We start from the raw sequence: 70,668 nt of genomic DNA, 5'->3' as shown, positions 1-70,668 counted from the left end.
GAAAGGTGACAAAACTGGCCGTTCTCAGATAACAAATCAAAGAGCAAAGTTGGACCCCCGGAGGCCAGAGGTCAGATTCCTGCCAGCAAGAAATGAGAGAAACAAGTCCCCATCTCTCACTGAAGGATTTCACAGAGAATGTAGCTGTTTCCTACTGCTCTATAAAGATGTACCATAAACTTGGTGGCTTAAAGCAACACATACTCAGAACTCAGAATTCCCACGGGGCTAGAGCCTCTGCACTGGCTTAGCTGGGAGCTCCTGCTCAGGGTCTCCTAAGCCTGCAATCCTGGAATCGATGAGGTTACACTCTCCTCTGGAGGCTTCCTATACGGAAATCTGCTGCTAGACTCACACAGGATGTTGGCAGAGTTCATTTCCTTGCGGTTTCAGGATGGAGGGCCCTGTTTTCCTGTTGGCTGTTGTCCAGAGGCAAGACCAACAACCTAGGGGCCACTACAATTTCTTGACACGTGGCCCCCATCCGCAGCTCACACGCGGTACTCTGCTTCTCTAAAACCAACAGCAGAATCTCTCTCTAGCCTCCTTTAATGTGACATAAGCCCAGGAGTGACCAGCCCATCACTTCTGCCCTATTCCGTTGGCTGGAAGTAACACCCGGGTTCTATCCGCATTCAGCGGGGAGCGATTATACAAGGGGTGGGACTCACTGGGAGTCACCTCAGGGTGTGTCCTCCACACGCTGATAATTCATTGTGCGTATGCAGGTGTTCAGGGTACATGGGCGCATGTGAATGTTTCTCGGTCTATGTGCCCCCAGTCTCAGATGCCGAGGCACGGATTCACAAGGAAACTAGTCTGTGTGGGAGATGGTGCAGGAAACCCCAGGGGAGTGGGGACCTGAGACAGGAAAAGGAGGCAGCTTTTAAAGGGTGTGCTAACAAATTACAAAGTGTGGGCGACCTGAGCTTTAATCTCTCCGGGGAACTCTGGAAGCCTGCCCACCACACATGCTTCGGACTCATCGTATGTGACAGCCAAGGGAGACTCCGGAAGCATTTATACACCTGCAGCAGGCACTGAAATGGAGGCCTGAGAAGACACGGGCAGAGCCCAGATTGCGACTTTACAATCCCAACATCACAGGTGTGATCCCCCCTGGAACTTGGCATCTCACTTCCCGGAGGGCAGGAAAGCAGAGAGAAGGAGGATGGGGAAAAGCTTCCACTATAAGTTAGCGGAAAACTCTCCCTTGGAGAGAGAATTCGTGAATCCCAAACCGTAAATATTTCAAACGCTTTTCCCAGGTGAGAATGTATTGGGACAGAGAACATCTTGTTCACACCTTGTTCACCATCTTGTTCCACAACTGGGGAAGAACCAGTGGAGGCCAGGAGGCCAGGCAGCGCCGTTCGTTGACACAGAAGCAGATGGAGTGAAGCCTATACCTTCTGGGAAGCCGTGCAAAACGAGGAAGGGCACGTGTTGGGAGCAGGAGCTGAAAAGATGCCTGAGCGTGAGCTGTACAGCAGGGACACGGGTGGGAGCTGAGCGAGGGAGGACCCCTACCTGACCAGGCAGCCAAGGAGGGCCTTTGGGAAGACAGGAGGGTCTAAGAATATTTCTTTCACTTGGACGCACAGCAAAGGGAGCAGATCGGAAGTGCACACCTCGATGGACTTTCACACACGGAACACATCCATGGAACCGACACCCAGGTCAAGGACCCTAGGAGCTGCCCTCGCATCATTCCCGGCCATGACACCTCTCCCAAAGGGCAACCCGGCAGTCGGACTTTGAACAGCATGGATTCGTCTTGCTTGTTAAGTGTGCAGTCTCTACTCGCTCTGGTCTGGCCTCTTCCATTCAACACGGTATTTGTGAGGTCCTCCCTGTTGTCGCATGGTTGTGGATCACTCCTTCTCATGCTATATGGCATCCCATTCTGCACACAAAACATGTTTCATTTGTCCATTCTACTGGTGATGGACATTTGGGTAGTTTTTTTTATTACTTGAAAACCCTTTTCAATTGTATTTATTTATTTATCTTTATTGAGTTTTAGTTGGCATCTAACATTATGGACATTGGGATAGTTTTTATTTATTTATTTATTATTTGAAGAACCTTGTACATTTTATTTATTTCTTTTTATTGAGTTTTAGTTGACATCTGGCATTATGTTAGTTTCGGGTGTACAGCATAGTGATTTGATATTTGTATATATTGTGAAATGATCACTTCTGTAAGTCTAGTTAACATCCACAAGTAGTTAACAAAATTTTTTATGTGTGATGATGACTTTGCCAATTTTTACCACCCACCCTCACCTCCCCGCCTCTTACAACCACTAATTTGTTCTCTGTCTCTACGAACTTGGTTTTTTGTTTTTGTTTTCATTTTCTTCTTCTTTTTTTTTTATGTTTATTTTTGAGACAGAAAGACACAGTGTGAATGGTGGAGGGGCAGAGAGAGAAGGAGACACAGAGTCTAAAGCAGGCTCCAGGCTCTGAGCTGACAGCAGAGAGCCTGACGCAGGGCTCCAACCCACGAACCATGAGATCATGACCTGAGCTGAAGTCGGACGCTTGGCCGACTGAGCCACCCAGGAGCCCGTGTTTTTGTTTTTAGATTCTACGTGTAAATGTGATCATACAGTATTTATCTTTCTCTTATTTCACTTAGCATAATACTCTCAAGTTAAGATTTCATACTTTTCTTTACAATTGAGTAGTATTCCACTGTGTGTGTTTGCACAACTTTTCTTTATCCATTCATCTGTCGATGGACACTTAGGTTGTTTCCATATATTGGCTGTTGTAAACAATGCTGCAATGAATGGGGGGGGTATACATATCTTTTTGAGTTAGTGTTTTCATTTTCTTTGGATAAGTACCCGGAAGTAGAATTGCTGGATCATACAGTTATTCTGTTTTTAATTTTTTGAGGAATCTTCATACTGTTTTCCTTAGTGGCTGCCCCATTTTACATTCCCACCTACAGGGCACAAGAGTTCTCTTTTCTCAACATCCTCTCTAGTACTTGTTATTTCTTGTGGGTAATTTATTAATAGAACTTTAGTTCATTTGTTGTATGGTGTACAATACAACCTTCTTCTCTGTCTCAACACGGAAGTCTTTCATCAATGATGTGTGACTTGAGGGTATTTTTTTTAATGTTTATGTATTTTTAAGAGAGGGAGAGACAGAGTGTGGGTGGGGAAGGGGCAGAGAGAGAGGGGGACACAGAATCCGAAGCAGGCTCCAGGCTCTGAGCTGTCAGCACAGAGCCCTATGCGGGGCTCGAGCTCACGAACCATGAGATCGTGACCTGAGCCGAAGTCAGATGCTTAACTGACTGAGCCACCCAGGGGCCCCTTTCCTGAACGTTTAGAAGGTAGCATGGTTCAGAGTAGCTTTTCTAACCTTGCAGAGCTCTCTCTTTTCTTATTTTCCTGCAGTGTTCCAAAATATGGCAGCTTGTTCTCTGAGATTTCCTGGCTCCGCGCCATTCCCCAATTTCTATCTCCACCTCTCTTCCTTTTCTTGCTGTTATCCTTCTCTTTCTCAGTTGTGATTCCACTCCCAGTATGCCACCAGTCCTGGGAAAGGGCTCTGGTTCTTCCCACTGTTCACAGCTGGCTCCCACCTTGCAATTGTGGATTGTTCACCTGTCTTCCCAACTTTGTATCCATGTTGTTAGCATGTGGTAAGCCTTGATGGGAGTATTTACACCACGGAAATCAGTAAACAACACAAATGGAGTTTTTAAATAGTTAAACAGCACACCACTGATTATGTTCAGCTCTTCGAATTCACTCACTGGCATTGAGGTAGGCAAAACCACTCCTATTTTGAGCTATTTTGAGCTATTTTGAGCTACTGCTCTCTAACTGGTTGGTCTGGCCCACTCTCCAGTGGTTTCTCACTGGCTCTTTAGGAATTCTGTTCTCAGATTCCTCCAACAGGTCACTGCCACCCTCTGCTTCCTCAGATGCCACCACAGGTTCTATGACTGTTGGTTTAATCTCATTTGCTTTTATGCTGGGGCCCATGGGGACACAATATCATTGAGTTCTATTGCAAATATTCACGAGATTTTGGTTTTGACACATTGCTGTCATCGAGGCTTTGTTGTTTCCTTTATAGAGCATAGGTAGAGTAGATTCAGCATAGTTCTTAAGGGCCCTGGGATTTTCGGAAGAGTAAATGAACATTGGTTTCAACTTCAAGTCATCAGCTGCATTAGCCTCTAACAAGAGAGTCAGCTTGTCCTTTGAAGCTTTGAAGCTAGGCATTGACTTCTGTCTAACTATGCAAGTTCTAGATGGCATCTTCTGATGTAGGCTGTTTATCTGTATTGAAAATCTGTTTTCAGTGTAACCACCTTCATTAATTATCTTAGCTGGATCTTCTGGATACCTTGGTGCAACTTCTACATCAGCACCTGCTGCTTCACCTTGTACTTGATGTTATGGAGATGACTTCTTTCCTTAAACCTCATGAACCAACCTCTGCGAGCTTCAAACTTTTCTTCTGTGGCTTCCTCACCTCTCCCAGCCTTCACAGAATTGAAGAAGGTTAGGGCCCTGCTTTGGATTAGGTTTTGGCTTCAGGGAATGTTGTGGCTGGTTTGATCCTTCATCCAGACCACGAGAACTTTCCCCATATCAGTAATAAGACTGCTTCTCTTTCCTATCATTCAGAGTTTCACTGGAGTAGCACTTTTCATTTCCTTCAAGAACTTGTAAATGCAACTTACCTTTGGCTAAATTCCTTGGGACAAGAGGCCTAGCTTCCAGCCTGTCTCAGCTTTCAACATGCCTTCCTCATTAAGCAGAATTATTCTAGCTTTCTATTTAAAGGAAGAGATGTGATATGCTTTCTTTCACTTGAACACTTAGAAGGCATTGAGGGGTTATTGATTTCCTAGTTTTGAAGTTGTTGTGTCTCAGGAGGCCTGAGGAGAGGGAGAAAGATGGCAGAAGAGCCAGCCAGTCAGTGGAGCAGTCAGAACACATACATTTATAGATTACGTTCTCCATCTTAGATAGACATGGTTTGTGGTCCCACAAAACAATAACAGTAGTAACATCAAAGATCACTGATCACAGATCACCATAGCAAATATAATATTAATGAACTAGCTTGAAATCGTTCAAGAATTACCAAAGTGTTACATACAGGCACAAAGTGAGCAAATGCTGTTGGAAAAATGGTGCCCATGGACTTGCCCAGCACAGGGTTGCCACAGACCTTCAATTTATAAAAAAATGCAATATCTACAAAGTGCAATAAAACAAAGCACAGTAAAATGAGGTATGCCTGTATTTAACAATAAACTTCAGGCACCAGAATTTTAAGAGAAGTAGGAGTCCAAAGTCCTCAGCACCACCACTTGAGCAAAGCATTTCATTTTTTTCTAAGCCTGTTTATTCTGTTGAATGGCATTAATACTTGACTTTTCCTCTAGCTCCTACCTCCCCGTAAGTAAATACAGATTTCAAAAAAGAAAAGAAGAAAGTTTCCAATGGACACAAGAGGAAATTTATTCTGCCTCTTATTCTGGGCTTGAAGGTCAGCCAAAAGCCAGACTAACCCAATACAGAGAAAATCCTTTTCCTCATCAAGTTAGAATCAAAGATGAGCCACAGGTATAATGATTGTGCTTTGATGTTCTAGATCTGGGAATTAGCGAAGTTACAGGCTGCCAAGTTCCCTCTTTCCCAGCCACTTGATTCTTAATTTGTTGTTAACCATTTTGTTGCGCTCGCTTTTGTATCTCCAACCACATTTTACCCATTCTCTCTCCAATGGTGGACACCCAAGTGATCTCCCACTCCTGACCTGAGTTCAGTTTGGGTTTTGTCCACAAAGTACCTCCTCTGTTAACTAATCTATCGTCCCCTAATTGGTTTGTGATGTAATATGTGTCATAAAAATGTCCGTGTATACATGAATCTTCAGCTGAGCCCTTTATTCTACCCCAGGGGTCTCTTCTTGCACCAAAACCACACTGATTTTATTACCAAGGGTTTGTATAACTGGAATATGTCTCCCTCATTATTTCTATTTTTCCAGTTTAACTTGGTTATTTCTGGATCTTTACGTATTCAGAAAAATATATCAAGTTTCCGAAAAATCCAACTGAAATTTTTATTGGGTTGCATTGAATTTGTGGATTAATTTGGGAAGAATAAATATCATTATAACATTAAGTTGTGCCATCTAAGAGCATAGAATGTTTCTCTATTTTTTCAAATGATCTTCTGCGCTATTTATTCAAGTCTAAAATTTTTTTTTTTTCCCATAAAGGTCCTGTAAAGTCTTGGTTAAGTTAATTTCTAGACCTTATATTGTTTGTGTTGCTGTTGTTAATTAGATGTATTTTTTTCCATCATAGCTCCTAGTTGGTTAATGCTAGTGTAGAGAAGCCCTGTTGATTTTTTAAATTGATGTTGTCTCCAACTTTGTTGAATCATTTTTTAGTTCACATATTTCATTGATTTTAGTTTTTTAACTAATCTACAAATAATTATTTACATCTTCTCTTTAGTCCTTCCAACTATTATTTCTTTCTCTTTTTTTAACAGCATTTGCCAGAATCTCTAGTACAGTGTGGTAAACAATAGTGGTCATCCTTGTCTTGTTCCTGCTCTTAAATTAATGTTTCTTCTTTAAGTATGTATATATGTATAAGCTTTTGGAATATAGCATTTTGAGGAGTTTTACTCAATTTGTCTGTGTATCTCCCATGTATACAGGCGGTATACTTGTTATTAAACTTATCTTTCTCTTGTTAATCTGTCTTTTATTACAAAGACTCTCAGCCAAGAACCTAGACAGGTAAAGGGAAAATCAATTTTCCTCCTCTACAATTTCTTATTAATTCCTTGTAATACAAAATCTTCCCCTCCCTTCTTAAGTACACAGGATGATTTTTTTTTTTAATTTTTAATGTTTATTTATTTATTTAATGTTTTATTTATTATTGAGAGAGAGACAGAGCATGAGCGAGGGAGGGGCAGAGAGAGAGAGAGAGGGACACATAATCTGAAGCAGACTCCAGGCTCTGAGCTGTCAACACAGAGCCCAACGTGGGGCTCCAACTCATGAGCCCTGAGATCATGACCTGAGCCGAACGAAGTCAGACGCTCGCTCAACTGACTGAGCTACCCAGGCGCCCCGATGTTTATTTATTTTTGAGAGAGAGGCACACACAAAGTGTGAGCAGGGGAGGAGTACAGAGAGGGAGGCACAGATTCTGAAGCAGGCTCCAGGCTCCGAGCTGTCAGCACAGAGCCTGACAGGGGGCTCGAACCCACGAACCGTGAGATCATGACCAGAGCTGAAGTCGGATGCTTGACCGACGGAGCCACCCAGGAACCCCTACAATATGATTATTTTAAGTTCTTGGTCTGTCTGTATCAAAAATTGTGTTTCAGATGATGCATCATTCAGTGTGCTGTCTTTTTTTTTTATAGTCCTCAGTGTCTCAGAGTAACAGCTGCTCTCTGGTTCTGTGTGTTGGGGAAGCCCTGAACGCCTGGCCCCAGTCCATGTTCCTCCAAGCATACTTCAAGTGAGAGGTGGGAATAAGCCCACAGCGAGAGCCCCAGACTCCACACAACCGCTGGTGGCCGTCCCTGTTTGCTGCCACTTCACCAGGAAACTCCCTTGACTCAAGTTGCACATTTAAACTGCTAGGAAACAATGGCACCAGGAGAACATATTGTCGGGCCACCAGTTTGGGGGGTTGAGAATGGAGGTTTGTTAGAATGATCATCAGAACATGACTGGTCACTCTGCAACTCTTTTCACAAACTGGGCAGCAGGGCAGGGCTTTTGCGATGCCCCTCCTCCCACCGCTGCCTCCAGCCATCCTTCACCCCAGGCTTCAGCCTGCTTCCAACCTCATCCCTGCCCCCATCCCTACCCCTCACTCCATCCGGGCATCCTTCAGACTCCTCAGGGATTGCTCACAGCTTTAAAAAAAAATTATTCTTCAGATTCTTGCTTTCCCGCATTTTGTTAGTGCTTTCTGGGTTGATTTGGGAAGAGGCATTCAACAACCTATGACAGTTTTTGCCACGTTGCCAAGCAGAAAAAGTTTTGACATAAAATGCCATGCAAATAGATATAAAACATGCTAATTATGACAAATGCATACTTGATAATGATCAACATTCTGAGAGCTCAAAAAAGGAAAAGCTTTCTTATACTAATTGGTTATTTTGTGACATATTGTTATTAACATAAAATGACTGTGAGAACATCATTTATTTTAAGCTGCTTAAATGTCTGTGAAGACAGAGGTTTGACACAAACACCAAAGGAGTGATGACAGATGATGTTAGGATTTGTTCATCGAGAATCATGGGCAACTGCACCGTTACTGCACTGTGTCTCCCTCACGCAAACACTGAATCTTCCTCACTTGAAACGACACACCATCTTGCTAGGTTTGCTCCCTTGATGATACAACAAAACGAGGTAACTCCTGGAATGATAAAACTCAAACAACAAAACCCCAGCGTTCAGTGTTTTTCTGAGAAACCTCATCAGTCTCCATGCCCTTTCCCCTACTTTTCGCAAGACCTCTCACCTAATTGGATAGGAATCTATGCCCACTAACTCCGAGCCCCAGCGCTCCTCCATCACAAAGCTCTGGAAGCTTTGGAATCAAAGTCTGAACTTCACTGCCAGCAATCGCAAAAGGCCAATCACCTGGCAAATAAGAGACTGGCCAACCAGTAACAAGTCACAAGCTCCTCCCTTGACAACAGAGCTTGTTGTTGTCGGCTCCTCCCTTTGACAACAGAACTCACATGTAGCTGCAGGGAGGGAGCCCTAGAATTGGAGGTATAGCACTGAATTCTATTCTTAGCCCTTCCATCAAACTGAGGATATGCCCACAAGCCAGGTCACTTCATCTCTCCAAGTATCAATGTCCAAATCAACTTTGTAGAACCTTTGTGAGTACAGATCACACATGAAAGCACTTGGGAACTGCCTGTTTAGCAGATACGGGTGTATTGCATCACTATTAGTGTGAAATAAACATGGTTAATTTCCCAAAACACAAAAGCATTTCTCTAGGTCTAGACTAGAAATAACTTGCCTAAAATCCTGAAAGCATCTTTTCTTTAGGTTGAGATATAAAGTGCAAGTCTACATGGGAGGGGGTCTACTTCAATTTATGAGTCACCAGGACCTGGGATACATGCACTTTCCACACATTTGTTGAGATGAGGACTGTGAGTTTCTGCAGTAAGAGAGGCAGATGTGGCTACTAGATGTGGGTAAATCTACCTGGGAATCTTGTTTATAATTTTGCTGTCCTAAGCCATCACTCTTGGCAGCATTACTAAAAGAACAAACATTGTTTTTGCAAGACTTTCCCCCCGGATGTCTAAACATTTTAATCCATAATGATCAATTTATCTGAGTCTTAATATTTATCTATCATGACACACACTTTTGACCAATCAACACTCAGCTGAAAAGCTACAGCCCAGGAGCTGAAAATCTCACAGCAAAAATAAAAATGTCTGTTTTCACTTAGGAAGTACAGACCGTGAGTTCATTTAAGCATTTGAGATGCATCTTCCTTAAACACAACAGCCAGATGTTGTCATCTATTTCCTTCAAAACTTGGGGTGATGAATAGAAAAAAACAATCATTTGATCGTGCTTGCAGACAATTACTTGACGAAGTGAACTAAATTCCCTTCAGGACAGAAAGCTATCACCTTGGTGGTGCTACCAATTCCCCCTGTTTGCCCTTTACTATACTCCTGGTACTTCCCCAACTTACAGGTTTTCCTTATTCCAAAGGGAAAACTTCAATATTTGGTTGAACCACATGAATTGCCACTCTTTCAGGTCAAAAATGGTGGAAGGCTGGCTCAGATTATGTGTAGGTCTAGACAGACAGCATAGATTCAAAGCCCATTTCAGCCACTTCCTAGGCCTAAAACTACAGGTGGTTATATATTTTTTCTAAACCTCGGTTTCCCCATCTGTGTATGAGATGTAATAATATTGTCAATCTCAGTTGTGAAAATTAAGTAAGACAATACAAAAGTACCTATCATAGTACCTGGTACACAGTGATTTCTTAGCACATGCTGCCTTAACCAACAGAAAATAATTCCACCCACCTGTATGTCCAACGCTTAGAATAGTGCTTTTTTTGTTGTGTGTACCAAATAAAGTTTATACCAGATTGACTGATTTTGGTCCTCCATGTTATTACAATTGTCAGTTATGTGTCCATAATCCTATGTGAATATTTGCATATTTTGGTCTTAGAGCCTAATGTTCCTATTTAGCTCCAAATATTTTCTTAGAGAAGTGACCTGGATCACTCCAACATTTAGAGGAAGAGCAGCAAGGAGGAGTGGGTGGCGATTTGGAGGAAAAACATGGGACGTCAGGTCCTATAAGGCAAATGAAAAGAGTATTTCTAGGAAGAGGGAGTGAGAAGCCTTGCTGTGTGCTCCTGAGAAGTCTATAAGCTGAAGGTTCAGGACCAACCGTTGGATTTGGCAATAACGAAGTCATTGATGACCTTGACAAAAGGAACTTCAGTGGAATTCTGGGAACAAAAGCTTAAATGGATTGATTAAAGGTAGAATGAGAGTAAGGATGTGAAGCATTGAAAATAGACAATGGCTTTTGTTATAGAATAGAGCATAGATTTGGTGGCACACTCAGTAAGACATTTAGGGTCAAGATGGAGTTTTCAAAGATGGGATTATACACGTATAAGAAAGGGAAATTGATAGGGAGGAAGAGAGGGGACAACTTCAGGACCACAGTCCTCACATAGACCAAAAGTGATACAATCAGTGATGAGTGGATACCTCAGCCTTAAGCCAGAGCAGGGACTGTCCCTCCAGATAGGAACAGTGGGAAGGCAGAGTATTGAGTATAAAGGCAGGAGATTGCTGACTTTGCTGATGGAAATCAGGTAGTTCTCTTCTTATTGTTTCTATTTTCTTAGTGAAATAGGGGTCAAAGTAATCAGCTGAGAATGAGCGGAGGATAGGGGTTGCATACAGAAGAGGAAGTGTGACTGGCTCTGTGGAGTAGGGGAGCCAATGGACTAGGAAAATGTAGTGGAATTGTGAGGCATGCTGGGAGCCCATCTGAGATGTGTGATTGTAAATGTAAAGCTAATGAGTCAGTACAATATTGAGTTTTTCTTCAGCCATAGTTAGCTGCTCAGATACAGGCATAGATTAGACCAAGCATGGGTTTCACCAAAGTCAATGGTTTGCTTGGCCAGTCTGACAGAGAGAGTACATGGCAAGGGGTGTGTGCAACAGACTCTTTATGGTGATGCACCACAGGTAATCTGAGCTGCAGAAAGAGAGAAAAGAGGTGATTTAGAGGTATGATAAATGGGAAAAAGATGGAGGAGCCAATGGTGGTCCCAGTGGGAGAAGAATGTGGGGGTTCTTTAAAAGTGAGCTGGGAAGATACGGTTTCTAATATGGTTATTAGAAATTAAGCTCCATGAAATTAAAATTTAGGACGTAATACGGATGCTGTACTGATATGGTCAGGAGTATGAGTGCACAGCGGGAGGGCTAAAGGCATGTGGAGGACAATGTCATAGAAGTGGGAACTTAAGTGAAAAGTTGGAGTCGATTACCTAGGCTGACATCTTCATGAATGTTGAGAGAATTGATGTGGACAAGCAGGCAGTGATCCATGTGGTTCAATCCTCATGAACGAGGGGAGTGGAGCAAGATTGTCAGTTGACTTCAAGAAGGAAGGGTGTGGGCTTGAAGAAAGTGGGGCTTTTGAGAGGAGGGAGAGGAAAAATTCTCCGGAAGTATCAATGCAGAGCCAAGAGGACATGTGCCTTATTCTGAGCACTGTGGTACCTAGAGTAACGGGGGCAGGGGGGTGGATATGACCGGGCTGGCAAAGAGCCCAACCACCATTTGAAAGCTGTAGGTTGAGACAGAGCAAGAAACAAAGGTCATTTTCAGAAGAGAAATTGGAAATAAAGAATTTTGATTGATGACAGAACTTTGCCAAAGGCTGAGTGTTGGGGCACGGGTGACAGAGTGAGCGGGGAGATCGGGTTAGGGCAGTAATGCACCAAGGTATATGGAAGCAAGAATCTAAACATGATGGAAGACCCAGGAGACTTAGACTTCTGGAAGGTCTCTGTTTGTAGGGAAATGAAGTCACCTCTGATTCCCCTAAAACAAGAACCACTCTGGCTCTTCTCCATGCCTTCCACAGAGTCGAGTTAGGGAAGTTTACTGAGTGAACCAGTGAATGAATGCGTGACCTTTGTAAAATACAGGGAAAGACTGGTGCCATGAGAGAGGGGTGGAGGGAACAATTCACTGGAAGGTCAGATGGCAGGAGCCTTTTTATGGAGAAGTAGAAGAGTAGAGTGGAAAGACCAGAATCGGGAGTCAAAAGGCACAGTTGAGTCCCTAATCTGTCACTTAGGTCTTGGGGAAAGTCGTGTCATCTGACTAAATATCACTGGCCTCATCTGTAAAGTGGGCTTTTCCTGGGGAGCCCCTTTGGGGGTCCCATACTTCTATGGCAACACCTCTTGAAGTTGACTTGAAAATTGTGTAGAGCTATACACATGCAAGAGTGATGATAAAGAGAGGAGAGGTAGAGCGGAGTCCACATCCGCTCTACTCCCAGCGCTTTGCCTGTGTGCCAACAACCACTCCCAACTACTATTATTCATCCTTTTGGTTTTGAAAGATGCCCCTCATTATGCATAACATATTAAAATAATAACTGCTAACTCCACAGAGAGCATTCTGGAACAGTAAGCAAGAATAGGTCAGATGAGAAGCCAGGGTCCAAGACAGGCCAGGTGGTGTTACCTCAGGATGTGCGGCAAGGACCATCACAGCCCCATGAAGTGGCTGGCTATAAATAAGGCTGAGAAAGGAGGGATCAGAGCCATCCACCCCCACACATGCCCAGGCTCAGGGCAGCTACATACAAGTTGGAGAGATGATGTTTGTCTTCGACTCGCCCATGTTCTGAGAACTTTGGCCCAGTTTTAGAAGCCAAATGAGCCTTGATAAGCAGGGGTGGGGCTTCCAGAGGCAGGAATCTCAGAGTTCTATAAAGCCTAATGGGGCACCTCTGGGTAACTCTCCCAAGGACTGTGAATTGCTGGCTTTCTGCTTATTTCTCTGGAAATGCAACGGCTGTTGACTTCAGTGAAGCGGGTCTTGCAAGTGAAGAAAGCAATGCAGGAACCCTCCCTCTCACCTGCTAGCCTTCTTCCAGGAGCCCACCAAAGGTGAGTCACATTGTTCCCAGGGACTGTGCAGACCACTCTTTGAGAAGGGTCGTGGTACCAGTAAAAGATGGGCAGAGGGCCTGCCTTGAGGAAAAGCTCGGTAGAATCCCAGTGAAAAGTGGGCAAGGCTTGTGCACAGCCTTAGATAGGCAAGTTAACCCCTTAGGGTCTCAGCTACCTTCTCTCTAAACAGGTGGTCCCTCAGCTGCAGAGCTCCGGGATCCCGAACCTCTGATACCTGTTGTTCACAGATGACATCTTTCACTCCCCCAGCTGCACAAAGCAGTGGAAATATCAGTACCAGGGGACCCCACCCCCCGCCCCATCATTCTCTTCTCCACCACTGTTTCCACCTTTACCCTGAGCTCCTGCCAAGACCCACAGCATTCTGTGCCAACTGCAATGTTAGTCACACCCGCTGCCTCAATCACTGCAGCAAGATTCCCAATGGACTGGGGATCAGAAGCATGTTTCACTGCTCTCTGATTTCATGAGAAGGGGAAATGGGATGTAAAGATAAGTGTGTGTGTGTGTGTGTGTGTGCGCAATGTGTTGCGCACAGAAGCACACACACATACCTTTTATTCGTAAACACTCCTCCGCTTTGGCCCATGTGCTTGGAGCCTACCAGCGTTGGTAGTAAAATAACTACAGCTGGCACCTTGGGACCCACTGCACCGTGGGACTAGCCCATTCCTCCCACACTGCATTCCATGAATACTTAGAAAAATGACTATGATCTAGTGTCTTCCCTTGCCTGGGACTCAGGGAACCTGGCTGTATGAATGTGTAGAGTAGGGGCTGATGCTCCTTAAGCTTCTTATTCTCTTACTGATTCTCTGCCATTGTCCACATTCTCCCCCACCCTTTTTAGACAAGTCTAATGTCCCAGCTCAGCATTTAACCCGTTTTTGTATTTGTGAGGAAGGGATTGTCCTAGGTGTGCTTGTTTTAATAAGCAACAGTGGGCTTCCCAGAAAGAGACAAACCTCAGAGCTCAACCAACCTGCCTCTCCTTCTGGCATCCTTGGTTCACACTTGGGATCTTTGTTCACATTTCCTTTTTCTGATGTACTCATAGCTCATCCCATTTTCTGTGGCCTGGATGAGCATTAAGCATCCAACTCTTGATCTCAGCCCACGTCTGGGTCTCAGAGTCTTGACTTCAAGCCCTGCATTGGGCTCTGCACTGGGCATGAAGCCTACTTTAAAAAAAGCAACCAAACAAACAAACAAACAAAATCTTCTTTATGGGTCTCTCTGTATTTCTGTCCCTTCCACAACACCAGCTCAAAATCTAACCCAAGAACTGCTCCCATCTTAGCTTATGTTTCACTGCCTGTTAAGGAAGAGTCGTGCCTTCCACTTGATGGTCCCCACCTGCTTTTCTCCTGTGCTGTGTTCCTAATCCCCTCCACTCTCCACTCCACAGGAGGGGACTGTATTCAGTCACCCTCCACTGTGACTGCCATCCCACCGTCCCCCCCCTCCAGTTCTTCATCAGCAGAAGCTCCACTCATCCATCAAGGTTGATCTCCAATGTAGCCTCTTCCACAAAATGTTTCCTGAGCCTTCTACCCATAAGAAATCTCTGCTTCCTCCAAACTCCTGTGGGATTCTGCCTATATCTCTCTTGAGGCCCTTATCACATTCTAACTCTCCGTCGAGGTATGCGTGTATATATGTATGTTTTCGTCTATTCCTCCCACTGGTCAAGGAAGTCCTCAAGAATCTTGACCTCCTCCATGGGGCGCCTGGGTGGCTCAGTCTGTTAATTGTCCGACTTCAGCTCGGGTCATGATCTCACGGTCTGTGAGTTCGAGCCCCACGTCGGTCTCTGTGCTGCCAGCTCAGAGCCTGGAGCCTGCTTCGGATTCTGTGTCTCCCTCTCTCTCTGCCCCTCCCCTGCTCATGCTCTGTCTCTCTCTGTCTCAAAGATAAATAAAAACATTTAAAAAATTAAAAAAAAAAAGAATCTTGACCTCCTCTTGTTTTTTGCCTTCCCTCTCTACCTCTACAGCCTCTCCCTAGCACAGTGCCTGACATATAATAGTGAATTTTGAAACACAAGAGAAGGAGGAGAGATGGAATAAAGAAATAAAAGCTTAATGTGTATTCTTGAACCAAGCAACCTCCTCAAAACAAACCAGTTTTAAATGAAATAAAGTGATTACTCTCTAGAGAAAATGCAAGATTAAAAGGGCCCTCTTAACTCCAGTGGTCTGATGTTTCTGGAAGCCTCTACATGTTAACTTTTCTTCAAATCTCTGGAATCCATTTCCAGAAATAGCTCTCTACTAAGATCATTACAAAAGCTACAAAGTGGCTGATTCTTGGAACCTCTCCTTGAAAGCTGAGATTTCTAATTGGAAAGAGAGGGAGGGAGGGAGCTTAGAGAAGGCAGAATGAAAACAAGTCTGAGGGGAAAGCTAGCCAAGCACAAGACCAGTGCTGGCTAACCATTAGCTCCTATGTACTAGGGAAGACACTCCACAAATATTTGATAGTACAAACTCCAATTATTTGGGAGGAACACCAAATAAATAGGGCAGATAACTAAATTCCAAACCTCTCTTGTCAGAAATGGATGAACATTTATACTTTGCCTCACTGTTTTGTGATCCTGTGACCCACTTTGCCTCACAGCACTTCAAAGTGACCTTTCTGATGGGAGAACTGGGGTTTACCAGAAACCCAGAATCCTCAAGATGATTGACAAATGCACTCAACCTGAGCTACTGTTCTGGTGGCATACAGCTAAATGTATAAGCCTGCGGAGCCATCCTGTCCCTCACCATGGTCAGGAATTCTGTAGCCAGATATGAGTCAAAGGACCCTAGTGGCCCTCGTGAGTGCCTTGGTGACACCCAAGGTGGTGAAAGGACAGGGTATTTCTAACACATGAGTAACTATGAAGGTACTCTGAGCACATCACTTCACCAACGTATGCCATGATTTGACCATCTGTAAAAGGAAGAATATCACTAAATTTACCAGATTTCAGGTACTTTCGTGTGTGAACAGATGGAGGTGGACCTGGTGAACTCTGTACTTGTAGCTGGAAGGAGAAACTCCAGAATTTCACCAGGGATATTAGCAGTCAGTGTTAAAGCAAGGTGGGTAGGTCCAGGAAAGAAACAGATTATCTCTTCCCTCTTCCACTGTCTCCTTCCCCTTTTCCTCTCTGTTCCATTTAGAATTATTCTCTCTGTCTTCCATATTCTCACAGCATTTGCTTCTTACACTATGTATTTAGCTGTAAAATGCCTCTTCCATTAGACTGTGCTCTTTTGGTGGGCACAAAGGATGTCGTCTTCACTACTGGGCATCAAGAACATTGTGTGGGATGTGCTCAGTAAATATTGGGAGGCCCAATCAAGAAAAGCAGAGAGGATGGAATCAAGCATCAAAGTGCCTTAAAAAGTAGAAAAACAGTAAGTGTGTTCTTGTGAAGTAAAAAGAAAGAAGAAGGAGGAAGGAGGTTAATGAGAGGGGCACTTTAAAAATGAATGATAGATTTTTAAAATTATATCCTATGGGGTTTATGACATGTGTAGAAGTAAACCATATCACAATAATAGCTCAAAGGGAGGGAGAGGATAAATGAAGTTAAACTAAAGTATGGTTTTTCACTGTTCAGAAAGTAGAAGTATTAATTTAAGTTAGAGTACAATAAACCAAGCATGTATATTGTAATCTCTCTGAGGTCATTGCTAAGCGGAAAAGAGGGGATAAAATGGAATAATAATAAATACTCACTTAATCCAAAAGAATACAGGAAAGAAGAAATAAAGAAACAAAGTCCATATGAGAGAAATGGAAATAAATAGTGAGATAATCAATTTAATCCCATCTATATTAGTCATCACAATAAATGTAATTGGACTAGTTACTCCAACTAAAGCATCAATATTGTAAGACTTGTTAAAAAAGAAACAAAAAAGACCTAACTATGTGCTGTTTAGAAGAGATATGTTTTGAATATAAAGACCCTAAGAAGTTAAAAGTATAAAAGGACAGCAAAAGATATACCATGCAAACAGTAATAGAAAAAAAAAAAGAAGGCAGCTTTCTTAACATCAGGAAAAGTAGACCTTATGGAAGAAATATCACAAAGATAAAGAGGGACATCTAATAAGGATAAGAGAGTCAATTCAACAGAAAGATAACCATCTCAAATTTGCATTCATTTGACAATATAGCTTCAAAATACAGGAAAAATGGATGAAATAATTGCTGTGTTATATTTTGAGGAGACTGGCTGGAGACCACTTGTAAGATCTTGATTGTTATCTCCACTACAGGTTTTCTACAGTTCCTGCTGTCCCCTTGGCCAAAACAGATACTTGGCCAGAGAATGTGGGGATCCTTGCCTTGGAGGTCTATTTCCCAGCCCAATATGTGGACCAAACAGACCTGGAGAAATATAACAATGTGGAAGCAGGGAGGTACACAGTGGGCTTGGGCCAAACCCATATGGGCTTCTGCTCAGTCCAGGAGGACATCAACTCCCTGTGCCTGACGGTGGTACAGCAGCTGATGGAACGCACGAAGCTCCCGTGGGACTCTGTGGGCAGGCTGGAAGTGGGCACTGAGACCATCATCGACAAGTCCAAGGCTGTCAAAACAGTGCTCATGGAGCTCTTCCAGGATTCGGGCAACACTGACATTGAGGGCATAGATACCACCAATGCCTGCTACGGTGGCACTGCCTCCCTCTTCAATGCTGCCAACTGGGTAGAGTCCAGCTCCTGGGATGGTAGGTGCTGCCTGAGACCTCGTGTAAGATAGGAGCTGGGTTCAAGGCTGGATCCTTAGTTTTGTTTCTCCATTTCCCCAGTGGTTTCATCAGGGAATGAAGGACAACTCATTTATATAGCTGCTGCTGTCATCAACAACTACAATGATGATAAATGCTTAGACTTATATAGCTTTATACTGTTAATTAGGTAGCATGTGCACATAGCCATTCACTTCCAACAGCCTAGGAAGTGATTTTGATGCCTAGTTTATCAGTGAAAAAATGGAGGGTCCAATATCTTACACATAGTGTGTGGCAGGGGTGAGATGCCAAACCAAACCCAATATATTCCTCTTTCTTGTAAGCTTCTCTTTAGCCTCTGAGAGACAGAAATTTGTACAAGTTTAGATGTTAAGGGGAAGACACCCTGGTAGAAATAGACCCAGAGAATCACAGGATACACTAGTACACAGAGTATTTCTTCTCTTTCTCCCTTTCCTGGTTACTAGGAAATTGTTTTTTGCTTAACATACGAACATTATCCTGTCTCTTACTTATATTTTCCCTCAATGATATATTAGAGGATGAACACCTGTTGTGATAGCAAGAAAATGTCCAAGAGAAACAGAACAAGTTGAGAGTTTGAAACCTAGCTCTGTTGATCATTGTTGACAAGTCCCTTAACCACTTCGAGCCTCAGAGTTCTTATTTGGTGACCTGCCTTGCAGGGATGGTAAAAAGACTGTAGAAGAGATTCACAGAGCCGTGAAAGAACATTTCTGTCAAGGCACTTAGTATATTTACTAAGTTGGAAACTAGAGTTTAAAACTGTAGAAACCATAATTAACATTAATGGTAAAGTCTTAATGTTGGCAGGGAACTTAAAGTTTATCTAATCAAATATTCTTTGTTTAAAGAGAGGCCAAGAGTTGAACTCTTTGCCTCTGATCACACAGCATGGCAGTGCAATTCACACATCCATTCAGTATTGATTCTGACTGTTCTGTGTAGCCTCACCATCAAAGGTTCCATTGACTTGGGATGTCCCAGCCCCTACAACATCAAGTATGTTCTTACAATGCTTCTCCTACTTGGCACTTATTGCCTGTCCAGCAACCCCTACTCCTGTCATCACCAATATGTCCAGTCAAGCATTTAGTTGGAGAATAGAAATGAAGGGCAAGGGACACTCACCAACCTTTAACCAAAACTAGGAACCTTGTTCGGGAATATCATAAGCTTCAAGCATGTCATTTCAAATGAGTAGATTCTGCTGAGTGGCAGCATACTCCACAGGAGGGCATCCTTCTTTAACATGATGTCTTGGTCAGAGGGAGGAAAAAAAACTTGAGATGTGAATCATTTTGTATCAAAACAAAAGCGTATTTAAACTTTAGCCTAATGGCAACCACCAAGACTAGACAAAATCAGTGTAGGTGGGATTTCTGCTTTGACCTGGCCAACGTTCCACCTGGGATCCCTCAGATGGACAGAGATGGTTCTGGGACTTACCAGGAATTTCAGAATCACTCCAGAAAGACAGTAGGGTATGAGGGAAGGAAAAAGTCGTATAGCCTCAGATTGTCCAGCAGACTTCAATTTTTGCTCTTTTTTTTCTTTAGTGAAAGTAATTGAAATTTATAATTAAAAAATATACACATACACAAAAGAGTGGACAGTGAAGAAAAAGTTCCCTTTCAACACCCCATTATCACTTTCCAGAATTTCACGCTAACGGTTTCTATATATTCTTCCAGAATTTTTCTATGTACTTCCAAGCATACACATAAGTATTCAGTTTTAGTTTTTAACATTGTACATATTATTCCTCATCTCCATGATGTCTTAGAGGTCATTTTATATCACTATATATAAGGTCTACTTCATCTTTGAAAAGCCTTACAATATTCTATTGATGAATATGCCAAACTTTATTTAATTGGTCCCATATTGATAGATCTTTAGACTGTGTATTTTTTACAATTATACAAAAATGTTTTATTTTTTAATTAGAGAGAGAGAGAGAGAGCCTGCAAGTGGGAGAGAAGGGCAGAGGGAGAGAGAGAGAATCTTAAGCAGGCTCTATGCTCAGTGTGTAACCCAATGGAGGGCTCAATCCCACAACCCTGGGATCATGACCTGAGCTGAAATCAAAGTTAGCTGCTTAACCGATTGATTGAGCCACCCAGGTGCCCTTAAAAAAATGTTTTAATGAACATTGTATAATAGCTTGTGATAATGTGGTAAGAATAAGTTCTTAGAAATGGAGTTGCTTCATATGTTGATTTGAAAGTTTAATAGAGGGGCACCTGGGTGGCTCAGTCGGTTGAACCTCTGACTCTTGATTTCAGCTCAGGTCATGATCTCACGGTTAGTGAGATTGAACCCTGTATCAGGCACTGCGCTGACAGAGCAGAGGCTGCTTGGGATTCTCTCTCTCCCTCTCTGTCCCTCTCCCGCACACATACACACTATCTCAGAATAAATAAATAAACTTTTAAAATAAATAAATAAAAGTTTGATAGAATGTGCCAAACTGTTCTTCAAGATGTACTAAAAAGTACATTCTTACAATACGTATTATCAAACTTTCTAATCTTTGTCAACTTAATAGGGAAAAATAAGAATTTGTCTTTTTTTTTCATTATAAGAGAACTTCAATATTTTTTGGGATGTTCATTGGCCATTCTCCTATTACATACCTTGTTTTTTTTATGAGACTTTTATAAATGAAAGAAAATAGCTTTTTGTTGATTTTAAATATTGTAAATATGTCCCCAGTTTGTCTGAGCTTGTTTCTTTTTTTTTATTTTTTTTAATGTTTATTTATTTTTGAGAGAGACAGAGACAGAGCATGGGCGGGGGGCAGTGACAGAGACACAGAATCTGAAACAGGCTCCAGGCTCAGCTGTCAGCACAGAGCCTGATGCAGGGCTCAAACTCACGGACCGTGACATCATGACCTAAGCCGAAGTCGGACACCCAACCAACTAAGCCACACAAGCACCCCTGTCTGAGCTTGTTTCTGATAAAAAGTTTGAATTTTTAGATAGCCAAATTTATTAATCTTTTCTTTAATAGCTTCTAAATACTTTTTTTTATAGTTTCCAAACTATATATAAACTATATATAAAACAATATTTTTGTTGTTGGGGATGGAGTTGGGAGTTATTCGAATTCTTAAAAGAAGGTTCTTGGGTTTCAATGAATTTGTGTTGGAATCCTGACCCTAAATCCTTATCATACTATCTATTTGCTGTGTGCCTTGGCCAAGTGACTTAAGTTCCTTGGGCCTCAATTTCTTTGTCTATAAAGAGGGAATAACTGTACCTGATATATAGGCTTATTGTGAGAGCAGGGATATTTGTTTTTGTTCACTGGTCTATCTTCATTACCTAAAATTGTGCCTGGGTCATAGAAAGCACCCCATCTACTCAAGATTTGGTAGTGATGATAATTACGTCTTGTCTCTCATTACAGGTCGCTATGCAATGGTGGTCTGTGGAGACATTGCAGTCTATCCCAGTGGTAACGCTCGTCCCACAGGTGGGGCTGGAGCCGTGGCCATGCTGGTTGGACCCAAGGCCCCTCTGACCCTCGAGAGAGGTCTGTGATAAACTGTGGATATGTGGTACAAAGAGACTGTGCATGGCATAGTCAAATACATAGCTCCCAATCCCAAACTGGCATACTCACTATGCAGAGCTAAAGTATGGATTTGAGGATGACATTGCTTGCCTTCAAAAGGCTGTATGTACTGGGGAGCAAAGGGCAGGGAGGAAGGGAAGAGAGGGATCGGTGAGCTTTCCTCTTCTGCACGATCACACATGGGGATAATGATGCATGGAACGAGTGGCATTGATGCTGTAGATGAGGACCCTTAAGGAGCTAGACTGGCAACTGAATATGAAAGAAGATAATTGGGTATGAGGAGAAAGGTTCTCCCTTGAGACTTTTGGCATCTATTCCAGATTTTAAGCCTGTATAGGTATGGAAAGGGAAATATACATCTCATGCTATAAGGGCAACAATCTGTTCAACTTCCTTTGAATGTGTGAGGGATGTTGAGTGGGTTCAGGCTTGAGCATGAGACAGAGGAAGACCAAGAAATTATTGGCACATGGTTCCCCTATCCTCTCTGCTCTGTGGGGACTGCATTGTACAGTCCTGAATCCCTCTGTGTGCCTTGCCAGGGCTTAGGGGAACCCACATGGAGAACGTATACGACTTCTACAAACCAGATGGGGCTACAGAGTACCCAATGGTGGATGGGAAGCTCTCCATCCAGTGCTACCTACGGGCCTTGGACAGATGTTACACATTATACCGTCAAAAAATCCAGAACCAGTGGAAGCAAGGTATGGGGCTCAGAGGGTAGAAAATGGGGACTCTATTTCCATGGGGCCAAGGGTTTGTCCTAAAAGCTTAAGACAAGGTTTCTTCTCTCCTCCAAAAATGATCTCAAGAGAACTGCTTCATGTAATTCCTTTGACACCCTTTGACACCCTGTAAGTCATCAAGAGTGAAAGTACCCTTCCTTTGACACCCTTCCATGGGTCTATGCTTAAGTCCATCTGGAAGCCATCCAAATTCAAGTATGAAGTTAAATGAAAGAAAAGAAACAATTCAGAACCAAAGCCACCAGTAGGAAACCAGTGGGTGTCAGCCACCTGGGGAGGTACTGTGGTGAGTCAGAATAACCACCTCCTACTGGGGCTAGGATTTGTTTCTGTTGAAGCCAGGAGTGATTTGACTCATGATTTGTAGTTTGCTACCTCTTAAAGTCTGGTTGATGTTGAAAAATCTGACCTCTATTTTTGGTACACTAACATATTAGTGTTGAAAAATCTGACCTCTATTTTTGGTACACTAACGTATTAGTGATTTGTCTTTGGATGGTAATGTTACAAGTTAATTTTATTTTCACCTTTAGTTTCTGAGTTTTCCTGCTAAGAAAACATGTACCGCTTTCGTAATCAGAAAAGAAGCAAACTTCAGCTTAAAAATACAGAGCAATCTACTTTAAAGAAAATACAAGGGTTCTTAACTGCGTACTCCTGCCCAGACAAGCATCAGTGTAGGAAAAGGCATGTACAGAAGTGCCAGAGCACGGATGCTCTAGGGGTGGCCTAAGGAGCCACTTCTTGACCCTTTCCACCATGCTGAGAGGAATGCCAGCTGCCACCGACCCCACGGGTTAAGCAGTCCACCTGGACCTCTCTACCTCCCGTCCACTATAAAATCGCTCTTGGCTAATTACTCTCACCAGCTCGGAATCCTTTTGGCATTCTAATTTTGCTCCTTAACCTCCTACGAAATTTGATTGATGCTGCTTTGACTCTCAGCACTAAATTATAAACACTCCTAAGGGCAGAGGGCACATTGCCCTCCTCCTTGGAGTGAGAGAGACAGTCTGGGGTGTAGAGTCAAAGACATCAGAACCTAAATCCAAAGTCAGCCGTTTTCAAGATGGGTAATCGTGGACACATGCCCTAGCTTCATATTTTAGAGACTCTGTTTCCTCCTCTGAAAAATAGAGAAAGTAATGCAACAGTAGTTTGATTTGGAGGAATTATCTGTCAGAAAGGTTGGCAACAGTAGAGAGGAAGAAAATATTTGTTTCTCTCACTTCTTTCTTTTTAAGTAAGTGCTTAGCAGAATGCTCGTTAAGTGAATGAACAAACCCATGTGGGTTGCTGGAGGCTGTGAGTCCCTCAGCACACTTAGGTCGCGGGACACAGGTCTAAATGGCTCATCTGCCATGGCACATCCTTGCTTTCACATTTCCTCTTCCAGCTGGCATCGATCGGCCTTTCACTCTCGATGACTTACAGTTTATGATCTTTCACACGCCCTTCTGCAAGATGGTCCAGAAATCTCTGGCTCGCCTGATGTTCAATGACTTCCTGTCAGCCAGCAGCAACACAAAGACCAGCCTGTATAAGGGGCTGGAGGACTTCAGGTGAGTCCTCTTTGGGGGAACCTAGACGTTCGTGAGGGCTGAGGAAAGAGGAGGTTTCTGCACGTCTAGGCAGCCATGGGGGGAGAAGGGGCAATCCTCCAACACAATACAAATGACACGGAGTCCACGAGTTATTGGGTAATGGTCTGCATAGCGCCCTCCTCCTTTTATCTCAGGGAGCACAGGGCGTTTGCCAGCACCTCGAGATCAAGTGGCTATAAGAAGCTTCAGAGAATAAGAAAAAAAGGGGAAAGGGAGTGTGGCTAAATCATTCAGTCAGGAAACATTTTTTTTTAAAATGTCTAATGTTTATTTATTTTTGAGAGAAAGGGAGACAGAGCATGAGCGGGAGAGGGGCAGAGAGAGAGGGAGACACAGACTCTGAAGCAGCTCCAGGCTCTGAGCTGTCAGCACGGAGCCTGACTCGGGGCTCGAACCCACAAACCGTGAGATCATGACCCTAGCCGAAGTCCAAAACTTAACCGACGGAGCCACCCAGGTGTCCCAAGTCAAAAAAACATTTTATGCGTCAGGCATCATACTAAACTCTAAGGACACCAAAATGAATGTGACTCCCTGGTCCCTGCCTTGAGGATCTTACAGAAACACCTAGAAGCAGATAATCACAGTATGGGATGGCAACTTCAGGAGCGTCAGGCCTCATTCTCACTTGCCTTTGGTTTAATGTCTCACTTGTTGCCTCAATTTCCTCCACCTATGAAATGGAGATAGTCTAGTTCACCCCCTTAGAAGAGTACTATTTATTGAGGCATCACTCCAAGACATTTAGAAAAGAAGACTCTTCAATATACAGTTCCCACTGGGAAGAAAATATTCCCTTTTATTCTTGGTAGCTGTTTTTTTTCAAGTTTTGGTGTATTCTACCAACACTTGCCCCTATTGCTAACCTACTGCCCCTACTAACCTCACCACTAACTAAAATATCAAAATTAGCACAAACACTGCTTCTAAGACCCATGTCTTAGATCCATGTCTTAGAAGTAGTGTTTCTGTCCCATGAAAAACAAAATTCTAATATACACCAAAGGTAATAGTTTACTGTCTTTAATATATGAAAGCCTCATCAACAATAAGATAAACACCCTGATAGAAAACGGAGAAAAAGATATGGACCAGAAATTTCCTCGAAGAAGAAATGCACACGATCCTATTTTTCAACGTGTGCACTCAGTGGCAACGAATCTAAGCGAGTTACCATTTTCCTTACATAGCTGTTTTAAAATTTGAACACCCAGAAGTGACAAGGCTCTGGGAAGACAGGCAACCATGGACGTGTCAACTGACACAAGGACATTGGGGAGAAATAGGAAAACACGAAGCAAAGGCCTTGAAGAGGTGCACACCTTTTGGTTCAGTAAATCCACACGTTGAAGGGAACAGGTAGCTCTTTGCTGTAGTGTTTTCACTGGGGGACAGGCGTGGGGAGAGTAGTTAAGGTAGGGCATGTTGTACCATGACTCGTTCTGCAGCCTTTAAAAATAATGTTATGGAAGATGATTTAATGTCATAGGAAAAATTAGCCAGGGAAGCATGATGAGTAGAATGCATAGCATGATTTTATTTTCCACTTAACTCTATGAAAGCAGGATGTATTCCGCAAGAACAGTATGACCTAAGTGCTCTCTCTGAATGGTAGGACTCTTAGTGACATCGTTTTTCTTTGTGCTTGTCTGTATTTCCTAATATTTTATAATAAAAACACGTGCCCCAAAGTCTTCTTTCCAGAAGCTGTTACTTTCCTCCCCTCTTATGCTGTCTCACCTGGCCTGTTTTTCTGGCCGCCTCCCAGGGGGCTAAAGCTGGAAGACACCTACACCAACAAGGACCTGGATAAGGCACTTCAAAAGGCCTCTCTGGACATGTTCAACAAGAAAACCAAGGCCTCCCTTTACCTCTCCACGCACAACGGGAATACATACACCTCATCGCTGTATGGATGCTTGGCTTCCCTTCTGTCCCAGTGAGTACTGTGTCTGGTCCCACCATCTCCCTCCCAACCCACAGTCAGAGGGGTCAACCAAGTTTGGTTCCTCTTCTAGTTCAGAAATTTGTAAGGAAGGAAAGAAAGAAGGAGAGAAAATGAAAGAAACTTGTTTCAAAAGTATATGTATAGGCAGCTTTACTATCGGTATTAAACAATGGTCTCCAATGTGATGTTGTATGATGTCAAGGGATGTGCAAGACCTGCCCGGATGCAGCAAGTATACAGGAGCACTTTTGTGCATGTTTTTATCCCATCCATTTGAAGTCTCTGTACTTAGGAAGAGAGTACACAGCACTCCACTGAGTTAGAGAGCACTTAACTGGTGGTTAAGAGTCAAGCTGTAGAACCTGCAACCTAGGTTCAAATACCACTTATCAGCTTTGACCTTGGAAAAATACTTAACCTCTGTGTGCCTCACTTTCCCCATCTATAAAATGTGTACACTAATAATACCTACCTTTTTGGGTTTTGATGAGTGTTAAATGTCTAAAAGAATTAAGGGCACCTCGACGGCTTAGTCGGTTAAGCTTCTGACTTTGGCTCAGGTGATGATCTCACGGTCCATGAGTTTGAGCCCCATGTCGGGCTCTGTGCTGACAGCTCAGAGCCTGGAGCTGGCTTCGGATTTTGTGTCTCCCTCTCTCTCTGCCCCTCCCCCGCTTGTACTCTGTCTCTCTCTCAAAAATAAATAAACATTAAAAAAATTTTTTTTTAAGAATTGAAACAGTAGTGTTCAGCAAGTGCTCAGATGTTATTTGGTATTTCTGTTGATATTCTATTTTGTGGGTTTTATAAGGTGATACCTGTACTATAGTACCTGTATATAACATAAGATATATATATGTATGTATATATATATATATATATATATATGAACTCGATCAAATTATTACTGATGAGGGGATGATAAAAAAGTTACATGTGGTGAAACATTACCAGCAAACATGGAAGCCTTGAATTGGTCTGACCTCCAAACTTCGAGTTCACTGAATTCATCTTGTCCTCATAGGTGAGAAGGAGCCCCTTTCATACCCCCAAATTCCGTTATGCTCATTGTGCCTTCGGTAGCTTGGATTTTAGTTGCTCTCCTCCTGGCAGATTTTCTTCTCTCTGGGCCTATCCCCAGGGTCTTCTAAAAGTCCCTATTTGCGTAGAGAGCCTGGAGCCCATTTCTACTTGCAAGAGGTTGACTAGATTGGGCCGATAGGTTGGTGGCTTATTTGAAGTGCAGAGTATAATGCCAATACGTTTCTGGGGTTTTGATTTCTTTCCCTGCAGGCACTCTGCCCAAGACTTGGCTGGCTCCAGGATTGGGGCCTTCTCTTACGGCTCTGGCTTGGCAGCGAGTTTTTTTTCATTTCGAGTGTCCCAGGATGCTTCTCCAGGTGAGTTCTATCAGGCACTTCTGGTAAGATTCATCTGGTAAAAGAAACCACGCTCTGCCTCATCACTACTGAGGCTCCTATCTTGACAGACGATGTTGTGATTAAAAGCCAAGGAACTCCCTGAAGGGATTTAAGCAATGGAGTAAGTTTGTCTAACTTATGTAGTTGAAGCATTTGCCTGGCTCCTACTTGGACTAGACTGAAGAGAAACAAAGGCAAAAACAGGGGAACAAGTCAGGTCGTTCCAGCAAATAGACGAGGCAAGAAATAATCAATGGTCATTTGTCACAACCGGTTAAAGGGAAGTTGGTGGGTTTGAGATATCCAATAAATAAATATTTGCTGATTATTTTACGTCAGATGTGATCAGGGGTGCACACGTAAGCACTGTGTGGGACATACCTTGACTGGATGAGTGTGTTTGCTTGTATGTTTTGCTAACATTATGTTTGCTGACCTTTATCATTTCTTGACATGCTAAGCCCCACACAGCACTTTCCTTCAGGGTCTGAACTTTCATAGAACCTCGCTGTCTATCGGACTCATGGTCAGCAGCAGTGATAATGACCGTGAAGTAGATTTAACAGTCTGGCCACTGTCTCCCAGGATCCCCCCTGGAGAAGCTGGTGTCCAGTGTCTCAGACCTGCCAAAACGCCTCGCCTCCCGGAAGCGTATGTCTCCCGAGGAGTTCACAGAAATAATGGACCAAAGAGAACAATTCTACCATAAGGGTAAGAAAAAGGGCAGGAAGAGAAAGAGAGGGATTTTTGTTCTCAGATTCCACGCCAGGGGCAGAGAGCTGGGGATTCATTGGAAGTCTAGACTACAGCGGGCCAGCGCAAATATGTCTATGATATGATGGGGAGAAAACCTGTTATGTCCAAGGATGCAAGAATTGAGTGGGGAAGCATTTAGCAGAGTAGAGAAGAGGGGGGAGACAGCATGTAACTTCCCAGAATAGACTGTAGCTACCTACTCAAAACAGGATACGGGACAGTGTAGTCCCAAGGATACTAGATGCGTGGTCTTGAAAACTGCTATCTGTGTAACAGGTGAAAGAACCCAGACTTTGGAGCTGGATATTCCAATCTAAACTGACCTATGACAAACATCAGCTCTTTATCTTTGGGGAATCTATTGAAATCTTACTCAGTTGTCTCATTCTAAAGTCATTACCAGCTTTGCAGGATTGCCAATTGATTAAATGAATTAATGTATATAAATAAGCTATCAACAGATATTACTATCTCTGCCTACCTGCCCCCTTTCCTTAAGAAACATTAAAAAAAAAGTATTGCCCTCTCCCCAAAAAAGCAACAAAGGAAAAAAAGACAAAAGCTAAAGTTACAACTGGAAAGACCAGATGGTGGTTTAAAACAATTTTTTTAATGTTTATTTTTGAGAGAGAGAGACTCAGAACACGAGCAGGGGAGGGGCAGCGAGTGAGGGAGACCCAGGCAGGCTCCAGGCTCTGAGCTGTCAGCACAGAGCCCAATATGGGCTTGAACTCATGAGCCATGAGATCATGACCTGAGCCGAAGTCAGTTGCTTAACCGACTAGCCACCCAGGCAGTGGTTTTAAAACCAGTACCAGAACAAAACATATTTTCTCAAAGACTTGGGACACATGGCTTGCAGTGTGATATGAAAAGGACACAGAATTCACAGAAATGGGAACGTTCTGGAAAACTTTAGACCTAGTAGTCTGCATGTCTGCAACAGGGGACATGTTAGAATAAAGAAGAAAAACAAAATAAAAACAGGACCCAAGATGAATGCTGACGGACAAAGAACAGAAATACTACAATGCATCAGATCCAGAGAATTTAGGGCTAGGAAGGAAGTGTCTGTTAGAAGCCAGGAAGCTCAAAGGCACACATACCTCAAGCCAGATAGCATTGACAAAAGGACATGATGAGGACTTCAGTAGAGGAAGGGTGAGTTTACTGTAGGGAAAGGTCATACTCCTTGAGGAAAAGTTCTAATAGGCAAGCCAAATACTAGATTCAAGATGGCTGCTTCTGGTTCTTGGGCTGGTCCCGGGCTCTGTCGGGGGGGAGGTAACAGGTGGCCTCACAGCCCCTTGCAGCACAGCCAGGACAGCTTCAACGTGAAGGCATCCCCAGACTATTGTCTCTTCCCCACCCCCATGCAGCCTTCCCTAAGCATTGCTTCTGCTCCCTCCACAGTGAATTTCTCACCACCTGGTGACATAAGCAGCCTGTTCCCAGGCACCTGGTACCTGGAGCAAGTGGATGAGCTACATCGTCGCAAGTACGCCCGGCGGCCGGTCTAAAGGTGGTGAGTGATTCTGCAGGGCTGGTGGCACAGAGCTTTTCCTCTTCAGATGCAGTTCCGATAGTGTCACCAGGCCAGGCTGGATCGATAGCTCCAAGGTGATCAGAGGTGGGGAGTTTGTACCACGAGGACCACGTCAAACTGTTGGGGCTCTTTGCCTTGGAACGACTAGAGCTGGGGAAGGGCCATGCTTGAAACTTGGGAATGTCAAAAAAAAAAAAAAGGGGGGCAACTGGTTTACCCAACCTGCTCACCAGGGCAAGGTCCCCTAGAAGCTTGGCAGAAACCAAGTTAGCATCTATGAGGGGAAGCAGGCTGTGAGCCTGAGCCTGTGGGACTTGTTCTTCCAGCGGGGACAGACCAGTAACAAAGATGAGTGGCTTCAGGAAAGGTACTCACTGGTGTGTTGGGGGCAGATCCATGAAGAAACAGGGTGCTGGGGATTCTGCTGGAGCCAGAAGCTTGGGTGGAAGGGAGCCTCACCATGTAGTCCTTCCTGGGGAGGAAGGGGTGAGGTGTGGAAACTCAGCAAGGGATGGGAGTGGGGAGGACAGAAGGGTTCCTGCCAGAGGACTGCCTGAGAAGGGGGCATGGGAGACTTCTTTGGGTGCTTTTAAAAGGAAAGTCAAGAATTCCAATTTAGAATCTTGTAGTTCATGGACTCAGACATCTGCCTTCGGTTTATCTTGCAAGTTGGTAAAATGCAGAATGGAGGAGGGAGAAGCAATTTCTGCAACGACCCATAAATCTCAATAAATGCAATCCCCAAATACTTCCTGTGTGTGCACGTGTATAGTGTCCCTCCTTTGGTAGATGAAGGAAGAAGGGTAAAAAGGTTTGCGAAGGACAAGGTGTGGAGCAAGGGAAGAGGAGGAAGCCCGCGGGGAAAGGAGATATGCGGATAAAGCAGCAAGACCACAGGATGCAGATGTCCTCGGTTCCCACGGCCTGGCCTCCCCTGCGGGGATGTGAAGTGCCAGGCGAGGTGGACAAGGGGCCTGCCGGGCCAGGCCCGCAGGGTGTGGTGGACTCACGAGCTCAGCGAGCAGGGTCACAGACTTTGGCACTGCCTTGGGGCCACTGGTTGCTGGCTTGCTTGTTTGCAGTCTGATTCTTACGGGCAAGTCAGTGGCAAAGAGGAGACAGCTGCATGCGTCAAGCTAGTTCAGGCATCAGAAGCAGAGAGAGAGGGGGGCGCCTGGGGGGCCCAGTCGGCTAAGCGTGTGACCTCGGCTCGGATCACAATCTCACGGTACATGAGTTCGAGCCCCGCATCAGGCTCTGCATTGATGGTGTGGAGTCTGCTTGGGATTCACTCTGTCTCCCTCTCTCTCTGCCTCTCCCCCACTCATTCTTGTTCTCTCTCAAAAAAATAAATTAATTAATTTAAAAAAAAAAAAAGAGGAGAGAGACAGAAAAATTTGGGACTTTCAAAGGAGAGTTTCCGAATTAGGCTCCCTTCCCATCACGATCCATAAACATGATGCCTCTGAAGAGGAAAGCTGGGGCTCCTGTCGTCATCTCTCTCATGCTGATAACTCGTACAAGCGAGGAACCTACCACAATGAAATTTTAGCTGAGTTAGATTTTATGTCAGTGTGGTGCTCTGGGGAGCTCCATCTCATCACCATCCAGCCTTGCCAGCCTGCTTTTTTATTATTATTATTTTACTATTATTTTTTTTAACGTTTATTTATTTTTGAGAGAGAGACAGAGACAGAGTGCAAGTGGGAGAGGGGCAGAAAGAGAGGGAGACCCAGAATCCGAAGCAGGGTCCAGGCTCTGAGCTGTCAGCACAGCTGAACCACCCAGGCACCCCAACCAGCCTGCTCTTGCATCAGGCAGGATGTGTCCCTTGGCTCCCGTGGCACGGGGCACAGGGGGGGCTCAGGCACCTAGGCTCGGGTCTGGGTGGGCAGCAGAGCTCCCCAGACCTCAGGACCAGGTAGGAGAGCCCCTCTGCATAGCCTCACCTCAGGCAAGAAACAGGTACCAGGAGCAAGGGGGGGGGGGGGATGCCCAGGATGAGAGTTGCATTGATGTGGTTCTTTTCTTTCTTTAAATTCTACAGATCCATGGAGTGGTTCCTGAGAAATCTACACCAGCAGAATTTCTGCCCACGGATCATATTTTTAAAAGCCCACTCTTAGATGGAAATGGATTGGATCGGACACAGTAGCCCCCAGAAGCACTGCCCCTGGAGAGTGAGGGGCCATCCTTAGCACTCTTTATGTCTTTCTCTGCCACAATCACTGTCAAGGGCTTATGGTACTGCAGCGGTCTTCTGGGGAGGAGGGGTTGGAAAGAAGGCCTAGCTCACAATCGCTGCCCTCCAGAACTGTGAAAACACCCAGATAACTTTGCTTATCACAGCTTCGTGGCTGTTTGTATCATTATTAAATTTCTGTGCTGTTATAGCTTCATTCCTTTCTTAAGTTTTTCTGTCAATTTCTAAATTTTATACCGGGAACTTTTTATTTATTTATTTTTTTACATTTATTTATCTTTGAGAGACAGAGTGTGAGTAGGAGAGGGGCAGAGAGAGAAGGAGACACAGAATTCGAAGCAGACTCCAGGCCCTGAGCTGTCAGCACAGAGCCTGACGTGGGGCGCAAACCCATGAACCGCAAGATCATGACCAGAGCTTAAGTTGGATGCTCAACCGACTGAGCCCCCCAGGTGCCCCTATATAAACCCATATGACACAATGCAAAAGTTAGAGGGAGAAACTCGCTCTTATAGTTCTCGGAAACCAGCACAAAACCTGCACCAGCCAACATGCACAGAAGCCTGCTGGACCTTCGGGCTCCGCGGCCCCCAGTCTCCTCACCACACCGCTCCCCCCACCCCCAGCTGTAAAACTGCTAAGCACACACCTCACACCCTCCCTCTCTCCGTCCAGTTCCACCCTCTGAGAGGCTTAGGGGAAACAGCTTCTGCGCCCAGCTTCCTTCCCTGATCTAATGATGCCACCACGCAGAACAGGCTAGAAATGACTTCAAGGGCAACCAAAGCTCCTCGTTCAGGCCTTGCCAGTGTTATCTGGGGCAATAAACACAGGGCAGAGGTTAATACAGCATGCTTTTTACTCCTCTAGCCAAGAAAAAAAAAGAATTTTGGTAGCTACCAGGGAATTTTTCCACCACAAGATGGTTTGTACCCCCTTGGGTTAGGGCACTGCTTTTTCTAGGGTCCTCATAAAATAGCAGTGGTTCAGGGAGGTGGGATTGAGCCGGGAGAGGTGCGAGAGGGGAGAGGTGCGGAGGACAAGGGGCCTTTTAGAAAGCTTCCTCAGCTGTTCCAGTGAGAAAGGGGTGCTATGAGGCAGAGAAGATGGTTTCCGTTGTTGGGGAGCAGGGCCGGCTGGCAGGGGAGGCGCTAAGGATAGCGGGGCACGGGGCCTGTGGGAATGAGATGCTGAGCCAGCCCACTTCACTGTGTGCCCAAGGCCGTTCGTGTCACAAGAGGCACTAGAAAATCCGAGATAAACCCCGATTTGAGCAGCTAACACAGCATCAGCTGACTTCCCAGCCCTCTCCGGGCGCGTGCTGAACTCCTCCGGTTACACCAGCTGGGGCTACGGCTCAGCAGCCCCTCTTTGCTGAACCCTGCTGCCTGCTCCCCCTCGGCAAGCTGTTTGGGGCCCTTAGTCTAGTTGGCAATCCTGGTGGGACAACATATGCCTTTCCTAAGGTCTCTGGAGTGGCATCTGTAGGCGTGGGGAAAAAACCCTACTCACCGGAGTTCTTGAGATCAGAGTTACTGGGCCTTCCTTGCCTTCTATCCAAATGGAGCTCACTGTGGGGTCTTGGTGCTGAAACTGCCTCTGCTGGCCTGAGCAACCAGAACCTTCCATATCACCCGATGCTGGTGCCTGCCTCCACTCAGGAGTCATGTGAACACAATGTGGGCGTGATCATAAAAAGATTTAACAACGAGGATATCAGGACGCCGACCAGTTGAATAGATGCTGCCTGTGCCCTTGGCACACCAGCCGATTATCAGCCCTGGTTCAACCCAGGGCACCCAGGATGTCATTGGTCATTGCATCTATTGCACAGAGGTTCCTGGCCCCATGCAAGTCCCCTCCTTCACTGAGAGCACTGGGCCTTCCTCTCATGGCTCTGGGAGCACTTCCTTGAAACTGACACCTGCTGGCTGTGAAAAGAGCCCTCCCCACTTATGGAAGGTCAGCACAGGAGGGAAGGATTTTCAGTTGCCCTGTCCCACGTTCACCCTAAATTCTGCTACTATCATTGGTTTATTTGTCCACAGAGGGCTGGCGGGTAAAGAATTTCCCTGTGTAGGAAAAAAAAAAATTGCCCTGGGTGACCTGGAGCAGGAAAGAGGATGAAAGGATCACTAGGTAAGGGCAGCGAGCCATGTTACAGGTGCCTCGAGCAGGAATGCATCACATGACGCATCAACACAGCCGTGAAGACTGGCCGGCCCACTGCTTCCATCAGAGAGCTGAAGGCACGCCTCTCCTTCCAGGCCAAGATACACAAGAATGACATTGCTCTCCAAAGTGAGGTGTACAGAGATGCCACAAACCACAGAGGGACACCGAGGAATAAACAGCATCCTCTGTGTGGCACCAGCTGGGTTTGCAAGTCTTGCTTTTATGGATCTGGGAGTTATGTGGATGGTCGTGGGACAAGACGATGCAAGGAAATTGTCCCATGCCTTTTCATGCCACCAAGGCTAGAAAGCCACTTAGAGATGCTCCAGTAGTTAGAGTTCCCAGAAGTTGTTCTGACCACCTTTGAGCACCAGGTACGGTGTGTCCAGAGAGTTCTGAAGAAAAACACCGAGACTGAATGTTGAGTTCGAATTTCAACGCACTTTGGAACTTGATCAGTTTCAGCCTGTTTTTCTAGGATCGGTGGCCTCAAGGGAAGGTCTCGTTGGTGCATGGGATTCCGTGAAAGAGACTGAGGGAGACCTGCCGTCTACTCTCAAAGAAAGGGATGAAGAAACTGGTATTTACCAAGTGCACTTCCCAGAAACCCCATGTTAATCGCTTTAATCCTCGCTGGGGTTCTGAGGCACCCATCCCTCCTCCTGATGAGAAAACAAAGGTTTAGGAGAATTAGACATTCCTTGAAGGCCCACCCCTTTCTCGGAGCACTGCAGACACAGCACAGCCACCATCCCCGGTGGTTCCCCTGGGACTTTCACTCAATCACAGCACTCAAGACGCCATAGTGGGGGGTCGCTCCTGCAAATGCCCACCAGCAGCCCTGGGCCAGGCCTTCTCAGTCCAGATGGGAGCCTCAAAAACAGATGCTATTGGGCCCAAGGTAGGTATAGGTCATCTCCTCCTAAAGGGGGGGAACCATCAAAAGGTAAAGCCCTTAGGGTCAGAGAGTGCCATTCTGTCATGTTTCGTGAAAACCATCTTTTTTTTTTCTTTTTTAAAGTCAAGTAATACACTGTCCAACCCGTTCTGAGCTGGCTTTGTGAAATCGCAAGTATTCTCATGCCTCATACCTTAACTTACTTTTTTCCCTTTATGAAACCTTCCGAACACCTCAGGGATATCACCCTCAGCTCAAATCATGCCTCTTCTGGACTCAACGTGAATTCATACACACCTCAGCACACCCAGTGGCCTCTGTGTGCTGTCCCTCCCACTGAATGGTGACTTCTTTGGGAACGGTCTGGGTTTTAAGCTTCCTCCTAGGCAAATCACCTAGCCTGGTACCTGGTGCATAATGTGCCCGTTTGAGGAATTCTGTTTTTTCATGTGCATGTATACTCCCAGATGGAAGGGATCTGAAATACCACAGGATTCTGAAATACCGAGTTTTCTACCTGCAAAAAAATGTGCTTGAATAACCTGAGAGACGGACAAGAGAGGGATCCCTCTTCTGAGCACATACCCAGGCATGCACTTTGCTCACCCCACTCTCCCGCCACACCCACTACCCTCCTGCAGCCAAACCTTGCCCACGGCTGCCTGCGGGTGCCCTCTGGTGGCTCTTCAGGGTAATAACAGCAGCGCATTGGAGATCTGGGGTAGGCTTTTTATTGGGTGGTTCTCACTGCTCTACAGAGGTCAGCTGAGGTCTGCAGAGTAAGCATGTCGGCCTGAGAGATGTGGATCTCCTCTCTCTGTTGGTCACGGTGGGCAGGTTTTCTTCAGAAAAGCCCTCAGGGCTCAGAACTGGAACTGGAAAGCCTCAGTCACATGTTGCTTCCACGCATCCAGGCTGGGCAGCAGAGAGGAGAGGCCCATGACGTGCCAGGTCTCCCCATTTGACACCATTGAGGTGTGGTAAGACAGCAGCTGCACTCCTGCCTCTGCCAGAAGGCCTGGGAAATAGACAGACAAACTCCTGGTTGGCACGGGGCATGGGGGAAGAAGCAAGAGGCAGGGAGCAGGATTGGAAGTCCTGGATTCCTGTGATCAAAGTTGCAATGGGGGGTGATAGTCTCAGAATCAAAGAGCTAAGGGACAGTTCACCAGGGCACCTGCCCAGCTTCCCTCGCTATCCAGAGACTCTTTAGGAACACCCTGACCATCAGGCAAGGCAGAGAAGGGAAGATCCAGGCACAGATTTCGAGCCTTCTCCTGACTTGCTTGTTGTCGGTTTTATCTGGACCAACAGCAAAGGAGAAAAGCAGGGGAAAGTGCCTCTGGTCAGCTGGCAAGGATGGTGAAATTAGGCCCTTTGAGGTCTGTGGATGCACTCAGCCAAACCTGGAAGGGCTCCAAAACTCCCAGTGTCCCGGTGCCAGAGGCCTGGGGCAGGTCCAAGACGCTCACGACTGCCGGAGCGGATGTCTACACAGGCTTGGTTGCCGTCTGGCCCGCAGGCAGGAGAGCCACACTCAAAGGTTCAGAGTTCCTGGGCCCAGAGGCCTGGGACCCAGCTCTCCAGGCACGTCCACGCTGTGTGCTTAATATGGTGAGCAGGCCAGTCAGTAGGGGCTCTGGGGTCCTACCGCTGGCCCACGGCTCTGTGACCTGAGATAAGGCACTTTCTCTCTGAACTCTGTATCCACTTCCCAAATGTTCTGGGAACTGGCAGGACAGACCCCCCCACCCCCACCCCCACTGTGTGCTGCAGATCCAGAAATGCCCTGAGGGGCAGAGAGGGGCTACAGCAGGCAAAGGTCCATGGAGCCCAATGCCAGGGGAGACCACCGCCCCCCCCACCCCGCCCCAGTCCTGTGCCACACACACACTCGCCCCTGCTTCAAGGGCACAGGCCAGCCCTACGAACCCCTCCTCACCAATCATGGTGGGCAGCATCGCAGGATTAGCCGGCTGAGCCCGGAAGATGAGCAGGGGCAGACCCCTGCGGAGAGGCACCTCTGGCCTGAAGACAGCTCCGTTGAGCGCCTGCAGCACTGGTGTGGTGCCCTGGACCAAGCCCACAGTCTGGTAGGGGGCACCTGCCAGGGCCACGGTCAACAGGCTTTCCCCACAGCACTGCTCCCCTGGCCCAGCAGGGTTGTGGGAGGTGGTCACCTGCGGGGAGAAGGCAAGGGGGCTCCGTTATGCCTGCCGGCTGCATTGCAACCCCCTCTGTGTCCACCTCACTGCTGATCTGTAGCGCGCCAGGCCGGTCAACACGCTCAGCGATTCAGGGCCGGAGGAGAGGGCCAATGGGCCCAGTCAGGTGTCCCTGAGCATTAGCTTCCTGGGACAGTCAATGGCCTCCGTCAAGGGAGGGCAAGGAGAGATCTGCCAGGTACGGGCAAAGGCTGGGAGCTGGGAAGGAGGAGAATGGGGGCGGCCCGCCCTGCCCACCACTTCCTGCACAGAGTCCCTGGCCTAGTGGAGGAGGAGCAGAAGAGGGGACACATGGGAGGTCCCGCTGGCTGAGAAATGCAGACTGTGCTCTAAAAAGGGAAGCAGAGGGGAAGACACCAAAGGGGAGGCACGAGGGCCGTGTAGGAAGCTTCCAGAATTTGCAAGCTAATCAAGAAACTGGGTGCTATGGGGATGCCTGGGTGGCTCAGTCGGTTAAGCGTCTGACTTTGGCCCATGTCATGATCTCACAGTTGGTGGGTTTGAGCCCCGCATCAGGCTCTGTGCTGACAGCTTGCAGCCTGGAGCCTGCTTGGAATTCTGTGTCTCCCTCTCTCTCTGCCCCTCCCCCACTCACACTCTGTCTCTTGAAAATAAACAAGTGTTAAAAAAAAAAAAAAAAAAAGAAAAAAGAAAGAAAGAAAGAAACTGAGTGCTATGGTAAGAGGAGTCAGAGACTGCTGGTCTACCTCCCAGCCTCCGGCCAGATGCAGCCTGGCCCCTCATCTTCCTCAGCTGTAAAATAGGGGTGCTGCTCTGGCCTCCCATTCTCATGGGGCACTTATACACAAAGCACTATCAGGAGTGCTGGGTTCACTCAGCAACACTCCAGAGGCAGGCGGACAGAGAAACGATGGCTGCCTATCACAGACGGTCAGTGTCAACGACGGGGCCTATACTCGGGGCTCCCACTCAATGAGCGGGGCTGTAAGCATATTCTGGAAAGGTAGGGAGAGAAGGGCAGGGCCCAGAGGGAAAGGAAAGGGGGGGCGAGGGGCACACACATTGAGGCCAGCCTCTTTCACCAGCAGCTTGGCGTTCACCAAGTTCACATCCGCCTGATTGGAAGTGTCTTTGAGGAGGCCGACAATGACCGCGGGGCTCAGGCAGTTCCCAGCATTCTTCAGGGAGGTTCCTGGGGACGGAGAAGTTATCGTAAGATCACCGTTTGGTGAACGACACAGGAGCCGCGGGCCGGAGACCACTGGCGCCTAGCTTTGGGTCGCGGCCTCCTCGCTGCCCTGTCCCCCCCACCCCCCACCCTGCCCAGGGCAGTTCTGCTTCCCTCTGGAGGGCAGAGAGCCAGTAACTGCCACCCAGTTCTCTGCATTGTTTCCTCCGGGGATCCCCTGGCTCTGACCTTGCCTATTACTGGCAATGCTCAGGGTCTAACCACCCCTGAGCTCTCCCCAAGTGAGCAGATGCATAGCAGGCCATAGTGGGGGGCAAGCCTCGGCAGGGTTTGGAGAGCTAGACTCCTCCCCCATCTCTCACCATATCCGCACAGGCTGGACCCACTGCAAAAGTGGGTGGAGCCTGAGGGCAGACCTCAAGTACTGTCCTCATTCCCACTCCCCAGCTGATCATCTGCTCCCCAGGACCATCGGCTTGCCCGAGGACCCACCTTACTATGTCACAGAGCCCGAACTGTCCCACCGCCTCGTCTAGCACGCCCACCCCAACTCTCACTTTTCAAGAACCCAAGGCTCAGAGAAAGGAAAGTCACACAGCAGGTAAGCGACATGGCCAAACCCAGAATCAAAGGTCCTGTCGCTTAATCTGGGACTCCCTCCACCAATCCTGTGGCCTCTCATGTGAAGCTCTGTCTCTTGTGGAGGTTTCTCTGGCACCCAGAACACCTACATCTTAAAAATACTATATAAACGTGACTTGTGAAAATCACATGTATTTCCCAGTGATTTTTCTGCGCCCCTCCCCTCTGTCCCCACTGGGTAGCAAGTGAGCCATATGCGGACATAACATGGGACATGGGGTCACAAGACCAGGTCAAGTTGCTTCCCAGTCCCTCACTGTCGCTGAACTGCTGCATACACAACCCTCTTCCCCTGCCTCTGCAGTGTCCCCAGCTCACCCTGTGTTACCACCTGGATGGTCCCTTTGGGGGATCCAGCCCAGGCTCGCATCAGTGCCCCCAGAGCTTCTGCCAGACCAATCCAAGGCTTGGTGTGTGGAGAGAAGGCACTGGTAAGGGCCTGGGCGTTCACCTGCACAGAAAGGGGAGCAGAGCTAAGGTCAGGAAAAGGAGGGGCAAACGTCTGCCCATCTCGGCTACCAACCACAGCTCCACGTAGACAGCAAAAGGCACAGACCCATCCTTGCTTCGTGTGCCTGAGGGGCTGGGAGGGAAGGCAACTTCCATCAGCCACCAACAAGACAATAACTTGCTGGGGATTGCTGTAAAGCCAGAAAAGCGCACAAAAGGCTAAGACCATTCCAAATCTCCAGAAGGGGGATAATGGAATGTCTCCCTCCCTGAACAGTGCCAGCCTCACCCCCCCACCCCGTGGGAGACTGGTCTTTCCTGTGCTGGGGAAGGGTCCGGACGGCACAGTAGGAAGGTGGGTCTTTGATGTAAGCTGTATGGCAAGTCACAGATCACTTGGACCTAGAGTGGTAGGTCATTCCAGGATGCCTTCCTGTTTACTTTATACCTCAATTAAAAAACAGTGAGTGTGTGTGTACATGGTGATTAATCACTTTGACCAAATATCACAATTTGTGAAGTTGAATTCACATACTCTTGATGATCCTATCACCTTTCAAACGTTGGCCCACCACAAGGCAACCTGGGCAGCTAAAGGGGGCAAAAGCCACGTGTCCTTCTAAAGGTAGAAGTCTAGGGGCACCTGGGTGGCTCAGGCGGTTAAGCATCTGACTTCGGCTCAGGTCATGATCTCGTGGTTCATGAGTTCAAGCCCCATGCCTGGCTCTGTGCTGACAGCTCAGAGCCTGGAGCCTGCTTCAGATTCTCTGTCTCCCTCTCTCTCTGCCCCTCCCCTGCTGTGCTCTGTCTCTCTCTCTCTCTCAAAAACAAATAAATGTTAAAAAAAATTTTTTTTAAAGGTAGAAGTCTAGGGCAGGTCTGGATCCCCAACCAGGAACTTGATAACAAAGCCAGCTTGTCCTGGGTCAGAATTTTGATTCCATTTTGTGGCTCAAGATGGTCTGGCTCTGTAAATAAACTCTACCCAGAAAAAAGGGTGAGGCACCTGGGTGGCTCAGTTGGATAAGCATTTGACTCTTAATTTCAGCTCAGGTCCTGATCTCATGGTTTGTGAGTTTGAGCCCTGTGTAGGGCTTTGTGCTGACAACACAGAGCTTACTTGGGATGCTCTCTCTCCCTCTCTCTCTGTCCTTTCCCTGCATGTGCACTCTCTCTCAAAATAAATAAATAAACTTAAAAGAAGAAAAGAAAAGAAAAAAGAAAAAAGATGGTCTGGCTCTGAAATTAAGCATTGGCCACTTCGGTGACTCAACGTGTAAAAAGAACCAAAGAATTGAAGGATTTAATTTGAAACCTGGGGTTCGATCCAAATCAAACAGGCTGCTGATGTTGGAAATAGCCAGGGGGCAGAGCTTCCCACCAGACCCTTCTGCGCGGGTGGCATCCTGGCTCGAGGGCTCCTGTGGCAGGGTTCCCCTGCTCCTCTCCAAGGGGACACAGAAAAGAGCAGCAGTGAACCAGGAGGTGGGACGAGGCAGGCCCAGTGGCCAGGAGCAGAGTGGAAGTGCCACCCGCCAGCGGGCTGGGCTGAGCTTGCAGGACGTGGAGGAAAGTGTCCTCTGGGCAGCCCCTGCGGAACCCAACCCGGGGGTGCTCCTTGCAGGGTCACAGAACAAGCAGGAGGGCTCCAAGAGTCAGGCGCCTGACCCTACTGTTAGTCTGTGTCTAAGGTTAGGACAGAACGAAACTGAAGTGGACACACGGGGAGAGATTTCCCATGTGACACAAATGTCTTTCTTTCCAAAAGCCTACCGCAGGACAACCAGCCGCTTTGCGTGAGACTTAAATTTTCCCAAGTCTAGGGGCACCCGGGTGATTCATTTGGTTAAGCCTCAGACTTCGGCTCAGGTCACGATCTCACAGTTCGTGGGTTTGAGCCCCACATCGGGCTCTGTGCTGACAGCTCAGAGCCTGGAGCCTGGTTCGGATTCTGTGTCTTTTTCTCTTTCGGTCCCTTCCAGCCTTGCGCTCTGTCTCTCTCAAAAATAAATAAACATTAAAAATAATTAAAAAAATTTTTTTGCCCAAGTTTACTTTGACCAAAAGAGTTTACCTCTGATATAAGATGGGAATAGCTTGTGGTTCCATTTGATGGAGCTGGTGGTAAGGAGCCCCCAGCATGAAAAGGCCTGGAATGCCACCATGACCTAATGACACCATGGGAACTCCCAAGAGCTGTGACAGGTGGGCAGACGCATGCCTGGCAAAGGGCTACAAAGGGAAAAGCCCAGCCCCAGTTGGTGGATACTGGCCACTGCCCAGGCCTCAGCCCAGGTCCCAGCGCATCACCTGGGGGGACCTGCTCAGAAACTAGATGTGCAAAGGGAGAAAGTGCCCCCCACTCTGGGGAGCCAAGTGACGCAGAATACATAGGGGAGAGGCACACAGATGGGCTGGCCAAGTGTGGTTGCTGACCACCAGGCTGGCCCTGGGGGCGGGGGATGGGGTCGGTCCTTCAGGGGAGCAGCTGGCTCCCTTACTCCCTCAGGGTGTAGATGGGAGGGTGGCCCGGAAAGCTGGGCTATCAAACCAGGGCTGGCGGGCTGAACAAAGCATCCTGTGTCTCTCCTGCTATGGTTCCGTCCTCGGCTGTGAAAATCCCCAGGCTGAGGCTCAGCCAGGAAGGTCGGGGACCAGCCTTGGCTCCCTTCTGGAGTAGTGATTCAGAACTTAAAGATACAAACTCATGAGATCTTAACAAGGGAGAATATGGTCCATTGCCAATGGGTTGAAACTGTACTGGAAAGGTCAAGCAAGTCTTTGTGAAGGGGTGGCAAGCCCCCCTGAAAGAGAGCTATGCTTTCCTTAGTCATCGGTGTCCCCAGAGGGTTAGGACAGATTCTGGTACCCACTGGAGCTTAAGGGACATCCAAAGACTGAATGATTGAGACGGGACCGGAAGTAAGTTAAGTAAGTTAAGCTTGGAGGCAAAATGTGCCAGGAAGGGCTGAGTATGAGCTAAGAGAGGAAGTAGGGATACCAGGCCATGATTTGGGGAAAGAGAGGGGGCTTGGGGGGGGTTCATTCTGGGACTGGGGACTCGCCCCGCCCAGGGTTCTAAGGTGGACATGGGACAAGGAGCACTCAGGCCTCGGAGGTGAGAGAGGACTCTGACAAGCTTCTCCACCGGCCGGTCCCCCAGCTGCCACTCCCCACGGCATCCAGCATCATCCAGCATCACCCAGGCCACACTCCTTCATTCCCGAGGCTTGTGGAGAACAAAGGAGCGTTTCTCCGGAGCCCAGACCCTGGGAAGAGCAGCAATCTCAGCAGCAAGGCTACAATATAGCAGTGCCGAGCCGGCTTCCCCAGGCCCGGCTGTAGCTACCAAGGCTGGGACAGGGCGGCTCCTGCCACCCCACCCACAGGCCTGGCTCAGGGGACTCCTTGTCTTCTGCTCCCAGAGCAGAATCAGATCGGCACACTACCGCTCACAGGAGCTATCACCACTCCCCAAAACCAGATGCCCCACTCCTGTTCCTCCCCCTGAACCTTGGGCTCCAGCCCCACTTGGCCATACTTACCACCCCCGCCAGGGACTTCCCCTTCACCATGTCCACAAACTGGATGGCAATCTCCTCCCCGCAGCGGCTCTGGGCCTCCTTGGTGCTGGCACCCAGGTGGGGGCAGCTGATGACGCTCTCGTGGTCCACCAAGGCGCGGTCCCTCGGTGGCTCCTACCCAGAAAGAGACACCTCTTGGTTGGCTGCCCAGGGAAAACGGAGAGAAGGGCAGGGGTGACGACGCCTTCTACTTCAGTCTTGCCAGGTCGCTGGTCTCCAGGCCCGGCTTCCTCATTAATGTCCCACCACGGCAGAGTGGACAGAAGGATGGATGGGATTTGCATCTCAGCTCCACCGTTTGTGCGCCTTCGGGTAAATCTCCACCTACTTCTCTGAGCCTTGGTTTCATCATCTATAAAATAGGCTAATACCAGCCATCCGGTAACACTGCTGTGCAGATTATGTGCCAGTAACTCAGGAGGCTGTCAGCCAGTGTTGCTGTTACTGGTTTTTCCCCTGAATCCATGCAGCACGGGCTGTCAGCTCTTCACACAGTAGGCTCTCTGCACAGGTGTCACATCTTGGCTGTCACCACAACAGGCGGTCCACCCGAGCCCCTCTGCCCACCCTCCAGTGTCCCTCCCACCCTTCGGCTCACTGAGCACAACGCACTGCCTTTGGGAACATCACTCAGGTTTCTTGTCTGGCCGCTTGGGCCTGTGAGTGCTGTCCACATATTAGCAAGTGCCATGAGGAGGCCAAAGACAGCAAGAGGAAGGTGCTGGGCTGGGGGATGGCCAGGCGTGAGTCTGCCTTCGAGAAGCTTACCGTCTGGTTAAGATGACCGGGAGTACCAACCCAAGGCACTGTGTCCCTGGGCAGGGAAGACACAGTGAGTGCTCCAGGGCTCAGAGAGGGCTGGGGACCCGCCGAGGCCCCACCGCAAGTAACCAGCAACCCCCAGCTGCCTAATCCCAAATCCCTGCTCTTTCTCCCGGATCTCTGATGCTGGTGGCAGGGCTTTTGAGAGAGGCCAACAGCATCCGAGTGGAAATGCCCTATCCATCATTCCAGCTCTCCCGTGGAGAGACAGAAAGAGCAGCCCATGCTCAGGACCAGGGGGACACTTCCAGCCATTATTCTCGGGCTTCGTTTCCTTCCCTGAAGAGAGGATAAGCCAACAGACACTGGGTGGAACGTCTTCTTGGCAATGGGATTCATTTCATCAGAGACCTGCACCAATACATTACACCCTGCCCCAAGTGACCTCTCTCTGCCCCAGGTCCTCAACCTCAGAACTCATTTGTGGCGCCGTCTCCCCAGAAGTTATCCGCATGGCAGCAGTGGAGGGCGCCTGCGACCAGGAATTGGGTCCTATTTAACATCTGAGTGTTGCAAAAAACAACATGGCTGTCTCTGTAGTAAGCTCTGCAAGGGCTCCTCAGATCACAAGGGTGTGATCTATGGCAACACGATTTGTCCCGTTTACCACAGGTGCTAGAGACCCTAAGCCAAAGGCCTCTGTGCCTGCCGGGCTCTCTGCCCGGGGCCGCTCCGCTCACCGCTCCTGTCCTCTGCCAGGCACTCACCTCCGTAAACACGTCCAGTGCAGCGCCAGCACACTGACCCGACTGCAGGGCCCGGAGCAGGGCACCCTCGTCCACGATCCCTCCCCGAGCGCAGTTCACCACACGCACCCCCTTCTTGCACTGGGCAAAGGTGCTGTCATTCAGCAAACCTGCGAGGAGGGAGGAGATTTACTGCAGCGCCGGTGCTTGGCATCCGGGCACCAGTACCAGGCCCCCCTTGCCCACACCAGCTCCTTCCCCGCTGGCCTCCTTCCAGCAGGGCGACAGCCTCTCTGGTCTCACCTCTCCCTTCTCGGACGCTCTGGAGCAAAAGTCTCTGTTCCAGACTTAGGCCTAACTCAGTTTAGAAACATCCTAGTACTGCCTGAGGTATTCGTGCATTGAGCAGGCCCCAGAACCAGAAAGGCCAGCAGTGGCCCCAGGAAAACACTGTGGGATCACTGGTCGGACATGTTGACCCAGTTCATACCGTGCATTTTCAGCTAGCTCACCCCTGCTCCGTGTGATGCAGGGCCGGCTAACAAAGCATCACCGTACGCCATGCCCGAGGGACCTGGTCACCAGCATCTGCAGAAGGGCCAGACGGAGGGCCCACCCTGATCCGGTCTGTGGCTTCTGAGGCCAACCCATCAGCAGGGACACACGTACCCGTGGTGGAGGGCAGGAGAGGTGTGTGCACAGTGATAAAATCACAGAGAGGCCAGATCTCCTCCAGGGGCAGCTGCTGAACACCAAAGGAGGCCGAGACTTCCGGCGAAATGATGGGGTCGTACCCTATAGTCTGGTCAGAAGTGAGAGAGAGACAGAGAGAGGAGCTGATGTCACTATTAATTTTAGTATTGGTATTATTAATAACGGTGGCCGTTTAGTGAGCCACTGTTGCTAAACTTTTCCAAACGCTGGTTTACCTCTCACAATAATACAGTAAAGGCTGGCACTATTCTATTTTAGAGCTGGAGAAAGTGGGGCTCACACATTAGGAGGAGCGGGCCCCGAGTGCAAAGGGAGGCCCAGGCCCTTAACCATCAACAGATGCAAAAGCAGCATAGGGGGGTGCGGGGGGAAAGGTGGAGCTCAGAAACTCATGGCAAGCAGGGAGCCCCGGAGAGGCAGGACGACCACTTGGGGAGCAGTGACGCACTTGTGGGGTACAACCAGGCAAGAGAGGACAGGCTGGCCGTGGCCCAGGACCCACGGGGTCAGAGCGCAGGCAGGGGCACTGACAACTTCAGCAGAGTGAGGAAGCGGGGGGTGGGGGCAGTGTGATCAAGGAGACCAAGAATGGACACTGGGGAGTGGTGTAGACACATCAGCGAGGAAAGTTTGGTTCCTTCTTGAAGTTTCTTAAAATGCATCTTGTCTTGGAAGGCACGACTTGGTGACTAATCACACAGAGGTCTAAAGGATGGGAGACGGATCCTTTCAACAAGACAAGTTTGATGGGGGTGCGGAACAAGGATGTCAAGAGGGAGGAAAGGGAGACATAAAGGAACCGTGGATGGGGAGGGACCCAGAAGAACGTTCTGGGCTGACAGGGGAGGAGGGGATTCCCCAGGCGGAGTGACCTCTCCGAGGCTGCTGAGAAGGAAGGGAGGCCGACTCCTGGGAGACAAGGGGCAGGCAGGAAACTCCGGGGGTACAGACTCCATCAGCCTCATGGTATTTACCAAAGGCCATCAGATACCGGTGAGGGAAGGACAGTTGGAGAAGACAAAGCTCAGAAGAAAGAAGAAAGGAGGAGTAGTCATCGCTCATAATGGCGAACACTCCTTTTGCATTTACTATGTCATATCCAATGGATTAGGCACGATGATTTCCCCCATTTTACAGATGAGGAAAGTAAGGCAGCGAGGTGAAATGATTTAGTCATGGTCACACAGGGGGCAAATGGTGGCGTGGGGACAAGAACCAGTGCTTGGATTTTGGGGCCTGTGCCCATAGTGCCCATCCTTCTACATCAGGTAGGGAGGCTCACAGCCCCTCCTGAGAAGACAGGGGTGGAGGAAATAGACACTTCTCTCCTGCATCAGAACCAGTGTTGGGTGCCAGTCGCACATGTCTCAGCAAGGGCAACGCTCTGAAGGTTACCAAGCCAGCACAAGAAGCTGGGAAGAACCCGCAACCAGCCATGAAGCATCACACCTCTTTCAACAGCAAAGACTTAATCCACTTTCTGTCGGGTCTACCCAGGTCGACCCCGAACTCTCTCTTTCAGCTTGGTCCATGTCAGCAGCATTGACTGGGGGAAAGAGATGTAGCAGCCATAAAAATCTCAAAGGCATCAATGTCCTCAAGAAGGCAGGACAGCCAATTGACCTGGGCACGCCGGCAGAAGCCAAGGGGCGGACACCGAACCAGGAGGCCTGGACCTGGGTCCTCAGTCCTAAGTAGAGGAATTAGGTGGATGATTTCAAAGTCCTCCCCTGCTCCAACATTCAATAATTCAATATTCCTTGAAAAGAAAAGTTCCCTTAACCCGGAAACGTTACAGGTGAACCCTACAATGTTCAGAGATGGCCCAGGATTAAACAAAAACAAACAAACAGAACAGAACACATAATACTTGAACACTTTAGCGGTGGTCACCTCTGTGTGGTGGAATTTTTTGCTCCTGTATGTTTTCCTGTGCTTTGTACTGTTTCCCCCACTGATCACCAATTCTTTGGGGGAAACATACAAGTTATCTTAGAAAATCACAGCAAAGAAGCTTTCTATATAAAATTCAGCCCTTCCAGAGAAGGAACTGAAAATGGTTGGTTATGAATAAGGTACAGATTTCAGATCACGTTTTTCATCATCAGCCTCGTGGAACCAGGAAAGCCAAGGTGGAGGTTTGGGGGGAGAGGCTGTAGGTCACAAGGTCATGACCACCCCAGCCCAAATGGTCATTCCCTTCAGATAGAACCTATTCGTTTCGTGGGGACAATGAGGTGTCCGGGGGAGGAGAGAGGATCTCTGCCCATGTCCTTACAAGTCCTCTTTGTCTGCCGGCTCAGAGGCTGTCCGGAACAATGGCCCTGTTCATGTCTAATCCTGATGTACTTTGTTCATGTGAGTGGGGACAGGTCGGGAACACCAGCAGAGGTCACAAAGCCAAGCCTCATGGAGGCAAGTTCACGCAACGCTAGGGCTTCTGGGCTCTCAGGAGCCAAGAAGCAGCGGGGGGATGCTGGGAGGAAGGGTCCTGCGGGCTGAGCCTGGCTCAGCGTCCCCACGGGAGGGGCCTATAGCTAAAGGGGGAGATGGGGAAGGAGGAGATGGGCATCTTCCACAGTGGTCAACGGGCCCTGACTCAGCTTTCTTTCTCTTGTTCAGCTGTAGACAACTGCAGGGAAGAATTCGGCTGAGAAAACCCGTTTGCATTTTTCACTCGAGATCCTCAGGGCAGACAGGAGCTGAACTCAGCCAGGAGTTGGGGTTCTCACATCAGGAGACCATTAGGGGAGGAGTGGGGAGTAGGAAGAGTGACACTGGGCCCAGGAGACCAATGTCTGAGTAGGGTCCTGACAGGTCCTGGAAAGGGTCAGATGTCCTGATGGACAGAAGTTGGAACAATTCCAGATACATACCATCCGATGACTATTCCTAGAGGAGACTTAGGGACACCCGCAGAGGGGCTCCACGCCTGAACCCCGGCCTCACCAGCCTCCTGTTGCTGGGCAGCAGCGGAAGCCTAGCTTTTCATGCACAGCCACCTCCCCGCTGGTGACACAGAAGGCAGGAGAGGCTGCCTACGCCTACACTGGGCCCTCTGGCTTAGCAGTGGATGCCAGAGAGCAAGGGGGCCTTCAAAGGAAAGGCGCCTCCCCGTCATACCCCCTTTCTACCCCACAGCCAATTTTTTTGCCTTAGAACTCTCTCCCCTTTGACAATGAAATCTTACCAGAAACCCAATATAAAAACTGACCAAGGCTGCAGAGGTGAAGGCCCAGAGCCCCACCACCTACTGTCTCCCAAGGGTCCCCCTCCCTGTGTCCCTAAGGCACCTTTCTGGAACTTGAGGCTCTGGGAAGAACTTGAAAATCAGTACTCTAGGGCAGCAGGAACTGCAGTTACCAGACTGAGATAGGAGCTGCCTGCCTCGGGAGGCTTTGTCCTGAGAAAGGAGGAGCACAGAGACACGGCATGGATCATGCACCATGCAGCCGGTGCAGATCAGGACCGAAGACCGTGCTGGTGCACGACAAAGGGCACCAGACTGGAAGTCAGGAAACCTGGAGTTTCAGCTGGACTCCACCATTTACTAGTCCTATTATCTGGAACATTATCATACAGCCTTCCTGGGCCTCAGTTTCCTTATCTGTAAAACTGGGATGATAATATTGACCCCGAGGGGTCATCGTGAGCACAGTATCTGACCAGGGAGACCTCAGTAAACATTAGCTGGGTCTGAAAGAAATCAGTGAGAGCTGGCGCCTTGGGTTCAATGTCCACCCCTCTGGGCCAACTTCAGATTCATCACGACACTGGCCGCACAGTAACTGTCAAGAGATGCTTGTCTGCTCCTCAGGAAAAAACCTTGGTAAGAGAGTGCAAGGCTCAGCTCCTGGCGGGCTTGGGTCTGATCACACATTCTAGGGGACACGCCAGCGTGAATGTCTCCGAAGCGTACAACCTGTGATTCGGCACGAGGTTGGGAAAAGTCTTCAGGCAGAAAGAATGCCATGGAGCCTGACTCAGATGACCCAGACCACCAGCAGGCTACCAGCTGCCAGAATTATCCCGAAACACACATCTGTGCCATGAGGCCCAGAGCCAGTCAGCAGCTGCTCTCGGCGGGCCTGGGAAGGTTCCTTCCAGGCCTGTGCTCGTTGGGAACGACAGCATAGAAGGGCTCTCCCCCAACACACACTCAACCAGGTGCTGCTGGGAAGCCCCCTAACAGAGCTAAGGTCCAGGATATCCCCCCTTCCCTGAGTGACCAGATAGTGACAAAGAAAGGACAGGAAAAAAAGGGGGGGCAGCCCCCACATCTGAGCACAAAAGGGTCTCTGCCAACCCTCCTGTGACATGAAGGGGTCAACTCTTAAATCATGATACTGTGGAAGGGGCTGGATGTTAGTCATCCATTAACAGCCTCATTAGTGATTAACAGCCTGGGTGACAGATTAAAGCCCGGGGTAAGACCCGAGGGGAGGGGATGATAAAGATAATCTGCACATGCTCAGCCACGTTGCCTGAGCCGCCCAACCAGGACTCCTCGGAGTCTCCTCCGCCTCCTGGTCCACTCTGTCTTCAACCACAGTGTTCGCCCAAGTTACTGTAACAAACTACAGCCCTTAATAGTTTTATTCTATTTCCAACAACTGCACAGTGAACTCCCTGCTAAGGACCACTCCACAGATAAAGAAACTTGTAGCCCATGGGTAAGGGGTGTCTGGAGATACCAGAGTTTTAAAGGCCATCTGCTTCTACATCTGCCAATGCATACACTTCGTCCACACATGCCGGCCAAGTACTCAACCAGTCTCACAGGTGTATCTGCAGTAGTGGGAGACTTAGCTTTCTCCCTTCCATCTGGGGCCAGCTCTGGCTGTAGTTCTGTTCCCTCGGGCTTGTACCTCTTGGTCCTCCGTGGATCCACTGCTTAGAGAGCAATACTCTTCTACAGACTGCCTGTTAGCTATTGGGCAGCCTCCCAGGATGCCTCCCAAGTCACGATGGGGCTCAGTGACCCCAGTGCCTTCAACCCTTACTTAGGAAGTATAGACAGGAACCTCACACCATCACCTTCCATCTCCAGAACTTTCAGTCTCGCAGAGCTTGGGTTCATAATACTTCAGAGTCTGACTGGTACAGAGCATGAGAAATGTCACCTTCCTTGTTCTGGAAGCCATGCTTCTTTTAATGCTGCCAAAAATCACATGACCTTCCTATCAGCCATGCCACTTTTAACTGTACACTGTATTTCTGTCAACCAAAGGTCTCCCCCCTTACAAAAGCTTTTTAACAACACCTCTACATCTAATATATGTTTAGTTGCTTTGGGGGACCATGTGTAGGGCACTGATAGGTATTCTAGCTAGACTTCCTGTTAGGATGCCCAACTAGCATTCTAGCCTTCTTATGTTTTTTAGGATCTCATTCCACACCCTTGAGAATTAACCACCTCTCCCTGCTTCCTGTCATCCAGGCCATTGATGAAAAAGGTGGAGAAGGCAGAGAGCCCTTCACCATCCTGGACCATCTCCCTCCAGATGGAGACAGGGCTATGTTCAACCAGTTACTAAAGCCTTAGCACCAAGCTCACGTTTTCCATCTTAATCCCAAGGGTATCATGAAAGACCTCACCAACGTCTTACTGACGTCCACATTTCCAAACCATCTAAATGTCCATCCTTGAGGAAATGGCTAAATAAAAGGCTATTTGTCTACACAACAGAATTCTACGCAATAGTTTAAAAATATGGTAAATGTATTTATTACAAAACATACATTTTTATGTTGGCAGCATGTATAACAGTCTATTCTCAAAGGGCACAGAATCCCTCTGTAGGCAAAGAACTGTATGCATTCCGTGTAAACGCACAGAAAAAAGTCCAAGGTGACACACGCTAAAGTGATGTTACCTGTGAGACCAGGATTGGGGTGGTACCCAAGGAGATAAGGATCTAGATGTCAGTTTTTGTGAGAAGGCATTCACCTATTATATAACTAAAATAAAATCTTAAATCCCCCAGGTACAAGACATCTGGGGATTCCCACCATCCATCAGTTTACTGCTGGTTTCCAAAGGCAGAACAAGGCCAATGGAAAACAATTTGCGTCTAGTAAACACTGATCATTGTTTCCTGCCTGGATGCCGATAAACCCATCCCTTTCACAATTTGTTCAACGATCCTCCCTCCTCGCCCTTTGGAAAATCTTGCCCTTTGCAGCCGCTCACATCAACCTAGCAGATCTGGACCAAGCGGGTCAGTAATCTGTCTGCCCTGCGGCAAAACTCACCTGGGCTCGGGAATATGTTAGGAAGCTCCGTCAAAGTGAGCAAACAGTATAAACAAAGGCTACCTGGGCCACTCCGAAATGACCAGGGCTGCTGGCAAGGGTGGAGGGGTGGGGGGAATGACCATTCCCAGGGATGTTTCGGGGGTTTCCAAAGATCATGTCCCAAAGCAAGACAGCCGACAATGACCCTCCAGAGACATCCGGACAGAAGAACCCCCAAGTGAAGCACCTACGTGAAGCCCTGACCCCTGCTTTTAGAGCAGAGCCCTTATGTTAATCCCTCACAAAAGAGAGGAGGAGAAAGCACACCTTTCAGCGCATGGCACCTCGCTGCCCCTGCACCAAAGGGATGGCTTTGGTTTGTTCTCATGACCAGTGGATCCTGCTGGGCCAGGGATCTCGAAAAACGTGCCGTGGCTTAGGGAAGATGTCTGGCTGGCATAAATAAATGTGGTGGGGAAGAGAGGCAGGAGGGAGAGGAAGATGTTCAATGCGGTATCATGGGGCACCCACCTGGATTCTTGTCTACCTTCCGTTTGTGGGAAGTCTTAGCAAATACATACAAACTCCAGACATCAGTATAAAAGTAAGGGTTAATCTATAAGGTTCCTTCTAACTCTGTGAAGTGGGGAGGCGGGGGGAAGGACACAAGAAAGGGAGGAAGAAGAGGAGAAAGGGAGAATGCCATAGCAGGTCTATGAAAATTTTTCTAGAAATGATCTGCTTGTCAAAACTGTTTTCCTTTATGTTTAACGAAAGCCTTCCTGGCTGCAGTTCGAACACACGATCCCCCGACAGCCCCGGTGAGTAAGGAGACGTCAGCTAGCACTCCCAGCTGCCTGGTCCCTGGCCCCTGCAGGTGCTCTCCTATGTGTGGCTCAGCAGCCTCCCCCTTTGCGAGGCCTCCCAGACCGGCCTCAGGGGGTGGCACTGCTCTTAATGACAGCCCCTCGCTCAGCCAGAACCACTGAGTTCCCAGAGTGGGATAAAGCAGGTCCTGGAGGGAGACGGGGGTCAGGGAAGAGTTCTGAGAAATATGTCGTGCCTCAGCCACCGCAGGCTTTAACATCGTATCACGGTGTACCCGGAAGCACATTGCTGTCTCTTCTGCACTATGGAGTGGAGCCAGCCAGTGGATGGACAGCTGCTTTGCTAGAAGGCTCCAAATTTGCTCCTGTTTTTCTAAACTATCACAGGGAACAGACACGGCAAAACAACGAGCCCTCGTGGCAGGGGAGGAAAAGGGCAGGACACTAGACCCCTCTGCTCCACGGGACTCAGGGCAATTACTCCCCCTAGAGCTGAGTGGCCTGAACCAAGTTATTCCCAGATTTTGAGGTCAGGTATCCAGAATGGCAGGCCAACGTTCCTCCCCTCCCCGGCTACACTGCCTACTTAGTCAGGGGCTCTACCGGAGGGTCAGAGCCTCCTAGGAAAAAACCTTTACCTTCTCTCGAGCAAGGCTGCCTTTCCCGAAACTGCTACAGAGAGCCCCACGTCCAAGGGGTTTGCCAGCCTCTTACCTTCATCCCAAAGGACTGCATTCGGGTGGCCACCTCTCTTCCAATCCTGCCCAGGCCAAGAATTCCCAGGATCTTTCCATTTAGCTCTGTTCCCATGAACTGCAAGCAAACAAGCAAAAAGCAAGGAAGCCAAAGTGAGCAGCAGAGTGGACCCCAGGCACCGAGCCAGGCGGGGCGGGGCAAGACCGGCTACTCACCTTCTTCCGTTCCCATTTGCCGTCCTTCATGGAAGCCGTGGCCTGGGGAATCTGCCTGCAAGGACAGACACAGGCTCAGCTGGGGCCCACGCAGGAGGCAGGGCTTGAGGTCTGACCGGCCGCCTCTGACAGTCATTCCCCTGGGGGCCAGGCTCAGTCTGGGTCTGGAGCTCAGGTACAGAGACACCGAGGGGGGTCAAGGGAGTGGAGCAGAGGGAAACCGCCCAGCGAGGCCTGACAGGGGAGCCCTGGGATTTCTGTCTCCAGCCAGGACTCCGGGTCAAGGTTCTGATTCCACCTCAACCACCAAGTGACTCTAGGCATGTAAGAAGTCAGAGCCAATCCTCCAGGGTTCCCAGGGATAACGAATGGGGTATTGAGCGACTCTGAAGACATCAGGTTCATTAAGGAAGTTCAAGGATTTTCATTTTGTTTTTCCATCAAAGGCTGCCACCTGCATTTTCTACTGTATCAACAGACAGCTGGTTATTTAATTCTTCCTTACAGTTTCTTAAGCCGCAGCAGTCTCAAGCTACCCTAGGACGGGTGGGTGCCACGGTGCATACCAACTCCTACCCCAACACCCAGCCTATTTCCTCCTATTGGTTAAAACAAAGGTCTGAGTCTCCACCTGTTTTCTGGAGGGGACAAAGGAAGTTAGGGCAGAGTCAGAGGTGAGAGGGTAAGATTATGTCATCTAGGCTTCTCTGGAAGTGCAAAAGGGAGACAGGAAACAATGTTTAAAATGTTTAAGGAGTGGGGTGCTGGGTGGCTCAGTCAGTTAAACATCCAACTTCAGCTCAGGTCATGATCTCACAGTTCATGAGTTCGAGCCCAACGTCAGGCTCTACGAGGACAACCCAGTGCCTGGAGCCTTGCTTCGGATTCTGTGTCTCCCTCTCTCTCTGCCCCTTCCCCACACACACTCTGTCTCTCTCTCAAAAATAAATAAAAATTAAAAAAATGTTTAAGGAGTACCTTCTCTATTTTAGACACTCCATAAGAAATGCATAGACAAGGGGCACCTGGGTGGCTCAGTTGGTTAAGCATCTGACTCTTGGTTTTGGCTCAGGTCATGATCTCACGATTTGTGGGTTCGAGCCCTACATCGGGCTCCAAGCTAACAGCACGGAGCCTGCTTGGGATTCTCTCTCTCCTTCTCTTTCTGTCCCTCCCCCCCCCCCCCCCCCCGCCGCTGCCACTGCCGCCATGCAAGAGTGCTCTCGCTCTCTCAAAATAAAAAAATAAATTTAAAAAAATGCTTAGACACATCTTAGCACCTGTAATGCTCACAACATCTGCATGGAGAGAGACAAGGCGGGGACTAAACACCCTGAGCAGGCATCACCCATTGGAAGTAGCTGAATTGACTCAAAGCCAAGGAGGACATCACCCTCACAGTTAAACTCCAAAGTATTTAAATGCAGTCTTTCCCGCCAGTCACAAAACTCAGGGCGGTGTGTGTGTGTGTGTGCATGTGCACACCCACACAAGCACGAGTGTGTAAACAGAGAGATTCCAACATGCTGTTCATGTATCTCCATCTCACTGAATTCTTATAAAAAATACACTTCGTGGTCTACACATTGGCCGACACACTTCCATCTGAGGGCCGGTTGAGGGGGGCATCTGTGCCCCCGTGACGTCACGGGTAAGCTCACAAAGCTCAAGTAACACGCTTCACGGGGAGAAGCTCCCATCAGACCCATCAGGCCTCAGTAGTGGGTCCTCATTTCAGGAATGTCCCAAGGACAATGACTTGCCTTGAGGAAGTGCTTGCTTCTCAGCAAAGCTAGCCTGATAACATGCTCTAACCTAGTGAGACAGAGCCCACGGCCTCCTCTCAGGTCTGGCTCACTGCTACCCCCAAGCCCTGCTATTTCCTCCTCTCTGCCCTCCTGAGCCCACAGTACCATCTAAGACAGGTGCATGTGGCACCATGGGGCACAAGACACTCCCAAGCCCCTCCAGCTGCTATACCCAGGCACTCACGAGTCCTCCTCAGGCTTCGGGGTCCTCACAGGACCAGTCTGGGGAGGACCGTGATGGGGGCAAGGGGTCTCCTGAGAACCAAATGGTAGCCTCCTGACTCACAAAAGGAGAAGGTAAAGCGGGGGAGAGGTTGCATTCCCCTCTGTTTCTTTCTGTGTCACTGTTCTCCTGAACCTCAGGAACTCCTGCCATCTGTTCAAAGTCCCCCACTGTGAGGCCCATTCAGGCCCTGTCTCCACCCACACTGCCCAACGCTCTCAACCTCACATCCACGGCTCCCACTGTGCTGTCGCTACCCTGCTGGAAAAGCAGTCTGACCAGACACACAAGAAGGTATGAGAGACTAGCCGTCTTCCTTCCTTCCTTCCTTCTTTCCTTCCTTCCTTCCTTCCTTCCTTTCCTTCCTTTCTTTCCTTTTCTTTCTTTCCTTCCTTCCCTTTCTTTCTCTTTCCTTTCTTTCCTTCCTTTCTTTCTTTCCTTCCTTTCATTTCTTTTCCTTTCATTCCTTTCTTTCCTTCCTTACTTCCTTTTCTTTTTCTTTCTTTCTTTCTTTCTTTCTTTCTTTCTTTCTTTCTTTCTTTCTTTCTTTCTTTCTTTCTTTCTTTCTTTCTTTCTTTCTTTCTTTCTTTCTTTCTTTCTTTCTTTCTTTCTTTCTTCTTTTCTTTCTTTCCCCCTTCCCTTCCCTTCTTTCTTCCTTTCAGAAAGGCAGAGAGAGAGGGGGACAGAAGATCCGAAGCAGGCTCTGTGCTGACAGCAGTGAGCCCAATGCCAGGCTCAAACTCACAAAATGGGAGATCATCACCTGAGCCGAAGTTGGACACTCAACCGACTGAGCCACCCAGGCGTCCCACAGGGTGCTCATTTCTTAGTTTTGACGTATCTTTGATGAGTGAGGTTGTTGGATGAGAGGTTGGAAATTTCACTTCCTTGAAATCCTTCTACTTTAGTTGGGTCCTGGAACAGGAGAAAAATGATTCCTGGCTCCCAAGCCTTTCTTTCCACCTCCAGAGAAGAGTAAGAGAATTAATTAGATAGAAAGCTGATAGAGAAGTCCCTCATTCAAAAAACAAAAACACCGCTGAATTTAACTGCACGAGGGAAACCAGGACATCAGGCTACTACAGTTGTCCAAGGGGAAATACACCCAGCCCCAAGGTTCTGGAAGCTGTAGACGGCCAGCTCAGGGACCCCATCCAGACTCTTTTCTCCAGTCTTTCCTCTTCACTGGCCATGAGTATCAGTGAATACCTAAGCGCTCCGGTAGGGGAAGAGTTAGAACAAAGGTCACTCCTCCAGACCCTGACCTCAAGGAGAACAGGTTTGAGAGGGAGAGAGAGTTAATTTCTCAGCCCTAGAAGCCTCAGGCCCGAGTAGAGGAGTAAAGAGCCCTGTCTGCCTAGGTCCCCCTGGTTTAAGGATCTAAGGGTGTGAGAAGGGACCCAGTGAACTTTCTGACCTGTCCACTGGCTCCTTGCCCTCCCCACTGACCACAGAAGTGCCTGAATGGCCTATTCAACAGCAGTGCTCAATACCATCGTTTTACTACCGAACACATTATGTGCACCATATCCATGAGTTCCTAAGCCGTCCCCTCTACTGAAGAGGCCTGCACTCCCAGAACTCCTGCTGGAAGAGCAAGACATGTGACCATTTGAGTTCTCTTGTGTTAAGAATCCACAGGTAGGTACAGGGATCCCAGAGCAGCTTTGCTCCATTATGTTACAATAAAGAGCTGTAGGGACAGTGACAGAGTGAAGTCCTGAAGGCCAGGGGAATCAGTGAGGGACACAGCCTAGCTGGGAGATCCAGAGAGAGCTTCCTAGATGAATTAATACTCCTGCTTCATCTTGAGAATAAGAGTTATCCAGAGAAAGATGATGGAGAAGACTAGTTAAAAATTGTGTATCAGAGGCACCTGGGTGGCTCAGTCAGTTAAGCGTTTGACTCTGCCTCAGATCATGATCTCGGGGTTCATGAGTTTGAGCCCTGTGTCAGGCCCTGTACTGACAGCTCGGAGCCTGGAGTGTGCTTCAGATTCTGTCTCTTTCTCTCTCTCTCTGCCTCTCCCCTGTGCTCTCTCTCAAAAATAAATAAACGTGAAAAAAATGTTTAGGGGCGCCTGGGTGGCTCAGTCAGTTAAGTGTCCGACTTTGGCTAAGGTCATGATCTCACAGTCTGTGAGTTCGAGCCCCGTGTCGGGCTCTGTGCTGACGGCTCAGAGCCTGGAGCCTGCTTCAGATTCTGTGTCTCCCTCTCTCTCTGCCCCTCCCCTCCTCATGCTCTGTCTCTCTCTGTCTCAAAAATAAATAAAAACATTAAAAAAATATTTAAAAAAATTTAAATCTCAGCCTTATCATTACAAAAGATGTATCAATATTTCAATATTGGCAAATTGGTTATGACCAATCCACCATACTAATGTAAGGTATTAATAATAGGGGAGGCTGAGTATGAAGTATATGGGAACTCTACTATCTTTACAACTTTTCTGTGTATCTAAAACTCTGAAAATAAAAAGTTTATTGGGGCACATGGGTGGTCCAGTCAGTTAAGCGTTCTGACTCTTGATTTCGGTTCAGGTCATGATCACACGGGTCATGGGATCAAGTCTCAGGTCATGACAGCATGGAGCTTGCTTGGGATTCTCTCTCCCTCTCTCTGCCCATACACCTCTCTCTCTCTCTCTCTCTCAAAATAGAAAAATAAACTTAAAAAAAAAAGTTTATTTAAAAAATCGCTATGCCAAGTCTCACCCATGCCAATTAAATCAGAATTTTGGGGGTGCAAGCCAGGCATTAGTATTATCATCTCAGATGATATCAATGTGCAACAAAGTTTGGGAACCTGTGGTGTTATGAGAAGTCCCTGAGGCGTGGAGGCTGTAACATTTTGGCATTAGTTCACTCAAAAATGTTCCCAAGTAAATAAAAATGTTGAGCATTTCTTCTATTTTACATCTATGTGAAGTTAAATTAAAAAAAATTTTTTTTTTGTTTAATGTTTATTTATTTTTGAAAGAGAGAGAGAGTGTGTGTGAGTGGGGGCGGGGCAGAGAGAGAGGGAGACACAGAATCTGAAGCAGGCTCCCACCTCTGAGCTGTCAGCACAGAGCCCGACGCGGGGCTCGAACCCCCAAACCGTGAGATCATGACCTGAGCCAAAGTTGGAGGCTTACCTGACTGAGCCACCCAAGCGCCCCTAGTTGAATTTTTAATAACGAGTGTGATAAAAATAAAGTAATGGAATGACTTGGGGAAAAAAAAAGAGATAATCGGGAAGGATATTCCAGGGAGCAGAAACCTTATTTTTGAGGCTTAGAGTTCGAAAAGCCAGAGGGTGGCATAGACAGCAGGAAACGACGAAGGAGCGTTCCGTAAAGGACTAATGGCCTTGACGCATTTTTAGCAGTCTGTGTGTCACCAAGCGTTTCCGGGTCACTTTGTTTGGGGAGGTCATAACAACTGACACACCAGAGAGACTGGCTCCACTCAGGAGTCAGGGACTTACCTGGCCAGGCACATGATCATCCCGCAGGTGAGCTCCGCAGCACTGAGGCTGTTCCCATTGGGGGTGCTGAAGAGCAAAGGAGAGAGGGGACTTCAGTAGGTCCAGACCCCATATCCCCACTCCTGTCCCGGCAGAAAGCCTTGAGTGCGGTGTGCTGGCGCTCCCGCCCTCTCACCTCACCCGCTCTTACAACCTCCAGCCCCATGCCTCCCCCCTGGGTTCTCCGATGGACCCCTCCCCTAATCCCAAGGCTAGAAGACAACCCCCTTGCCCTGACTCTATGTTTTCATGCAGAGGGACGTCCATTAGAGAAACATAGCTGGCCTCTTGACTCAAACTCGCTTCTCTGCAGGCAGAGAAGTGTCTCACTCAATGGGAAGATATAGATGTGGCTCAGTCCTTTTCTTTGCTCTCCTTTCAGGAACTACTTGCCTACAGGAGGCCCAGATTCCCGCTGTTCTGTGTCATCTGTCTTACCGGGGCTGCGCCCGAGATGGGTGAGCAAGTCCATCAGATTCAGGTCAGCCCACTGGCCACACACCTTCATCAAGTTGCCCAGCCTGGCTTCTATCAATCACAAAGCTAGTATTTTTACCTCCACCTGACTGACTTCTCCTCCTATCTCTCAACAAGTTCTGAAGTGAGAAAGCTTCCTCACACCTTCACACACACAGCAATGCTGACTCTGCCCATTTCACAGACAGGAGAATAGAGCTGAAACTCACACAGGTATTTTTCTTTTCTCAAAGTCTCTTTGGTTTTTTTTGTGGGGTTTTTTGTTTGTTTGTTTGTTTTTTGTTTTTTGTTTTTGGAATAGTTTATTAAAACACATATAGGGGCGCCTGGGTGGCTCAGTCGGTTAAGCGGCCGACTTCAGCTCGGGTCATGATCTCGCAGTCCGTGAGTTCGAGCCCCGCGTCGGGCTCTGTGCTGACAGCTCAGAGCCTGGAGCCTGTTTCAGATTCTGTGTCTCCCTCTCTCTGACCCTCCCCTGTTCATGCTCTGTCTCTCTCTGTCTCAAAAATAAATAAATGTTAAAAACAAAACAAAACAAAACAAAACAAAACACATATTCACTGCTTCTTGGCCTTCTGGCTAAGATCAAGTGTAACACACATGTTTAGCCTCCTTTTTCCTTTATTGGATCTTTCCATCTCTGGAAATGAAAGTTACAAGGAGGAAAAAAATTAAGAGATCCTACCAATCCTACAAAAAAAAAAAAAAAAAGGTCAAGATAAAAGGATTCTCAGAGCCTGTCTTTCCACCTATCAAAAAGGCTAGACTGGGATGCTAGAGGAGGGGCAGGACTGGGGGCACTGCCTCTGTGTCCAGGGCAAGAACATAGGATGGGCTATGACCAATTAACCCCTCCGCTATAGGAGGAATCGGAGGGAAGGGAGGGCAAGATTTTGAGGACACAGCGTCCCAAGGGAAGGGAAGAGGCTGGAGAAGAAAGAAGTGGGCTAGAATAACCTTGCCACACCGTCTAAGTGCCAGACGGGAGCCAGAGGCAAGTGTGGCCTAGCCCTGGCACGCAGTCGTGACCTCTGCTCTGAGTTTCTGCAAAAACAGCTCTATCAGGACCCCTTTCCTGTTGGCCCTGGAGTGTGAAAGGGCAGCTGGGCTCCTGCCTGCAGAAGGGTGAAGGGAGGTGAGGAAGGGAAAGAATATAGTCACTCAACAAGCAAAGGCTGTGCTCGGCCAAGCAGAGCCCAGGAAAACCTGACCCCAGATGCAGTGGAGGGGAAGGGGCAACGCTGGAGTAGGGAATGCAGACAGATGCACTAACATTCTTCCGTTTTCTGAACCAGACTGCTGCTCAAACATCTGTGGGGTGGGCTTGGGAAGTGATTTGCGATTACAAAGAGAGCCTCCTGGTCAAAAACCTGGGGCACCACTATGCTGTGAGCACGGACCACCTGTCTGGGCTCAGCCTGGACCAGCCATCCTCTTGAAAGCCTCCTACTCTGCCCTGGCCTTCTTGAAGTTTTCCCCTCCCTGCTCGTGGTGAGCCTCCACATGCTCTCCTGGGCTCCTCGACTTACTTCATGACCAGAACGCCCTTCCTGGTGGCAGCCTCCAGGTCGACGTTGTCCACACCCGTGCCGGCCCTGCCCACCACCTGGAGCCTCTCTGCTGCATTGATGACATCAGCAGTCACCTTGGTGGCTGAGCGGACGATGAGGCCTTCACAATCCTGAGGCAGAAGAAACATCTGGGTCCACAGTCGGTCTTCCAGACCTCCCAGCACCTCTTTGCCCAAAGTGGGAGTTCTTGCCTGCCAGCTGACTTTGGATATATTCAGAGTAAGGAAGGGTCCGCCGTTAGTCAGGCCTGGAGTCAAGTCCCGGCTCCCTCCCCTAAGAGCTCAGAATTTGAGATCTGGCCTCCTCCAGTGCATGAGGAAATGAGCGAGGATAGGTATCGCACCTGGCAGGCTCTCTGGCCCCGCTCAACAGACATGACCTCTTCCGTGGGACACTGCTGCTGAATGGAGAGGTGGGACCAAGTTCTACTTTGTAAGCCCCTATGACTGGCACATGCGAAGCACTCAGTGAGTGCTGGCTGGCTGAGCGACTAAAAAGTGAGGAAAAGACAAACTGTTGAAAGAAAGACATTTCCTAAAATAGAGACCAAAGTAAGAGGACGAAGGGAGAACAGTTCAACCAGTCTATAGCTGTTGAGAAACACAAGCCGTTTTAGACTAAAAAGTATGCATACTTTCTGGATGCATTGAAGCCACTTTACTTGTGCTAAGGGCTCTTCTGGTAGGTATGTAGCCGGCATTATGCTAGACTCCGTCAACACAAGAGGAGTAAGTCATAGTCCCACCCCTCAAGGAGCTCACAGTGACAGACATGCCAAAACTCACCATTACACGTGTATGCTGTGACCTCGGAACGTACAAGGCACATGCACACGGAAAAGTTAGAGGAACCGAACAGGAACCACCCCATCTGGGCTCACTGCCAACACTGGCCAATGCCAGGGAGAATCTCGAGGGTGCTTGAAATTCCTCCCTATAAAGCAGCCTCGTTGGACATGAGCCAATGCCTGGGCACATGGGGACACTGCTGACTGTCCCACATTCAAGTCCACTGCTCTTGGCTCCAAAGCAAAGGATCCCCATGCCTGGCCACCCACTACCAACTTTTCCAGGTACAGCGAACTTCTCTTCCATGAAAACTTTGCCAACAACCCTGGATTTAACATCACTCCCTCCTCCTATTTTTGTATCATCTGTTTTACAGTCGGGTGTTCTTGGTCTGACCTGCAATTTGGTCTCTTCATCTATATGTTACATCTCTAAAGCAGGTTATTTTAATAGCTGATAACTTACTTTTTAAAATACCTTATTATTTTGATAGCTGGAATACTCCATTGAATAAATGAATTCAGTGATTTGAGAGGCCATGGAAACCTACCCTCACCATTCTCCCCACCACCACCTTCCTTCCCTAAATAATTCAAACATGTCACATGATCAAAAATGCACCACCGTAGGGGTGCTTGTGTGGCTCAGTCGGTTGAGCATCCGACTTCAGCTCAGGTCATGATCTCGCGGTCCGTGAGTTCGAGCCCCACATAGAGCTCTGTGCTGGCAGCTCAGAGCCTGGAGCCTGCTTCATTCAGATTCTGTGTCTCCCTCTCTGCACCTCTCCAGCTCACACTTTTGTCTCTCTCAAAAATAAATAAACATTAAAAAAATTTTTTTTTAAAAATCCACCACTGGAAATTCCTTCTCCTGTCTGTGATAAGGAGGCAGAAGACCTATACAACAGCATTCAAGAGTTCTGTAAGCATAAGAATAAGTCAAGGGGTGCCTGGGTGGCTCAGTTGGTTAAGCGTCCGACCTTTGGTTTCCGCTCAGGTCATGATCTCACAGTCTGTGAGTTTGAGTCACGATTGGGCTCTGTGCTGACAGTATGGAGCCTGCTTGGGATTCTCTCTTTCCTCTCTCTCTCGAAAATAAACTAATAAACTTAAAAAAAAAAATTAAAAAAAAAAAAAGAAAGAAAGGATAAGTTAGGAGAGAACCAGGGCGAAAATGTTCAGAAACTGACAAATTGCTCAACAGAACCAAATGGGTACCTGGCAAACAGAGCCATGTGTGCCTGGAATAGACAAACAGATCTGTGTCTGTCTGGGAATTGAGAAAATGATAAAGGTAGTATTCAAACTGATGGGGATAGGAAGAGCTATGTGATACATGGTATGAGGTAAATTTAGAAAAAATAAATAAATTTCTATCTCACTATAGATTTTTAAAAATCCAGAAGAATTAAAGAATTTTTTTAAAGATAAGCATTAGGGGGCGCCTAGGTGGCTCAGTCGGTTAAGAGTTCGACTCCAGCTGAGGTCATGATCTCACGGTTCAGGAGTCCCAGCCTGGCATCGGGCTCTGTGCTGACGGTTCAGAGCCTGGAGCCTGCTTTGGATTCTGTGTCTCCCTCTCTCTCTCTGTCCCTCCCCACCCCCCACTCAAAAATAAGTAAACATTAAAAAAATAATAAATAAATAAATAAATAAATAAATAAAAGCAGATAAGCATTAGAAGAAAATGTAAGGAGATAGTTTTATGATCTCAGGATGGGGAAACTTCATAAGCAAGGCCCAAATCCCAGAAACCATAAAAGAAAACACTGACAAATTTGATAACTTTTCAAATGTAAATTTCTTCCTTTCTTTCATCCTTCCTTTTTTTTTTTTTTTTTTTTAAAGTAAGCTCTAAACCCCAGGACTCCAGAGATCAAGATCAAGAGGCTCAGGCTCTACCATCTTTTAAATGTAAATTTCTTATGGAAAAAATCCCCTAAACAAAGTTAAAGGAAAGTGATGCGTTAACATGCAGAAAAACTCTTTGCACCATGTATAGCAGAACAAAGACTCAACACCAAAAATAATAAAGGCTTCTTACAAATCTTTCTTTTAATGTTTATTTATTTATTTATTTATTTATTAAAAAAAATTTTTTTTTTAATGTTTATTTATTTTTGAGACAGAGAGAGACAGAGCATGAACGGGGGAGGGGCAGAGAGAGAGGGAGACACAGAATCGGAAGCAGGCTCCAGGCTCTGAGCCATCAGCCCAGAGCCCGACGCAGGGCTCGAACTCACAGACCGTGAGATCGTGACCTGAGCTGAAGTCGGACGCTTAACCGACTGAGCCACCCAGGCGCCCCTAATGTTTATTTATTTTTGAGAGAGAGAGAGAGAGAGAGAGCATGAGCGGGGGACAGCAGACAGAGAGGGAGATACAGAATCGGAAGCAGGCTCCAGGCTATGGGCTGTCAGCACGGAGCTCGATGCAGGGCTCGAACCCACAAGCCATGAGGAGATCATGACCTGAGCCAGAGTCAGATGCTTAACCAACTGCACTACCTCGGCACCCCAATCAGCACATATTTCTTGAGAGCTTCCTGGTGACCCCTCAAAACCTCTGCACTTCTAGGTACCATCCCCTCCTCAGGTCACAGGTCAACCCTCCAAGACCTGGGTCCAAGCTGCCGGCTCCTCTACTTAGGCAAACCGCAGCCCCGTGTCAATCCGCCCACGTCCTCCGTGCAGTTTGCTGTGACTACAACTTTCTTCTCCGGTGTCCTGCAGTCCATTTTGGCACCTCTCAATGCTGCACCCACTCTGTCTGCCGTCTAATGCTCTCTGCAGCTGCCTTAGAGCTGGAAAACAGCCAGTGTTCTGCTGGATTTATAGCTGTTCCGGACAAAACTATGCTAACTCAGCAGTGGAAAGCTGTTCACGTTTCTCAAGTTCAAACCTGCTTCGTTTCCCAAAGAGGACAGGTTTGGCCTTGAGGGTGATGCTAGCTAGCATTGCTGGTGCCTCTGACTTAAATCTCGAGGGAAGCGGAACTCTCCAGGTCATGTTCCCCAGCTACAGAGAATGCAGGGAGATGCTGTTTAGCACAATGTGTGCCATCCTGATTAAGTACATGGCTACCTTAACTGTTGCAAATTACATCCCTGTGCAAAGGCTGGGAACTTGCTATTTTAACGGAGCCTTTCAAAGGATGGAATCTTGCATGGAAGTTTTTCCCCTTATCTTTCTTAAAATTCTGAGATAAAGATGTAAATGTGCTCAGTAAGTTAAATGCATTACTACTAGCATGTGATTTAGTGGTTTCTGACCGGCACTGCTATTCAATAGAGCAGAAGAAAAATCTATGTATCACTAAGTTTATTATTCCAAGACAGTGTTTTCCAAACTGTTTTGACTAAGACTTACAGTAAGAAATATCTATTTAAGTTGTGATTTTACGCTCACTAACCACATAGGCACAAGTGCCCACATCATTGAAACAAATTTCATGACATAATATTCAGCCTATCTGCCCTCCTCCCTGCTACTTACTTTGTTTTTTTAAAATGCTAATCATGACCCACAAAACCAGCTACCCGCTACCCACAGCGTGCGGGGATCTGCTTTGAGTCTGAAAAGCACCATTCTCAGGGGTCATTGTACTTTCTCACCACGGAGCCAGTGAGAGCAAACTGTGCCTGCCCTGAACAGCGAAGAGTGGGTACAGAGGCCAGGCCTGGGCCGGCAATGCGCTCCAGCTTCCCTCCGCGTTAAGAAGATTTAAATGGGAGAGGGCAGGAGGCACTAACACAGATCCCTCTCCACCCAGAGTAAAAAAGACACTGTGGATACGAGGCCCCTCCAGGGGGCTGCCTAGATCGACTAATTGATGTTCTGAAGTGAATGTTTTACAAAGACAGTCACGAAGGCTTGGGGGGCTCCAACAGCCCAGCAAGACAGATGCCGGCCAGTAGCTGACAAAACACCCCTCCTCGCCTGCCAGGATCTGTCAGTGCCTTTAAAATGTCCTTCCAAGTTGTAGCTCCAGACTCCAGCAACCCACCCAGCCAACTTCTCAACTTCATGGAACCCCTCCAGTACTGGTGAGGCCTGGATTCTGCTCAGTTCTGCCTGTATCCCCGCACCCTGTCCCTCCCTGGAAATCCTAGAAATTAGGACTTCTAATTTCCACAGGAAAGCTGCAAAGCCCAAGGGAGGCCACTCTTCCCAACCTGGTGCTCTGGCGGAGGGGAGGGTCAGAAGCTGGTCTAGAGGCCACAGCACTACCTTCTGGCCACTGCCGAGTCAAGGCCACTGACAGCACCCATACAAAAGAGAAGGAGACAAGCTGAGGTGCCTGCCTCCCATCCGGCCCTACCTTGGATCTGGTCCTGAGCCCTTGTCCCCCACCCCCATTCAGACCGATCAGCCCCCTTGTCTCCACTTTTGCAGCAGCAGAACAGGCAGAAGGTAGGTTGCCGGGTGGTCTCACTTGGCACTCAAGTACTGTGTCATCTGGTCAATACTCTTGGGAGTGATGGCCAGGCTCCCTAACTAGTCCACACACCTCTTGAAGGGAGGGACCAGGCAGACACTTCTCTAAGAACAAGACGGGGTCTGGATACCCAGATACACCACCGTGGCGGTGCAGGGCTGGGGCGGACGGGGAGGGACACGCAGATACGAGGGCAGACAGGGAGCACAGGCAGCTTCCAGGACATGTGGTTCCGGCACAGCGAAAGCAACTGCTGCCGCCTCTGTGGTTTGCTTCAAGGGGCCCTCCGAAGAGAAAATGGAGGGGGTGGATGTGCGCCGGGGTTGAGCGAGGTTGGTAGGAGGCGGCACTGCGGGGCTGTGGGAGTTGGGGGTGGGAGAGAATACAGTGGGGCGCGGACGGGGCGGGGTGGGGGGAGCGGAACTAGTGAAGAGCTCACAAAGTAAGTGCCCTAAGGTTGCACGAGGTCACCAAACCTCACCGGACCAAGGCAGAGGAAGACTTGAAGCAGATTGCGCTAACTGTGCAGCACGGCAAACTGATACATGTCTGAGAAAGATTTGCTAAGAAACAGAAATGTCCTGGGGGCGTTTGGGATCGGATTCGAACCCAGGCTGGTCATTCGTGACCAGCGATAAGGCCAACCATAAGGCAGGCGGGCATGGGCTTTAAAGCCTGGAGCCCGGGGGCCGGGCGGCAGCTGCGGGGGCGGCCCGGGGACCTCTGGCGCCCCCCGCCCGCCCCCCTTCCCTCCGAGAGCTTTCTGGAGGCCGAGGGGCGGGGAAAACTCGCGGGAGTCTTGCATCAGACGAAAGGCGGGTACGGCGTTTGCTGCCCCAGCCGGGCCGCCTTCCCTGCAGCCTCTCCGGCGGCCACGAGACTGGCTGGGACTCCGCCAACGCCCCGGCCACCCCCCAAGGAAGGCTGTACTTGCCGGGCGAGCCAGGACCTGGCCCGGGAAGGATCGCCGGTCCCTGGGCTCCCCGCGGCGAAGCTACTTTGGCGCCCCTTCCCCCAGTGCCCCGGCGCCCGGGTAGGGGGCGGCGCAAGGCTGCCAGGGCCACAGCGCGCGAAGGCTCAGGGGAGCCGCGCTGGCATCCTTCGGGCAGCCCGCAGGACCAGTCCGGGCAGCCTGCACTTTGCAATGCCGGCGGGAAGCGAGCCAGCGCGAAACACGCGGTTGCAAACTGAACGCAAAGTTTGCATCCTGCAGCTCGCGGCTGTTTCTTCTCCTTCTCCTCCCTCCCCCACTCTCCAATCTCAGGAGGCCCCAAGACTGACTGGTACCGGGGACGGGGAGTGGGGGGTGGGGCGCGCTGGCCCCGGCCGGTCTCGGCAGAGGATGCCACCGAGCCCCCGTCTTTCTCCCGCTCGCCTTACCTGCAGCTCGGCTATCAGCTCCTCTTTGCTCAGGTTCTGCTTCTCCACCACCTGCAGCCCTCCATCTTGCAGGATCTTCCGGCAGCAAGGGTCCAGGCTGTCACTGATGAGCACTTTCCGCAGATTTGCAAAGGCCATTGCTGGAGTCTGCCTCGGAATCGGCCGCTCGCGCGGGGCAGGAGCACCTAAGCCTAGGAGCTGTGGTTCCTGCTGGCGGGCTGGTGTAACTGGGCAGGATTCGCGAGCTCCCGCGCCCCTTTTATCTCCCCCTTCTGCTTATACGGCCTCCTTCTGATTGGACGAAAATACTCAAACTCTCGGTGACTCCGCCTCCTCCTCGAGGCTCTGAGCCTTTAGTTCCCCGCCCCCTTTATTATGCTCCCGAGGTGAATTTCTCAATCTCAGCCAAAGCCCTTCCCTACACCTGGTGAGCATATAGAAGCACAATTTGCGCTGACTAGCTGATTCGTATCTGAAACAGAAATATTTGTTCTCACCGTGAGAGAAATGTTTCATGTTCACTTCTTTCTGCCTCAGAACATATTCAATAATTTCTTAACAAGAATTCATTGAAATGTGCAAGGCACCGCGCTGGATGTTGAAGGGGCAAAGACATCCTGTGGTGGGCTAACACCGAGGGTACCAAAGGCAGACACGGAAAGCTAAAAAGTAAGAAGCAATAGGAAACTTTCTGAGACCTCACAAAGCAGTGCTTAATTACAGATGGATGACGTAATGAGAATTACCAGTATGAAAGAGAACAAGGACAAGATGCATTTAGAGCAGGCAGGATTTTTGTTAGAGCTCCCCATTTTCCTCTTCTCCCACTTCCTCTCTGATTATGAAAAAGACAAAAAGAATGTGAGATGTCAGTCTGGTCTAATTTCTATGCTGACCAAGGAGGCACTTTCCATCTCTTAACTCCTTTATGTTTAAACCCCACAACAAATATACTATTCCATGCCTCTCTTTACAGAAATATTGGGAAAATCCGTTTTGGATTATTTAAAGCCATCTAGGATCAAAAGCAGCATCAGGCATGCTCCCAGGTGAATTAGAATTCAGTTCTGTTAACCTGTCCAGACATTAGCTGTTGTGTGCCCTGGTCCTGAAAACCATCCAGCACAAGCCTAGGGGCACCGGGAAGGCTTTCCAGCAAGGTTGCCTTTCAGCTGACGCTACTGCTCTCTGAAGTCAACTATTCTGCCAGGCCTGAGGATAAGGAAATAAGTAAGACATTATCTGCCTTCAAGCTGCTCCTAGTCAATTGCCTTGAGGGCTGAATAGGAAATAACCCCTAGAAAAGAAGTGACATTTACAAAGGCCCAGGGTATGTGCCTAGGGGTGCAGGAGACCAAACTAAGGAGGGGTCAGGGTTGCTCAGGAGGGTCTTTGACCTGAGGAGGAGTTTGAACTGCTCTCCAAAGCAAGGCAGGGGTGAGGAGTGATTTTCTGCTGTGTGATACCATTACCTTAGCTGAGCGGAGCCCTGACACCGAGAATGTAGATAATATCCCTCTGCACCCACCCCGCTCCCACCCTTCACCATCCAACATCCACCCTCCAACATCGACTGCAAGTTGAGGATTTTTCTTTTACGATCAGCGACCAGTCTCCCCCGACCCCGTGTTATTGCTTCCATCCATAAAGCAGGAACTCTGGCCTTCTTTTTTTTTTTTTAATTTTTTTAATTTTTTATTTTCTAATGTTTATTTATTTTTGAAACAGAGAGAGACAGAGCATGAATGGGGGAGGGTCAGAGAGAGAGGGAGACACAGAATCCTAAGGAGGCTCCAGGCTCTGAGCTGTCAGCACAGAGCCAGAAGCCGGGCTCAACCTCGTGGACCGTGAGATCATGACCTGAGCCGAAGTTAGACACCCAACCGACTGAGCCACCCAGGCGCCCCAGGAACTTTGGCCTTCTAGGAAAATAGTTCTGCAATTTTCTCCAGAACCCCCACTCCATCCCCTCCCCGAGCCCCCAAGCCCCTTGAGAAGAGTCACAGTCTGCTTAGTGAGTTTAGGGGAAAGGTCCTAGTGCCGGCCCAGGCCAGCCTCTGCTTAGCTGTCTCTTTTGGAGATGAAGCCCACAAATAACGTGCCCTCCCTGCTTCCTGGCGTGTGGTGAGCCCTCCAAGGGCAAGCCCAACCAACCCTATGCACCTAAGGGTGCAGGAGCCACAGCTGTCCGGCACCTCTGCCTATAGAGGATGAGGTTAAAGGGGGAGAGTAGAGGGGGAGAGGTAGGAATCTTATTTTTCTACTTGGAGCCCAGCTGTGATCGCCAAAGTCACATTATGAGTAATAAAAACAGACAATTTGAGCAGGAGATGATGAACTGTCATCTGCAAAATAGGCACATCTGAATTTGAGTTCCAGCTTCTGAAATTACTGATAACGTGACCTTGGGCAGGTGACATTGCTTCTCTTAGACTTAGTTTTCTTCTCCGCAATATGGGGCTCATAGGGCAGTGCTTATTCACAAGGTTGTCATGAGGATTAACTAACGTGAAGCACTCAAATGAGTGCAATCTGTAGTGCTTGGCTTTCATTCATTCATTCATTCATTCATTCAATCAGGCAGCCAATACATATTTATTGAGAGCCTATAACATGCCAGACATGGCTGAGGGTGCTGGGAATGAAGGTTCAAACAAGACAAACATGGTCCCTGCTCTCACGGAGCTTATATTCTCTTTGGGGCCAGAAAATAACCAAATAAATGAAGAATGGAAAAAGACAATCTCAGGCTGCGAAAGCATGATGAAGAATACAAAACTGAGTAACGTGCTAGAGAGGATAGAGGGGGTGGGGGGGAGGGAGGGGATCTATTTTAGACTTTAGAGCCAGGGAAGGCCTTGCCAAGAAGATGATAGTCGAGGTGACACTGAAATAAGAAGTTAATTTGCAAAGAATGGAGGAAAGAGAATTCTGGGCAGAGGGCACATTTAAGTCTGGCACATTTAAGGAACTTGCCCCCGGATATTCCTGTAGCCCGTACTGTGTGCCAGGCACATGACCATGCACTGGGATAACAATGTTGAGCGTGTCACACGTGGTCCATGCCCTGAGAGGAATCACAGTCTAGTGTTGGAGTGTGTGGCCTGTGGTGAATGGTCAGGAAAATCTCTGAGAAAGCAGCACTTCAGCTGAGATCTGAAGGGGGAAGAAGAGAGTGGGGAACATCTGGAGGAACATTCGAGAGAAACTAAGAACAAGGTCACTTGGGTAGGAAACAGCACCTGTCATATAGACAATAAGGGGGAACGTGGCAC

The 70,668-nt window shown here is 48.1% G+C and overlaps 2 protein-coding genes across 2 annotated transcripts; one reads left to right on the top strand and one right to left on the bottom strand.

Moving 5' to 3' along the window:
- Window positions 1-13,117: 13,117 nt before the first annotated feature.
- Window positions 13,118-32,071, top strand: HMGCS2 (3-hydroxy-3-methylglutaryl-CoA synthase 2). The gene is made up of 10 exons (XM_015534647.2): window positions 13,118-13,263; window positions 17,568-18,022; window positions 21,485-21,610; window positions 22,198-22,362; window positions 23,801-23,966; window positions 25,777-25,947; window positions 27,250-27,356; window positions 27,963-28,088; window positions 29,547-29,658; window positions 31,727-32,071. Exons 1-9 carry the CDS (start codon window positions 13,160-13,162, stop codon window positions 29,651-29,653), a joined length of 1,527 nt encoding a protein of 508 aa, XP_015390133.1. The 5' UTR covers window positions 13,118-13,159; the 3' UTR covers window positions 29,654-29,658; window positions 31,727-32,071.
- Window positions 32,072-35,670: 3,599 nt separating this feature from the next.
- Window positions 35,671-67,650, bottom strand: PHGDH (phosphoglycerate dehydrogenase). The gene is made up of 12 exons (XM_007075687.3): window positions 67,394-67,650; window positions 60,748-60,899; window positions 58,703-58,768; window positions 53,204-53,258; window positions 53,007-53,105; window positions 45,184-45,316; window positions 44,536-44,684; window positions 42,968-43,120; window positions 39,291-39,423; window positions 38,203-38,333; window positions 36,898-37,135; window positions 35,671-35,973 (listed from the first exon to the last, which is right to left on the bottom strand). The coding sequence occupies exons 1-12, from the start codon at window positions 67,529-67,531 to the stop codon at window positions 35,819-35,821; spliced, it is 1,602 nt and encodes a 533-aa protein (XP_007075749.1). The 5' UTR covers window positions 67,532-67,650; the 3' UTR covers window positions 35,671-35,818.
- Between the last annotated feature and the right edge of the window lie 3,018 nt (window positions 67,651-70,668).

The sequence above is a fragment of the Panthera tigris genome, chromosome C1 (assembly GCF_018350195.1).
Source record: "Panthera tigris isolate Pti1 chromosome C1, P.tigris_Pti1_mat1.1, whole genome shotgun sequence".
Classification (NCBI taxonomy): domain Eukaryota; kingdom Metazoa; phylum Chordata; class Mammalia; order Carnivora; family Felidae; genus Panthera; species Panthera tigris.
This window is presented reverse-complemented; position numbering and strand designations above follow the sequence as displayed.

Coding starts and splice junctions, on each gene's coding strand:
- HMGCS2 (XM_015534647.2), top strand. CDS start 13,160: ATGCAACGGCTGTTGACTTCAGTGAAGCGGGTCTTGCAAGTGAAGAAA. Junction 13,264..17,567: donor CTTCCAGGAGCCCACCAAAG/GTGAGTCACATT, acceptor TCTCCACTACAG/GTTTTCTACAGTTCCTGCTG. Junction 22,363..23,800: donor CCAGAACCAGTGGAAGCAAG/GTATGGGGCTCA, acceptor TTCCTCTTCCAG/CTGGCATCGATCGGCCTTTC.
- PHGDH (XM_007075687.3), bottom strand. CDS start 67,531: ATGGCCTTTGCAAATCTGCGGAAAGTGCTCATCAGTGACAGCCTGGAC. Junction 60,900..67,393: donor AGCTGATAGCCGAGCTGCAG/GTAAGGCGAGCG, acceptor CTTCTGCCTCAG/GATTGTGAAGGCCTCATCGT. Junction 38,334..39,290: donor CATCCAGGTGGTAACACAGG/GTGAGCTGGGGA, acceptor CTCCGTCCCCAG/GAACCTCCCTGAAGAATGCT.